This window comes from Atractosteus spatula, chromosome 14 (genome assembly GCF_055471065.1).
Source record: "Atractosteus spatula isolate fAtrSpa1 chromosome 14, fAtrSpa1.hap1, whole genome shotgun sequence".
Taxonomy (NCBI): Eukaryota; Metazoa; Chordata; class Actinopteri; order Semionotiformes; family Lepisosteidae; genus Atractosteus; species Atractosteus spatula.
In genome coordinates this window covers 26936074-27008162 of record NC_142719.1, presented here as the reverse complement: position 1 = coordinate 27008162, position 72089 = coordinate 26936074, and the positions used below count along the sequence as shown (strand labels likewise).

Here is a 72089-nt window from a genome sequence, read left to right as displayed (position 1 = left end):
CATGTTCTTAACTTCACAACTTCATAGTTAATCCTGAAAACCTTTCTGATGTTAGGAGCTTAAAGTCTATAGATCTGTGCCAGTGACATTCAAATGAAATGCTTTCACTTTAATGCCTCCTTTGACTCTAATACAAAAAAGCAAAAGTAGGAAAGGATTATGGATATAGCAGGATGGAGCTTTTTAAAGCTTAACTTAACTATTTCAGTTTGCAACACAACACTCACAGATCCCAACAGTTAAATTTATTTGCCGTGTTCAGAACAAATCAAATATACATAAGCTATTTTGCAGCTTCATGGTTATGATGGCACTGAAATCAATGCACCTGTTATTGTAGGGGTCGGCTGCATTATTGTAATCATATGCGTTTTGAGTTTGGTCATCAATACTGTAGCTGGTCTGGTAGAAATCCGTGTTGAAGTTGTCAAAGCCTGACATTTTCAATAGCCTGCGAAGCAAAGGCAAACAAGTTTAGAAAAGGGAAGTGAAAAAATCTAGAAAAAATGCGTTTTCAGGTCTTAAAGATAAAACTTCTGCTTGGATCCAACCAGAAAACATAAAAATAAGGACACAGTGCTTAGAGGGCTGTGGTGGCTATTCCACAATGGGAGGGTTGAAGTTCAAGAATACTCTAATTTCAGTGCATTACTGTTCCATCACCAACACTAAATAGCACAACGTGTATATCTTAATATAACAGTATATTCCCACTACAAGTAAAAGATAATTTTTAATATCATTTAATATCAATAATATCATTATAATTTCTGAAAACACTTCCTAGCATTCAAAACACTTCCCTATTTGACAAACATAACAGTATTGTATATACAATGCAGTGTCAGCCTTACCCTTTATTTATATCAAGGTACTCTGCAAATAAAGGGCCTTGTCGTAGGTCCTCCCACACCAAACCGTAGCTTTCAGAATGATAACCACCTATAATAAAGCACTACGGTAAAACAAACAAACAAAAAACTAAAAAAAATGCAACAACCCAGTGTTTGACAACTATTACGGTCCTACAGTCATTTCTCAAACCTGTCAGCGTCTCTTGTCGTTAGGGATTTGCACACTCCAGAAATGTGTGAAATTGTAAAGCTACCATCATTGACATAAAATAGAATAAAAATACCGAGATTTAACTTTTTACCGTGCTATTAATCAAAGGCCTTGCACCGGTAATATTTTTAAAAAGTACAAGAACGTCTCAATACAGCTACAATAGGTAGTTATCAACCGCTGCGCTTCCGTAAATCAGGCTTTTTAAGTACAAAGTTTTTTTAAATGTGTCTATACAGTCTTCAAAAATAATCTCAATAACACGACAAAAGCAACTGAATAACTCAGGCATCTCATCATATTTTATTCATTACGCATTTTTGCTCATTTTATTCCAGTAGATAGAGATATACATGTAACTAGTTACTGCTACCACTACCCCAATGAGCACACTACACAGTTATGGACATCAACGACAGGCCCGAGGTTTAGATTTACCATTAGAAATACAGTAAAAAGAACATTGAAACACATTTTCTGAACAAACGACTTCAGAACTTACAGTCTCACCTCTCTAACACTTTCTTTTCTCCCATGTACACTTCCAATTTTGCTGCTACGTGTCAAGAGGAAAATAAAATTACCTTTTCCGGGTCACATGCATTTTTTCTTAAACATGGGTGGATCTTTCAGTTGTCGGTACCTCCGTTTATTTCGATAGCGCCCTCTAAAGATTCAGAAGAGCTAAATCACTCGAAGCATGACGAGCTTCTGTGTGCACAACTCCTGCAAAAATAATTCAATTTAATGCTCTGTTTTCCTTTATCAAAAACATGTTAATTACATAGTATCATACTAAGAGAGGTAAATCACAATGACATATAAAATACATACAAATGTATTGGAATGTAATATTATTGTTTTTCACTTATTATGCAAACGAGTCATACTGACTGTTTAATCCCTGTATTATTTTAAAGCATTATTACATGATTGAGAACTGCAAGGAGGCCATTTGTTCAATGTAAATTAAATACAGCATCTGCAGAAAGAAAATCTGTGCTCAAACCAAAACATTGTACAGGTCTTGTAACAGTTTTTATTTTTATTTCAGATTTTGGACAATTCAGGATTTTTACATCTTCTAGCCTAGGCCTACTAAATGACTAAAATGACTCTTTACTTTCAGATGTGACATTATACCTCTTTCAGAGAGAGTTTAAGTTTTCAATGTGCAATGACCGAACATACTGTAATCAGGATTGTTGTTAGCTGTGATGATTTTATGCAATGTTGATATTTGTTGTTTGTGGTGAAACAGTGGTAAAGTAATTCAAGTTTAAGTTCCCATGTTCTTCCTGTGTTCACATGGGTTCCCTCTGGGTGCTCCGGTTTCTTCCCACAGTCCAAAGACAGACTGGTAAGTTAATTGGTGTCACGATTGTAGTCCCTCCCCCTTAAGGGCGCTCCGGCTCTTCCTTGTTTGCCTCATTCCCCGCACCTGTTCCTTGTTCTAGCCTCCTTCCATCTTCCCTTAAAAGCCAGGCGCTGACGTTAATCTGGGCTCTGCATCTGATTTCCATATCGTGCGAGCCTGGGACCTGGTTGTGCCTGGCTCTGTTATGGTTTTAAGTTTCTTTGCCTGTTCCTGTTCCCCTTGCCAGTTCTGACCCGGTTCCTGATTTTAATCCTTAGTTTTGGATGGATCGCTTGGCCATGGACTTTTGCTTGTGTTTTTGGAATTCGCCTATGGACTTATTTGGATTGTTTGCCTTGGCCACACCTCCCCCGTGCACCAGTGCACTTTGGACACGCCCCCCTGTTTTCATTCCTGCATGACTTTTTCCCCAGTGTTTCCTCACTTTTCCCCGGATTGTGTCGTCCGGAAAGAACTGTTCTGTTACAATTGGCTTCAGGGAAAATTGGCCCTGGTGTGAGTGTGTCTATTTGTGTCTGTGTGTGCCCTGCACTGGCCTGGCATCCCATCCAGGTTGTATCCTGTTGTGCGCCCACTTCATGCTAAGATAAGCTCCAGCTCCCCCACAACCCTGAAATGGAAGAAGCAGTTAGAAAATGGATGGGTGGATGGATTTTGTTTTTTTTAAAGTGAAATTTACATTTTATCTCCAAATTTGACATGTGTTCATTTACCTAAAAATGTCACCATTTGATCCCTTCAGGAAAAAGAGATAACTGCCAAACGATGTTGATCGATTTCATATCGTCCATTATCTACTAACCTCCACTATTTATTTCCAGGAAAGGTGGGATTAGTTTACTACTTTTCTGCATGCAGGCCAGGGGCTGAATACTTTTGATCTAATTAAAATCTTGAGACACTAATCTTCACTTGTTTTCTCTGCAAACATCCACATTGGTGCAATCAATTTCTCAAACGGGATCCTTAGATGTTGGTACGTCAGCTGAGCCTTGCTAAAAATATACTCCAGTGGGATTCAGATCTCATTAGTTGGGAAAAACGAAACACACCCACGAAGGCTATCTGTTTTCAAGAAGTCTGTTGTTCTTTTGAAAGCGGAGCCTACAAAGACAAAACTCTCAGGAAGCCAAGGTGAAGAACAATTCCTTCTTTCCTTTATCACACACAAGAGATCAATCAATCTTTGCAGACTAACTAAAATGGATATCTTTCTTCAGCTAGGAAGGGATTGTGTGGATTTTTCTTTGAAACTAAAATACAGATTTACTAGTTTGTTTAATTGGTCTGACATGTCATTCTTCAATAGCCTCTTTTTCAACTTTTGAAACTATGTTTTTTTGTTCTGGATACCTTTTAGTTTAGCACAATTTGATGTGAACTGTATTGGTGAACATTCCTTTCAAAAAGTCGTCCTTTACAAGTTACTTGTTTAAGAGATTACTTTTTTAACAAGTATGGGGAAAATAATTTTTAAAAGTCCATTACAGTGATCTCGATAGTGTTTTTACAGTTAATATTTAAAGTTACATTACCTATAAAAATATTTATCCCACTGATTTATTCATTTAATGAAGTAGTTGATTACAGAAGTAACATGTAACTGTAATGGGTTTCTTTTAAGATGTTATTATAAGCATAAAAAGAGCAACTTTATATATATATATCAAGTGAGATGTCAAAATTAAATAACAAAAACGTATAAACATATGTGCCTCTTACATTTGAATTCAGTGACACATCATAAAGCACATAACAATTGTGTTAATCAGATTTTCAATTTAATTGTTTCAATAAACCCATACCTTACATTTCCAGAGGGAAATACTTAAAAACATCATTTTCGTTCATTCAAAGCTTTTAAAAACACTCGAGCCATAATGAAGTTCACACTAGAGCTATTTTTTCCTCTGGATAAATTGTAAATCAATTAGGTATAGCTAAGTGGAATCACGTTATATGCTTCCTTGAGTCATTTTACCACAAAATTATATCTCTTCTGAGAATATTTAAGCTTCTAATAGACGAGGTTCTTTTCCCTGTATTACCAAAGAACACTGAAATCTGTCAGAGAATACAGCAAATCTAGGTCATTGAATTGTTATGCAGAGATAATTGCTCTCTCCTCAAGTGTTTCATTTAATCCCGCATTACTGCAGTATGAGATGAGTGCATTATGCACAGTTTTTTCCCCTAATTTTTATAGTACAAAAATGTATAAAATTTTTACCTTTTGGATCATTAAAGAGTATATTTTAATTATTAGAATGGTGCTTTATCCTTGATTTCTTTATCCTTACTTGGGTAAATGGTTGGACCAGAGCCATCATTGACCTTGAAGAGATACTGTAATAATACCTTCACAAATAAAAATCTTCCAATCTTTTGCTACTGGACTCTCCCGCTGCATGATGGAGAAGCCAACAGCTCTGGTTCTGGAGAGCTCCATCTCATCAGTGCCACCCAGAATCACTTGTAAGCTGCTAATCCATTTGTTCGATTAAGGAAACACTAGTCTCCGAAGACTGAAGGACTTATTCATTTTTGTTCCAAATGATTTCTGGATTACTTCATTTTAAAATTCACCTGTTTAACTGATCATAGTGACATTGTGTCAGGTCTGTAGAAAATGATGAGTTATTGGTGAGAAATGGAACCTGTTGGATAAGGCACATCCAGTAGCAGGGCTGAAGACTCCTTCATCAGAGACCTCTGTATATAGTGTGATAGAGCAAGGACAGTGTCGGACATCGTGAGCATCATTTATTAAAGTGTGCTTCAAATAAATATGGTCAGGGTTGTTGTCCCTCAAAACTGGAAGTACAAGCATAATTCATACCATAAAGATATTTTATTGGCAAATTCTAAGAAAAAATGTTTTTGACAATCAAAATTTAATAAGCCGAATCTCAGTACACTGAAATTCTTCCCAGAAGGACCTATAAATCTGATTTGTTTTCTTACACTGTCGAGAGTGTACAGGGTGGCAATAAATAAATCATGTTATGTTTCTGTTTTTCTCTATGGTTACGCTCAAGGCCAGCTAGGCCAGCTTTGAGAAGCGACCTACTACCCCTGAATGTGCTCCAGAGCTAAACACTCTTCCCCCCCCCACTCCCTGCCTCTAGCTATGCTTGCAGAGTTGTGGCTGCTGCAAGGCCACCCTCTGGTACCTGTCAGAAAGCTCTAATTTAGTCAAGCATTTACAGACTGATTTAACACAAGGTGACCTGGGCTTTCGAGGGGGAAGCAATTAAAACGTTATGAGGACATTCTTGCTGCAGGCTTGCTTCAGTACGGTAGGACCATTGCCAGCAGCCACAAAATTTCCTGGCGGCTACGATTATCACTGCAATAAAAAAGCTGTGTGTTGATGACGTCATCAGAAAACCCATCCAACGGACATAATAAAGAAACTTCAATGTAGGTGCCTGCAAAACGTTCATGCTTTAACTACTAATTTTCACATTCTTAGTAGTCTAAGTATAAAACACGCTGGTGCCATATTTTGTGGGGAGGAATGGCCAGATAATAAGTTTGTAAGAGGCCTGTGTGGAGTTGAGCTATAGCATACTCATCATATATGCACATTTCTAAAGGCTTCAAAGACATCAGAGACCAGTTTTATTAATATGTTTACTTTAGTTCCCTGGTTTTAAATGGGAATTGTATCATATCAAGTCATTCTGGGAATTAATGTATTTCAATCCTCCATGCAGAACTGGTGATAAATACCAAACCTTCACACTGAAGAAAAAAAATGAAAATGTTCTAATTGCTAGGGTACACACCATACTTCACTCAGCCGCTAGAAAATATAGACAGCAATCTTTAACCCCCAATGAAAAGATGTGTGATATGCTATAATGAATCAAACGGAAATTTTTTTTTAAGCTGATAGCTATGAGTCCCTAGTGTTACAATTCTACAACCAGTCTCCCCTGTCAGGAGTGATACCGGTGCTTAGCAACACCTTTTCAGCACAATAAGCTAAATTAATAGGGCAACCATAGCTGTTGCCATATACTGTAGAAATCAGTATTCCAAACACTTCTATAAACCTACAGAAGAGAAAAGATCTCTTTCTTTTCTTTACATTTTTGACTTAGGGATAAGCAGAAATTTCAATAGTAAGCTTTCCTATTATTATTCTTTCAAACTAAAGTGGAAATCACACAAGCTGTGTGATTCTCTTTCAGGCTACAACTGAGCAGGTTATGGTAGCGCAGAATTAAATATGTTCTTTGAATTCCTCCCAGGCAGGTAAAGTCAATTTAAATCAAACTGCAGCATGTATCCAATGTGCTTAATATCCTCAGTGCTATAGATTGCACATATGTTGGTTAAAAGGCGCTCTGTGATAATGAAAGTCCTGGGTGACAATGGCAGTATCAGTGCAATCAAGACGTTAAGTCAATAAAAAGGGATGCCAAGTACATGACCTCTATAGTTACCTTTGTTCTTCATTGAGAGGGAGACTATAGTAAATGGATTGGTAATCTATATTTAATCTAAAAACAAGAACATTATAGAATAGAAGTTGAATTTATGTGAACATCACCCATACATCTATTTTCTTCCCATTCAGGGTAGTGGGAGAGCCAGAGCCTAACACAGCAAGTCAAGGGTGCGAGGCAGGGTACACGCCAGATGGGATGTCAGTCCATTGCAGGGCAGACACACAGTATCAAACACTGGCACAACTCACTCACACCTACAGCCAATTAACCTACCATTATGATTTTGGACTTTGAGAGAAAATCAGATCACCTGGAGGAAACCCATGCAAATATAGGGAGAACATACAGACTCCAGGTCTGGAACTGAACCCAGTGCCCCTGCACTGTGAGGCAGCAATGCTAACCAATGTGTCACTGTGCCATGTGAAAATCATTAAAATGCATAATAATGTTGTTTAGCAATTGCGAGCACACATACTGTATACTGTATTTAATTAAATGCATTTTAATTAGAAGCAAAGGCACTGCCCTGATCAAGTAAATCTTGCTGACACAGTAATCTGAAAAACAAGAATAATCTGAATCAAGGTGATGTCATTGCAGTTGGCATGAGTCAGTTCTCGAAAATGACCTGCTGAGATGTGTGTATGTGAAATTATCCTTTCTTGATTGTCTTCCTCAAAGACATTATGTTGTGTTACATTGAATTGTTTCAGAAAATGAAATGTTTTATGAACCCCAACAAGGTTTGCACAACCTTTGTAGATAATTAAAAGCAAATAGTGTATGTGGCAAATAATACTGCTTTACATGAATCGCATAAAAGTATAGTTTTGTCTATACTTGAAGCTTATCCCATATAACAGGGGTGAAAGAGGTACAGGGTACAGGGAAAAAATCCACATAAAATCAACATGCAAACTCCATACTGGAGGTGATTCAGCCCGGAATGAGTACCCCTCCACAATGCCACCCATCTCATAAAATATCCAAAATCAGACAAAGTTACACATTACACTGCACTGCTATGGAAAGCAAATTCCACCTTCATTAGCAACAGTGTGTTTTTCAATGCAGCTTAAATAACATTTTTCCCTTTTTAACTTCACAATCTTACTCTCACATGTACAAAATGAAGTTGTCTCTTTCCTATACCAGTAACTGTTGCTATTGCCATTGTAAGCAGTCAAAATTTTAACAGAGCTTTAAAATAACACCTGCATGAGGCATTTGAACACAATTTCTGAAACTGGCGGCACTTAATTTCGGAGAGCTGCTGGCATCTGGACAAATACTCAGATGTCTTAACCAGCCTGGCAGTGCCACACAGTTTAAATTCAAGAGAGCCTGCCAATTTGTTAATGTCTGCTGTGTTTCATGTTACAGTGCAGCATCTCCGGGGAAAGTAGCAAGCCTACTTTAGGATGATGGAATTGAAAAAATGAGACTTCCGTACATCTGTATGACAGCACAGGAGCAGCACGAAGAAATATTAACTATCTAGTTTATTAAATGAGGTTTAATTTCACTTCATTGCATTTTGCTATAAAGCTTAACGGCTTAGGATGAAAATGCATTTGCACAAAGAATTTAATTGAAGTTTGGATTACTTTCTATAAAAATAATTTTACTTTAGGCAAGCAGCTCATTTATTTTTGCCCTTCTGTTTCAATGAAGTTTCAGTTTTTGTCCTCTAATTTCACTGCAACATCAGTTTCTTTTGTGATACCTGTTATTTTACTTTTTGAGTACACTTTTTTGCAAAATTTGAGGCTATAAAAATAACAGTAAGGTAAAACATCAGAACACCATATCTAGTTAGAAAGCCTGTAGAATGAAAACTACAGCTCTGCATTATACTGCTATTACATCTGTACTTTGGGATTAAATAAATTCAAAAGAAAAAAAGGTAATGGTTGCAAACACTGGTTTAGATGTTTTCAAAGCCTGTAAATAATGTGTGGATTGAAGACAGTGATGTTATTTCATTTTCTTTTGATTTAATACCTTATATTATCAGGCAAATGCTTGCAGGAGTATTTTAGAATCATTGAAACAATTTTCTTATGATGGATTATCATGGGAGAACAGTGGCACTAATGCATGATTATCCCGAGCCACCTATTACTGAGATTTATGAAGGGATCCAGAAGCTGGTAGCCCATTGCACTTCTGAAGAGATTTTGAAACACTCTCTTCATCCTTTTATCAGACACACATACTTTAAAGCTCTTCTGAACTGCATCTCAAGTGCATAAAGTATTTTCTTATAGACTAGTTCAATTTCAACACTCTTACTGCGCACAGCGCATGTTACATTGCATGTCATTTGATCTTTGCAAGGTCACTGGTGTTCTGCTTGGAAAACATCCTCTTCACTGAGCATTTAAATGATTTCTGTACTTATTCTACTGCTTTCCACTGCATCTGCAGAGACAGCTCTAATGCATCTTAAATAAGGTCCTTTTATATAATTTAGTGGGACATTCTCAACTTTTCAGTGCAGTACCTTTCTTGAGTGGCCATAAGACACATGGGGAAATTGACTGCTCTTCAATGGCACAATCTTAAAAATAACACTTTTATTAAGAATGGTTATATTGAGAAGAAAATGGCATTCTGCATTCCTTTTACCTCCAGCCTGAGATTGTTTTTAGGGGGTCAGTAGTAATACTGCATTGGATGATCAAATATTAATCAAAATAATAGCAACATATAGAAGACATGAATTCGTAATGATCTAGTTGAAAACTATATTCCTGTCTTCCAGATCTGTTGTTACAGAGACAGAGTGTCTGCCATAAGGCCAGTAGATCCAAATTAAGTCTCTAAATCATATCTTCAATGCAGAGATAAGGGCACTGATGGGCAAATCTGGCAGCAATTTCCAAATTATCAGCATTATCAGAGGAAATAGATTATATTTTTTGTGCTTTTAATTTGGATGCATACACTAAATATTACTAGGGTGAGTACCCTATGAATATTACAGAGGAAAAAACACAATTATATTGTTTTCTTGAGATAAATACATGAGCCCACGCTAATGTGAGTGTCTGAAATAGCTATGATTTTATGTTTCCTTACAAAAATAATAACTTACTATTGCATAATGTAGAACAATACTTGTAAAACGTGTGAGATTTTCCAAAGTAATTCTGGGTGCTTGATGAACAAAAGCATCCATCCCCCCATTATCATAAAGCTACTTTATTGGTAATGTTCATGGGAGCCCAGGACGTATCCCAGAGGCGGAAGGGACAAAGTGTAGCCCACTCTGGACAGAATGCCAATCTATAGAAGTGACCTCACACTACAAAAGCTCACAGGAGTAATTAAAAGACATATCTTAACCTATCCTAATTTAGAAAGGGAGATTTTTTGTCGTGGCCCTAAGATCGGGAAAAATATCTTAGAGTCAATACAAAATTCAACAGAAAGCCAGTGCAAGTATTGTATTTCAAGACAAGGTTAATATGTTTGTCAGAATGAAACCTGCTCAGAACTTTAATTACTGAGTAACTAAATGTTCCTGGATAACTCAGCAAATAGGGTATTGTAGTAGTCAGGTCTGGATAAAATAGCATGTACTATATTGCATGAAGCTTTGACAAAAGAGAATGGGGTAATGTTTTTGAGATGGGGATAACATGTCTTGGTGACATGCTGGACACGTGCCTCAAGAGTTTGACGAGAGCCCATACCTTCAGAGTTTTCGTTTGAGCACTAAAGTTGGTTTGAACACTATACGTTAAATAGCCACAATGAAGCATTTTGATTTTCACCCTTCATCATTCAACTGCCAGAAGAAATTTACAAAGAATGTTATGGTTCACAGGGTCAAAAACAGCACTGAGGTTCAGTGGAGGTGAGATTAACAAAATGTCATATCATGTGGTCATACTGCAATTTTACCTGAGCTTTCATTAGTCCCAGCATGGTTTTGCTGTACTGGATTCCAACCAGAGGCTGGTAGTTATTGCTGAAGCTCTGGATTATGGGAATCAGTCCACTGCAAATGGATGAAGAACAATACATTGTGAATTAAAGAAGACAAATCAGAGTAGGTGCCAGACTTCCTTCATGTTTTTACAGGTTAACAGAAAGTAACCTTTTCTCCATCCTGTTCCCTGTATAGTTCTGTAAAACACAAACAGCAAGTCTTGGCTCTGCAGAAAGTTGGGAAAAAAGAGCTAGGGGATGTTGTTAATACAGAACAGCATTTACTAATGAATGTGTAGTAATATAATATTTTCAGAAGCTTTAACTTGCTTGAAGGCTGTTTTAAAGTAAATAAACCACAAGTTATTCCCTAAGGGTAAATTCTAAACATTTGGCCTCATATAGTATACATTTTCAGCCTTCTATGGCAGAAAATTCTGAAAAGATCCCACTGAAGAGCCATCAATAGGATTAATACATATTCAGTATTTACTGGTGGTGATTTAGGGTTGTAGAAACACTTCAGCTCTCCATTAGTTATCAGAGCTCCCAATTTTTTAGGACACTGCTTCCTGCACAGGTTTCTGAGATGCTTTAAAATTATATAGTTGCTTGTTTCTCCTCAACAGGCGTATTATTGACAAGGTACAGAAAAACAATAAAGAACTATGCCTTTGACATGTGACTGTATTAAATGAGAAACACAATTTTACATATTGTCCAGCCATGGCCATGATGGAAACTCAGAGCTACTCTATCTACTATGATGTTTACCTCATTTGGATATGCTGTTTCTAGTAGATGTTAGTTGAAATCTACAGAGCAAGCTAAAAGATATCCGGTCAAGCACATTACAAGCAAATTACAACAACTCTGCAAAAATGCAAGATAATCTGCTTCATCACAGTTTATCTAAATCTCTTTTGTACAGTAATTTACCTTTAACTTTATCAATATATATTCTCATGCTGGGTCTGTTGATGTAAGAACAAAGCTGCCTTGCCAAGTAGCTTTAAAAAAACCCATAACATGTGCAAACATGCCATGCATTTATTTATGATTACAGCAGTGGCCTAGTTACAAATGACTGCACTGAGATTCCTGCACATTCTGTTCTCATCTCAATATGAAGCAAGCAGAAAAATGAAATACAACAATTTGGAGTTTGGGAAAAATAAAAGCTTTTCCTTCCTGCAATTAAGTAGGAAAATATTTTTGAGTTATCAAAAAGAAGAATATTGAGAGCTATTTTTGCATGGACAGAAGAGAGGATTGATTAACCATAAAACGAAATGTATTTTTCCCCTGATTGATGAAAACCTTAATGCCCTTTTCCAGCAGGGCAGAAAAAAGGGGTGGAGTCAATACATCTCTCATTTGTGGTCTTAATAGTTACTCAATATTCCATTAGAGCATTAAGGTATCCTTACTGCTAGGCAGTCATGTGACAAAATACAGTAATTCTTTATTTGACTCCTACTACTTTTGTATTATACACTACAAAGTGCTTTATGTTAATGTTTCTGATGTATAAGATGTCACTTATTTCACTAAATTTCACTTCTGTCTATATATAGGCTCGCACACCTTTTGTTTCCTCAATTAATAAATATTTAAGAAAGCAACCCCTTTTATTAGCTTCATTTTGTAACTATTTAACCTAGTGAATGAAATATTTTTTCTGAGTTGTCACAGATGTTCTTTACGAAGGATGAAGAGTTGGATTTCAAGACACAAACAGGTATTCAGTTACTAAGCTCTTAGACTATAAGGATATAATTTGCAGAAGTACTCTTATTGCCAAAGATTTGGTGCCAGCCCAAACACATAAATGTGTTAAACATGACATTTTGCTAGCGTATCAACTAATCAAATAACCTACTGAGGGCTGGGAATGTAAACAGATTTTACAGTTTGAAACTCAGGTAGTGGCACTCTGCTATAACTTGTTACACAAAAACTCCTTGGCGTCAGAGAAGTAACGCCAAACTCTTATATAATCCAAATCTGTGGAATCTGAGTTTTTTGAATGAAGGAGTATGGGTAGCTTGCTCATTTTGAAATGATTCTTCATGGGACTTGTCTAAATGTGACTTTAAAAGAGGCAGACATTTGACTTCACTTATAGAATAAAATAATAAAACATCTTCATTGAACTGTTTGCATGTTTTTTTTAATTTGTTGGGAGTTACTTGGAATTAATAGAGAAAACCAAAAAAAAATCACAAACAGTAAAAACAACAATAACAGCTACTCTCAGTGCTCAGAGTCTTCCTGATGAAAGCTTCTCAATATCACAATACCAGGACTTGCTTTGAAGTCTATAAACAGTTTTTACAGACCTACAGTAATAGTGCAAAGATTTTCATCATAATATCATTAGAGGCTTGTAATATTTACCACTAGGTGGGGTTCTGAGTATTTCTTTCCAACTTCTTTGATATTCTACAGTTTCAACCTGCTCAGATTGAAAGACAAAAATTAATAATCACATGTAAAATGCTGTGTATATACAGTAGGAGTTGCTGACTCCCTGACAAGGATACAGATTCATAGCTGTACAATAGCTATTCCTCTTCGTGTCCCAATACATTGCACAATTACAATTAATGGCTGCAAAAACAGAAGAAAAGATTATGATTTCAGTGCTGTGACAGCACAGAATTGCACAGCAAATTACTGTTAGAAATTGTATGATATATATTTGTAGTTGTGATGCATATTAAGTTGCTACTTGTGTGAAATGGTTGCTTCTTGTATTTGATACACTTATGGTCCCTCGATCTAGGACATACTCTAGTAAGCTCTAACACTGCAATAAAGGAAGATGGTAGAATATTACTTCATCAAATGCAAACAAAAGAAAACCCAAGAAGGAAACCATTAATAAAGGTGATGGATGTACTTAACTGAGACTGCAGCCCTGAAAGGAAAATCTGGACTTCACCATCTTTCAGGTGGAGAAAAATAAAAATAATGACATTAAAATTGTGGATTTTAAAATCCATTTGATACTGTAGGAAATATATAATATATACAGACAAGCCTAAATCTGAAATTGGAAAAAAAAAATGATACAAAGATGCATTAGATCTGCTCCTATTGTGAATGTCAGATTGGTTATGACACTTTGGCAAAGGAAAAATGACTTTTAATAACTTTAGGGCTTTAATAACCTTAATTTATAATACCATCACAAACTGGCATTATAGATTAACCTCTACCAGTATAGCAGTCTGAAAATAACTGTGAGCTGAACAAACAGCTATTCCTTTTGATAACACATGTTCTCTTTATTTAAATTTATTTGAATTTTAACCACAGAAAAAATCCCCTAGTCTATACAAGTGTGGTTTATCTTAGATGAGTAGGTCTACTATACAAAAGGAGAGAATTTGCTCCCAGGCATGGAAGTGGAATTAGAAATCCTGTGTCAATCTGGTGCATGGGGCAGTTTGTGTATAACCTTTTTCAATATGTAAAGCAGTGAGCTATCCTGAGATCCAGCTGTTTTAACATCAGCTAATTGATTAATTGAGTGAAAACATGACAATAGTAATTAGCAAACTCAAGGCTGTCAACTATGACTTAATTCTGAGAGACAAATCATGGATCTTTTTTAATATGTGCCTGTTGTTTGTAAATATACAATCGATATTAACATGCTTTGTGCTACTCTAAGCTCACCCTGCTATCAAAAAAGCAAAAATGATATTTTTTTTATGACTTCAGCCTATACAGTATTATGCATTGAAAAAAACCTGAATGAATAGCTCAAAGTAGCATAACTGTGCTTGTACATCAGCTGGCTTTACACGCTTCACTACACTTTCCTGATAAGACTTTCAGTCATCCTTTTTGTATAAAACCTGAAAACGCCAGAAAAATTAGGATGAAGGCAGAGAAATTAATGGCTCACAGATCTTTTTTTCTAGAGTGCAGACTTGAGGGTGTTTGACGAGAATAAATTGTTTTTTTTTCCCTCAGTTAAACATTTAACAATTCTATTTTGCATGCACTGCAAATGTGGAAAATGTTAAACTACGTGAACCAAGCAATTAGAGTTTGGAATTCATTGAAATCTTGTTTACGTTAATTATTTAATCAATAAGAGTACTAGGAGCAGAGGAAATTCAACATCTGGATTATTATGTGTTTTCCTTACCCAAAGTGCTCAAGGTGATAAACACATCATATCTTTTTAATATCTTATGCTTTGCATTATTTCACTGTAGCAGTTTGCAAGCTTCAAACAGGAGCCATTTGGTTGTTCATTCAAGAGAAACAGAAGCATATACAAACAGAAGCATCTTATTTTGTGGGTAACCACACAAGCCTGTATCCATATGGACTTTTTGCTGGGGTATCGAGGCAAAAGTAATGCAAGATGTAACAATCAAGATGTGGTCTATGCTGATCTGCTCCATTACATAATATTGCTACAGCCAGCTCCTTGATAATGTGATTGATAATTGACAGGATCAATACAGCAATTAAGAGGCTAATTATACTGAAGTCCTGCCAATCAGAGCCAATAGAAAAGTGAGACTAGAGAGGAACTAATGCAGGGTCAAACATATTTCCTGGAGGGCCTTTGTGTTTGTGACTTTGTGTTTTTGTTCCACTGAATCTCTCAGCTACTTAGTTGTTCTAATCATTAAATTATCTAAATAATTGTAATACATTACTTCTAACTATGAACCAAGGTGATTCATTCACCCGTTCTGTTAGAGAAGCGAATATTTTGAGTAAATAACAGCAGACAACATTAAGAGAATTCTTACACCTTTCTGTGAAAATAATTAACGTGTTTAATTGGCAACTCAAGCAGGAACAATAACCAGGCACCCCTGAACTAGCATAAACACGAAGCATAATGTAGTACAAATCAGCGATAGTTGTATTTAATTGACTTCTGAATGTTAACCCCCGATGCCTTGGAGAAAAAATAAAATGTAAAGGATCATCTTTATGCTTTTTTTTGGACAAATTAAAAACTCTTTCTTTAAAAGTTCAAGCTTTTAAAAATAAAAAATATATATCCTTAGCTTCAGACGGTGAAGCCCAATAACCTAAGAGTAAAAACCCCAAAAGTTAAGTTGCTGACCTTGGTGCTGAAATAACGCGAAGCCCGATTCGAGAACACAGTCAACGCTCAGGCAAAAGGTACTTGGTAGCTAATTAAATGTTGAAAATTTACACATTTTTAAGTCTACAACTTACCCCTGTCCTCTAGGACTTTCAAGACCATCACCAAAGCACTTTTTAATTTAGCTAAAGAATAAAAAAATAGCTGTAACGAATGAGAAATAATTATATTGTTTAAATAATTAAATTAAAATGTTAAAGAGCGATAGTCAACGAGTGTAACTTTAATCTCCCCTGGTCATAGGCTATTTATAAGATACTGTAGCATTAAGTCAAAAGGATAGGTTCATCATGTATTATTGTAAAGATACGCAATGAGAACACATAATTAAATTCACAGAAGTATTAATTAATTTGTCATTAATTTACAGCATTCGTGATAATTCATTCAGATTAATTTTTCATTAATTCATGTAGGATGTGGTGAAATATGGAAATAAACGTTTTCCTAAATAAAAACACGATGAGGTAAGGCAATTTTAGACAGCATTTTCCTTTAAGATGATGTAAGAGTTTATTCCCCAGGATGGTTTCTCCCTGCACTGCTGAAGCAACATCAGCTCAACCGTTTTTACTCGGTACCACCCTGCTCTGAAGGCACCCAGAGCATCATCGCATCTCCACACTCGGCTCGGGCAGTTCAGACAGAGGCGCGCACACAGTAGCCAATTTCATCAGTGCAGCCACCAGCGCACAACAGCAGCTTTAGATCCGATTGAGCTTCTGACTGCGGATAGATCGACTTGAGGCAAAATTTCGGCGATCAAGGTGGAATTCCATGTGGAACTGCGTCATATTAGTGGAATTTTTCTGAAGTTACTAAGGACCACAGAAAGATTAACCAAATCACTCATCACGCCAAATAAGTTGGAAATACCGCCAGTGTTGTGTTCTACCCAGCCCCAAGGACTATGAAGTTGCTGTGAACTTATGAAATAACGTGTTTAGAAATAAGGAAATATGTGAAACCACATATTATTTCACTGACCGAGGTGAGGATTTACTTTATCTTAAGATATATCTTCAGCTGTCGTCGCCTCTGAAACATAATAATCTAAAAATACTGCGCTTTTGAAGTTATCGACCTATAGCCTGTTTACAATTTAATATCGGACTGTGGAATCTTACCGAGTTATTCCCCTCCTCCATCCCCGTTTTTAACTAGTTTGAATGCTCCTAGGGGAGATTCTAGAAACTGATACCTTGCATTTTAAATGCATAATATTTTATTCGTTATAAACATTTATACATATCCAATAAAACATACGTTATCTGTTGGAAATTCTACTCCTTCATTCTTTTTTCATGAATCAAACGAGATTAATCTAGCTGTACTAATGCTTGCATCAACTACCCAGAAACACTTTGGGAAGTGAATGTGTTGCTATTTTTATTTTACGGCTCTAAGATTTTTTTTCTCACCCAGTGCTGTAACAGCTTGTGAAGTAGTTTCTTTCCTTATTAGTGATGTTCTGGCTTGATAATCACTAATACCGATATTTTTGGAAAGCTCTCCTCCAGTCAAGTATTACTGTACAGACAACGGCTCGAAGATTTTCGTGTGCATGACTGAAACAATGGCTTTGAGTGGGAACTGTAGGACTTACCCGCAAACCAAAGAGCAAGGATCTGTTCAGAATTCTTTTCCCGATGTTGTAGAGCTAAATGTGGGTGGCCAAGTTTATTTCACTCGTCATTCCACCCTAACTAGCATACCTAATTCTCTACTGGGCAAAATTTTCTCGCCTAAAAAGGATCCTTCAAACGACTTGGCACGGGACACGAAGGGACGGTACTTCATCGACAGAGATGGGTTTTTATTTCGGTACGTGTTAGACTACCTTAGAGACAAACAGGTCGTCCTGCCTGACCACTTCCCAGAAAAAGGCAGACTAAAGAGGGAGGCGGAATACTTTCAGCTGCCCGAGTTGGTCAAAATCTTAACCCCCGATGACCTGAAGCAAAGTCCTGACGACCTTTTTCATAGTGATTTCGAAGAAGCATCCCAAGGGAGCGATCAAAGGATATGTCCGCCATCATCATTAGTACCATCCGACAGGAAATATGGGTTCATCACTGTGGGGTACAGAGGGTCATGTACAATGGGCAGGGAGAGTCAGACTGATGCCAAGTTCAGAAGGGTTCCGAGAATCTTGATATGCGGGAGGATTTCCTTAGCTAAAGAAGTGTTTGGGGACACTCTGAATGAGAGCAGGGACCCAGACAGACCCCCAGAGAGATACACGTCCCGGTTTTATCTCAAGTTCAAACACCTGGAGAGAGCTTTTGACATGCTGTCAGAGTATGGATTCCAGATGGTGGCCTGCAATTCGTCGGTGACAGCATCCTTTGTCAATCAGTACACAGATGACAAGATCTGGTCCAGCTACACAGAATATGTCTTCTACCGTAAGTCCAGTTATTCTGAATTTCATGTGCAGATTCGCTTGTGTGCCGATTGGTTAAATTGTGTCCTGAATTCTATGAAACTCCTTGCGTCTCAAGCCGCGAAAAATCTACGAACTCTTTCTACGAAATTTCTTGATTTTAAAATTTCTTGCTCAAATTTTTGCGTTCTTTATAATGGTTTAAAATGAAACCCGAGTTTTTAAATGAGCCACCGCTAGGAGTCACACTTGTTTTAGTCATTGTACTTGATACTGAGTTCTACAACTTGAAAATCGTTCCAGTAGCTTATATGAAAATATTGTATGTAAGAAATGGACAAGCTCAGGACCCTTATTTAGTATGTTTGCAAGTTAGCTGGAAATGAATGTCTTTCTCCTATGGTTATGAATTGGGGTTTAAATCTGAGAGAATAATATGTTTCTAACTTTAATTCATGAGTGCTTTAATACAGATTACAGTATATCTAGTATATCTGATATATTCATACACCGTTTAGAAAGATTATTAAACTGTATAAAAGAACAAGAGAATCTATATTTCAAATAACCGAAGTTGGCTTTGTTCATGGAAACATGTTCACAGAACAGTTAAAGGATATCATTTAAAAACAAATTACTTATTAAAATGTAGTGATTGTCTGGAAGAACTAGGGTTTCTTGAGCCACAACACAACTGTGTTGTAGATGAAATATACAATTTTTCATGCAATATTTTAGAGAGTGTGTTTGCCATGGTTCATTGTGAGGAAATTCTGAGTTCTAAGCAGTGTTTAATGATCGTCTTGAAAAACAATAAAAATGAATTTCCTTTTTTGTCATCCTAATTTCTCTTTATATTTGTTTCAAAGTGTCAATTTTCATTTTTTTCTTTTTTTGTGTACTGACAGTCATTATGAAGCACCCCTCTCTAAATAGTGCTGTCACAGCTGCCATTTAGATTGGTTGCTTCAGCCCTTTTCTCATCTTATTTCAGGACTACTAGGCAGCATTATGGGATTTTTAATAGCTCTCGTAATTTTTTATGGTTCAACAAAGTACTGACACTAACTATTGTGAGTCTAGATCATTTGTTGGTTGCTTGAACTCTCCTGTCAAAAAGCAATGGGAATGAAACACAGATAATCGTGCAGAAACATTTTTTTAAAAACTCAATTACAAAAAAAAAGGCCATCTAGGCACAGTATGGTAAAATGTAATTGTATGTGGCCTTGGTTAAGACTACATGGCAGTAATATCAGTTCTAGAAGTCATTTAATTAAAAAAGGTCACATTTATGATGTCAAATTGAAAAATGCAGTTTTCTGCCAAGGTCTATACAAGTTTCTCACAAGGATTACAGTATATTCTCTCTTGAGAAATTCCTGCACTGTAACCGTATGAAACCCTATGAAGATCAAACGGGACACATTGTCTGAAGTATTGTACATTGTCAGATGCTCAATACAATATACAGTACACAGTGGTTGTGTTGCTTTTTATCACAACTAAGAAGATAAAGATGTCAGAATAAAGGCACTTCTAAAATAACACACCTATACTGTTCTGGAGCACATCCTCTTGGTTTTGGTCAGCAGTGTAACATCTGGACCATTGTTGTAGGGCATAAATGGTCAGAAAACAGAATTTAATTTGATTTGAGGCTGAAAGAACCTGAACAGGCCATATTTTATTAACCTGTACTGGCTTTGGCCATGATCCTGAGGTTAACATCTCTGTTCATAATAAAAGTGTCAGGGGACCTTTAACATTTTCTGTGTTAGGCAGGGCCCTCTTCTGAAAGATGGGGCCTCCTATAGCACCAGTGACCTTCTGCCATACTGGAATATTTTTTTTTAGATGATCTAGTCCACAGGGTACCATCTGCTTGTCCACCAACACCATTTATAACAACAATGTAATTTTCTTTATAGGTTTCCCATCAGTTTCTTCTCTTCTTAAAATATGTTTTATCTTTGGACACCACAAAGTACTTAATATATATTTACCTTTACCTGCTTTATTTAATATCCTCATAGTCAACATTTAGAAAGTTTTGTAATGCATAATAATAACATGTACATCAATATGTAATAGCACATTATATTTCTATTGCAGTATTGGAGATAATTCGGAAGGTTTCTTTAGTTGCAGAGTCTGAACTTTGCAGAATCAGCAGTCTACAGGTACAGTATATGTAATTTCGATATGAGACTACTTTTGTAAGGATGCAAATATAATTTTAGAGTTTTATTTGTGCCTAATACAACTTGATCTCCTTAACAATTTGATCTCCTAACTACAAAAAAGAGCCTCATAAAAATTCATTTTCAATTACTTCTGAAAAGGTACCATGAAAAACGTTAGATTTGAAAACTGACTCACTGTTTCTGCATAAAATTGTAATTCCTTTTGTTGGGAACATAAGGGCTTTCACAATATGTAAATTTCCAAGCAACTGTATAAACATGCAAGTATAAATATATACAAAGATGTAAAAAAGATGTATATAAATACATTTCCAAATGTACATTGTTTCTTTTCAAGCCGCATTTCAAACATTTAAACATACAGACATGTTCAAATAATAGATCAATAAAAGTCATATCTTTAAAAAGCCGGGCCGCAATTTTTTTTCCCTTAATTTCTGTCTACACGATGTCTTACTTCATGCATCTCTCGAAGACTTCTTTAAGTTTGGGAATATAAGCAAATGTTATGAGTCTGAGAAAGATAAATGTTTGGTTTCTTCATTTTTAACTTGTTATTGCACTTCCTTCCATTTTCCTTTCCATTATCATAATCTTGCACAACACTACATATTCTCTTACACAGAAATTAAAGAATATTATTATTAAATTGTTATAGTAACTTGATAACATATATAAGATAGATTGAAAACTAGGATGCAAGACACTTGAACAACTTAAAACTCTCTCCTGCATATTTTGGTGTTCCAGTTAGTGTTTTGCTGAGACTGATGACAAAGTCTGGCCATGAGTGCCCCTCATCATTTGTTCTTCATTTCCTCTTTGGTGTCTCACATGAGAGAGATATAGCGCCATATGGCCAATTAAAAAGCACTTTGTTGGTGATTCAAAATACCTCCCCTTGGAAAACCTAAAGAAAATACAGTTGGTGGGTCAAGGCTTTTTTGAGGACTAGAGATGGAGCAGGCATATGGTTTGTTAATGACTTGGTTCGCATGTTATTTTTTTAATTATGCACTCTTTGTGACCTTACTGACACCAATTTAGGGGTGAATATTTGTGCGAATGATGGACAACAGATAAAAAAAACAGGCACAAACAAAAACCGTATGTGCTATTCTGTGAATGTAAAGTTTCCTTCCGAGGATGCATGCTTCACACTGAAAAATAAAAGTTTTGAACCTGTGGCTGTGAGTCCCAGTGGATAGTGAAGGAATTCTGAGTGAGACCTGAGCAACACAAATTTGGAATATGGAGTGAGAGTAACATTGCCCTCTTAGGATGAAATAACTGTGCACAAAATGAATTATCTGTTAAAAAAACTACAGTTGCTGTATTGTTTAAAATCAATTGTTGAATAAAGTGCATGTCAAATGCTTAGCAACTGATGATTTTGATGCTAAGCAACCCATTTTTAATGAACCCCTTTAACATAATATAAAACTCACCAGTTTGTAAGTTTTTATATCATGTTCAGAGATTTTAATCCACTTGGTGATTGTTGCTTCAGAATTTTATTAAGAAGGTTGGCAAAAACATGAAATCTTACATTGCTTCATTGGGCCTTGGTTCTAAATTATGCCAGAAATCAGTTGAGCAGAATATGGATGAAAATCAGCAATGCTTTATTATTAATAAACATGTCAAATACTGAATTTTCATTGATATACTGTACATAGTTTTTTGAACTACAGGAAAGCATTCACACAGCTATAGATACTGCATGCTGAATGTCAGCTAATGCACACATATGACATATTAATTATGAATAATTATCTTTATACTCCATAGCAAGGTTTAAAGTTCTTCCAATGATTTTGTCTAGTAATTTATCTCCTTTTCTTTCTTTTCTTATATATGGAAATATATTTGAAAAATTAATCAAAAAGCAGTGTATAAATTAGGGGCGTTCAATCTTGGTTCTTTTGATTCTTGGTTTCCTTAAAGTAGAAGCACCTGAAGAGCTGGGGGAAGCTTTTGATTGTGTCCAGTTAAACCAGTTACCAGCTGGTTTTGCTATTTCTGAGCTGAATAGTAATGAAAACCTGCAGACACAATGGCCCCCTAGGACCAAGATTGCACACCACAGAATAAATGGTTGAAATATTTCTTTGGCAAAATCAGAGCAAAGTGTAGACAGTACAATTAATTCCTAGTAAATCACAGAGTATTGTCATGTTGGAAACACTGAGAAACCATGTCAAAGTAAAGGGAAGACACTGCATAAATGCACCATGATATTTGAGACGGGACATCAATTTCAAACACATTTCCCTATTCCTTCCTGCATATGCAGAATAGTAAGTATTTTGCTGTTCTTTTTCAGTTTATGAAATAACATTTAGCCACATTGTCATCCATCCAGTTAGAATGGCATAATTTAGTTTGCTTTGCAGGAATCACCATTCATAGTTCCATCTGCTCTGATAAGATCTTCCAATCCTCAGCTTTAGGCAGGAAGCTGTACTATAAAAGCCTAATGGATACATTTTGAATCAGACTGCTCTCTTGAAAACACTGAAGGCCACCTATTATGGTGTTCTGTCAGACTCTAATTCAATTTAATGGCTTTTAATGATTTTTAATGCAAAACTCCAAATCAAACCAAAATCTTTTGCCCATCATTTCAAAATAAAATGAATCTAACTTAGTTACAACAAGATTCCAAACCTTCAAAAAAGAAACCTCTTAGAGATATATTGGTAATTTTCTCTGACATGATTTTTAATGATGTGGAACTGACTCCAATTTATGCAACAAAGCATTTGAACCTATGATTAAACTACCTTCATGACAAAAATAAGCAAAAAATGAACTTATATTGGCATAATTTTTAAATATTTATGTATGTGATCCATATTACATTGTGGTTAACTTTGTACTTAAAAAAAGATCAGGCTTTCTGAGCTTTTAGACACAATTAAGTTGGTGAACAGAGTGACAGATTCTTTTTCTCTCTCTATTCAGCTGCTTTGCCTACTGCCAGGCGATCTTTACCTCTGGTGCAGAGTACCAGTTGCTTTTTACAGGCTTCAGTGAGTCCTCACTGCTGGTGCATGGGCTACATCTCCCGGAAGGCACAGTTATTTACCAATTTGTTTCATAGCTATAATGATTGATAATTAATCATTCAGTGTGACAGTCAGAGGACTCACTCCAGTGTACAGCTAAGACACTGTAAATCATGTCATCATCTTGTGCCAAAACATCTCCTTTTTTCTTAGTAAGAAGCTCACCTACTGTATATCATGCTCTTAGCTTTGCTAGTCAGAACAAACTAAAGATGACTCTGTAGCTTAAGCATTATAGATTAACACTGTTAGAGGATTGATCTTCAGTGGGTATTAGTGATTTAATTGCAATGTGCATGAACCCGACTTGTGTAAGCAGCCTAACTTAACACATTTCTGACTGTTTACATTCATAAAAGGTGCTGTTAATGTATGAAATAGTGCTAATGGGACGAGAATTGTATCATTTATACAAGGTCATTTTCCAGATCTTAATTAAAGGTGTCACCATACTGTGTTTATATTAACTGCAAAGACATAAGAAATGTCAAGCTGACTCATTGCAAAACGTGTGGAACTCACAGCTGTAGGTATTGTTAGATAGGGCACTGACTAAAAATGAAAAGAGTCAACAGGGCACAATTGTGTATTGCATGACGTGAAAATGTGGTAGAAACTGACATTAGTCTACTGGGAAATGAAAGAAAAAACACACTAGAAGTAATTTAATAAATAAATAGTATACACTACTTTTCTATATGAATATATCTACTATTTTTAACTTAAAAATACATTAAAGCAATTGAGCAGTGACGAATCCCAAATGTACTCCAGGCTGCAGCTCATATAATCCATCTGGTTCACAGAGCAGAAATCTGCAAATAGCCTCACTTCTGAAAAAAATCTGAAACAAGATAGAAAAGTCAATATGATGTAAACCTACAGTAAATAGTTTCATAAGAAGGATTAGTGCTTCCACCTACCACCCAGTGTATTACCCAGGGCACTATTAAGGCTGCATTTTTATGACACTTGATAATTTGACAGGGAAGACCAGAGTGGCCTGTTCTCATTTTGCAAGCTGGGAGTACTGTCACCCCCCCAGACTTTCTCAATCAATAAATCTGATTGCAGGCCATAATTTTAGTAATTCATCAGAACTGGCCTTTTGTTTTGAAAAGTACAGCTCCCCCGAGGCACTTGAGTCCATTGGAAGTGAATGAGAACAGATAAAACACCCCCAAAAAATGCCAGAAAAAAATTAAGAAATTTCCAGAAGTGTGAAATCATCCAAGTATAGTATTTTATAATGCAAAAAGCACTGGGAAATGCTACTAGTGAAAGATGGGAAATGTTTTTAACTTAGGTTCAACAACTGGAAAGCAGCAATTTTATTTTTGTAAAGGGAAGATCAATGTAATATTGAACACTAGCTAATGTGCATGCCACAATGCCTCATAATTATAAAAAAGGCGGCCAATATTTCTAAATATCATCCACTCCGATATCCAACAAGGAAATCAAAATGACAATCAATATCAGATTATTAGAACACATCTAATGCCCTGAAATAATTAGAGGACCCGTTGCATTCATTATATACTCGATCTTTTCACAGTCTCAAATGCATGGATGTACTCTATCAGCCCACCCACACATTTGTTGGTAAGAGCTTCAGACCAAGGTTAAAAAAGTGAAATGCTGCCAGCTATCGGGATGCCTGAAATAACATGTGAACAAAATGTGCAAAAACTGAATATTTGTATTAATCCAAAAAAGTAGAATTCATTTTGTGGATACTGTGTTATTACATTAAAACTTTTTTATGCCCTGTGATAAAAAAAAAATGTTTTTATGCTCTGTAAAGAAAACACTTATTAGCTTTTTTTGTTAGATAAAATGAGAATAAGAAGCTATTTTACAACAAATGAACTGGCCTAGCAAGGTTGCTCATGCTGTATATTGTCTATTGATGATGTATGCCATTTTGTTAAGTTACATTATGCCAAAACTCGCATTGTTTTTGTTTCTCCTTCACTGCAAGACAGAACGCAATATTGAATTCTGCATGAGAAAGGAGCGAGCTTTCCACATTATCGTTTATAGGAACCTGTGCAATGGACCTAGGCAAAATGAAATGTGCCCAGAAAGAGATTATATTCCCTTCACAGTTTCAGAAGTTTATTTAAATGTGCAATTTTCATTATGCTTCTGAATTGAATGATTTGTGCTCCTAATGGAGTTTGAACAATGCCAGAGAAATCAGGAAGAAAAAAAAAAGGCACTGTATATTTGTGGCCAGAGCTGTGTTAGGCAATCTCTCTTGTCAACATAATGGAGGTTGCGATAAGACTGCCTGAAGGCTCCTGTTAATGTGCGTCTGCCTCACACAGATGAATTATAACAGCTAGAATGGGGGTACAGAACAAAACAAACTTCCTGAAATAATCTGTAAAACAGAAACAGGTTTTAAAAACTTTTGATTTAAATCTACAAGGTGGACGGACAGCATAGCTGTCCTCTTACTGTATGTCTAGGCGATTACATTTAGAAAAATGTTAAGAAGATACACATTGCGATTCACAGAGGCCTGAAATTCTTCCACATGGGATCTGCGACCTTAGCTGCCCCTGTTTGGAGACGCTCATAAATTCACTTCTGTAAGGGTCAGCATTGGTTCATTGCAGATGTAGTAGCAGAGAAAGGGCACAGTTCAGGCATGCATTATATTTATGTTTCATATTGAATGTTTTAAAGAATCCATTTCATTGATTTAAAAAAAATAAAAATGAAAAATATGGGAGCTTCAAACAAGAAGCTGCCATTGTATTTGTACCTATACTTGTTTTTGCATATTTCAGACAACTAAGAGGTAACAATACTTTCCTAGTGCCTTCTTTCTTAAGATTTGTAGGTAGGTCATTTAGAGCTAATGAAAAATTGAAATGCTAATTTAATGAAGTCAAATGAGGATGAACCTTTCATCAGAACGAACATGCTGAAAACATACTAGCAGTCTTGGGGGGTGACTTTTACCTTAACGGTCTCATCTCAAATCGGTTTAAAACTGTCACTTCTGACACAAATAGCTCTCCCGTCTGTGCCAAGACGGTATTCTGGAACAGAATGATTGCATGTGCAACAGCAGTGCAATATCTTGACATAAGATATTGGCTGAGTCTCTGTGTCTGCCTGTGAAGCAGTTGAAAGTAGATAAATGACAATATCTATCAACTTGCATCTGATCTTTGCCAGTTATTTAACTTTATTGTTTTAACTTTTAGGCATTATTTTCTAGTACTCTATGCGGATTGCTATCATGTTGTAGTGTTATGGTCATTAATAATGTTGAAGGAACCAGAATTATATATACAGTATCCACTGTACCTTGTATACCTTACACACTGAGTATTAAAATACATAAAAAATGTACTGTATGAGAATGTTAAAGCTGATCTAGAGTACATTAGATCAGGTTTGGAGCACCTCTTTCACATCATAAAATGGAGAGCACATTTGATAAGGTTCTAGGTCAAAATAGCAGTAACAACACTTGGAGCCATTCCTCTACTGCAATGCATGACATGTAGCCATTAGCTGCACTCAGTGCTTCTTGTTTGAAGCCCAAGAAGCGGAAAGGGAAGAATTAAGCATATTTTAAGACATTTTAGGATTGCCAGTATTCTAGATTGAAAATGTTTCATTCCTGGTGTCAATTGAAGCATGAAAATGGCTCACAGCTAACAGTGAGTCTGAAAAGAGTACTTCAACTGACTTAGTGACTCAAGACACATATGAATGCATGTATGAGTGAACATCAAAGCTGTCATAAATGTAAATTTCTATTTCAGTGTTGCACTGCAGTACTAAACAACCTGTATCAGACTTGGCTGGAGGGAATTGGTATAGGGGTCTGGTTTTCCTGTTATGAATTGTCACAGGAAAGATGGAAAGATGAGCTCATGTTTACAATGGCAGCATAGAAATAAAGGCTGTCGTTTGGAAGTGCATTTCTATGCTGGCACTATGCCTGTCTTAAACTTTTCAAATGTTTCAACATAATCGTGTGAAAAGCATCTGTGTAAGAAATGTCTAGATTTTGCCTGTTTCAATATATACAAACATACTGTACAGTAGGTGAATGATCAACCTGCTTAGCATCTTTATGCTAATGCACAAAAATAGTAAGGATAATTCACTGTCTTTTAACCCAGCTATAATGTAAGGAGCAGCTTGCCAAGCTACTAGGCCTTGAAGCCCACTGTACCAAAGTTGTCTATTGTTGCCACATTGTGAATCATTAAGAAATTCTGAATTAATTCAGCCTAACAAATTCAGCTTAAAGAAGTGCATTTCTCTCTCTAGCCCAAGAGCTATGTCTGAAAGCTTGGCAGAATTCCACATAACCCTTTTTCTCCCCAGTTAGCCATTGAAATTCTTTGATAATCAGAATTTAGGGAAAGCAGGAAATCACATTTATAGACTAAAGGCAGCATAATAATGAAAAATATTGCACACAGTATGACAACAACTGTGTCTTTAGCTTTCTTATTGACTCAAAGGTTTTCTTTTTATGATCTTCCACATTGAACACATTCCGCGGTATTTCTGAAAGCGTCTTGTCGATTTTAATAGTTCAGGTTCCTTCAAAGGTTTCTCAGGTCAGGTTTAAGCACATGTGCAACTGTGGCTAAGCTTTCTTTGAAATAAAAAGTGTCTGCTTGTCTGATTCTTTGAGTGGCTCTACAGGGGTTTCGTTTCTAGTACCATTAAGACGGACACTTGATCAAAACAGTTGTGTGAGGTAGAAATAAAAGGACAAGAAGTATCAGAGGAATTCAGTTTTTCACATTTTATGGGGATTTCTTTAGAAGTACATGCTTTTGAGTGGCAGTCCTGAGAAATAGGGCCTATGATAACCTCAGTGTGGGACTTTTTCAGTCCATGTGAAAGACAAGTTAAACAAGTTCACTTATTAGTTATTAACAATAAAGCTATATAAGAACATAAAAATGGTTGCAAACCAGAAGAGTCCATTTGCCTTATCAAGTCCATTTGGTAGTTAGTAGCTTATTGAACCAGGAATCCGGCTGTTTTCTGAAGGAAGCCAGGGTATCAGCTTCAACAGCATGGCAGAATAGCTTGTTTCATACTCCCACAACCTTTTGTCCAAATAAGTGCCTTATTCATAAGGTTCCACTTGTGCCCCCTGTTTCAGGTTTCACTGTTTATTCTGAAGAAGTCTACTGTATTGACTTTTCAAAGCTTCGTAGTTAAAGGTATACTGTGAATAGTTTAAACTCTTTAAGGTAGGTTTCTACACTGTTTTCTACACTGTTTCATTGCATGTAGCCTGTCAAAGCTTAAAAAGATTCAGAGCCAAATCTTGCCATCAGAGTAGCTGAGAATCTCAGAACTGTCTAGCTTTGGTCAATTTTTCAATAGTCCGTACTGATTTCCTGTCTCCCTTGTGACATTTAGAAGTTAGAATGCTGCCTGTCATAATCAATCAGAAGGTAGGAGTGTCACTCAACATTTGATAGCAGGCTGTAAGTGGCACAAATGCTGTTTCAGTGATTTGGTCAAATTCTAATTACGATGTGATGATGAATATAAACCGATAATGTACTTAATATTTAAGGATCTGGTTTTATCTTGCCTGGCTTTGGAAATGACATTCAAGACTGTAGGGTTAGGACTAAAAAACCCACCTCACTTGTGAGGAATGAAACAGGGAGCCTGTTGCAAGGGTGAAGATGGGGTGGAAGGAGGCAATTGTTTATATGTAAGAGAGCAGGTGTGTGGTGTTACAATCTGACTTCCTCCCGATCTTTTGCTTAACAAAACCATTTACTGAGACTAATAAAATTTGCCTTTGAAAAGTAGGACAAAGATCTCTAAAAGTTCAAAGGTGAAACAAAATAAATGAGACTGAAGGTTAGCTCACTGAGTTGTGATCTTCTCTGTGATTCCACACATGCCATCAGTCAGGAGTTGCCGTTTCTAATTTGGAGAACAAAAAAAAACTACTATGGCCATAGTTATCTGAAATATATAATAGAAATTCCACTTTCAGATGCATCCACTTCATATCCCCAAGACTAAGATTGCAGAAATGACTATTGCAGAGAACATTTCAAAAGCCTAGTGTATTATGATGGTCTGCCTTCTGCTCTGACTTTCAGATTGTGACAGTCCCGTATGTTTCCAACAGGGCAATGTTCCATCTCCTGCTAGGTAAATAAACTGTACATGACTGCCCTCCTCCCATACTGCTTTTTCAGACTCATTGTAGCATTCTGACTGACAGCATACAACAGTGAGCTGATTTCCCAACTAATCTGGTCCAAGCTGATTTCTGGTGTTCACGTATGCAGTTTTTATTAGGGGGTCTTCTCTTTTTTCTCTACCAGATCTTTTTTCTAGATTGGATGTAGTCTGACTAAATGGAATTCATGTTTCTTTTCTGAACATTAAAACATTGGTTAAGAATTTAACAGGGGGGTGTTATAATGCATCCTTTCACTTGTATGCATTATTATTAATATTTGAATGGAATTTGTTCTTATTTCATTAGTATTGTTTTCTCAGTATTTTCGATGTGACCGATAAATACTTAAAAAAGGAGGTTTAATGTTGGGACAAATTGATACCTGCAATTTGCAATACATACAGTTGTTTCAAAGGTATTTCCCCTTGATTTTTATCTTATGTTATACTGTAAGTTAATTCTGTATGTATTCCGTCACATACTGTAAAATGTATTAAATATCTACAGTACAAAGATCCATGTTACACTGTACTTAGTTTTAGCGGTTATTTTATAAAATATTGATGAAAATGTGCCAGTGCTCAACAGGCAAATAGGTTTCCTAAAATGTTCACATCAAGCAATGCAATGGTTTCTGTAGGCTTTTGCAGCTCCCTTGGGCAATAAAATACATGAATTGCATTACTTTATATGCTTCAGTAGTAAAAACATTACATTAGACTTATAAAGACTACAAGAACTTATACATTCCCGTTTGTTAAAAAGTTAAAATAAAATATCCACTTATCAGTGAGGAGATAAACAACATACATAGATACTGTTAGAAACCTAGTCTAGTCATGAAATATTGTACTTGAGCATCTATGTGGCTTGTACTGTACTGGACTGACCTACAGAACAACCTCAGAATTTCTTCTTTCCTTTTTGAGCATATAATACAAAATGGAAAAATCTGCCCTTATTTTACATAAACATTAAACTAGAATAAGATACTTCAAAGTCAGCATTTGAATTACATTAAATAGTCCTTTATTAACTCCCATCAAAATGTTGTTTTTGCAATCTTTAAACATACTGAAATCTCATATTGGTCTGTATAACATGTGCTCATGAGCTAACAGGTATTATTATGGTCTTTGCTAGAAGAAACGTGTTTGATGTATGCTAGCTTCAGTATCTTCCGTAAATTTAGCATTAAAGGAACATTGTCAGGTTGCAGTCCCTGAGAACGTGTTAATGTCTGACTAATATCTGATATAAAGTTAGACTGAATTTTGGTATATCAGATGAAACCAACATGCTGTACAGACACTGCACTTTTGGCATAAACATAATTTAAAACATCAGATTTATATCAAGGGTGATTTAAGGTCTTTACTGTTATTGAGTAAAAAAGGTCCAACATTTTATATTGTAAAATTTTGTGATCATTTCATTCATGGTTTTTAATATCACAGCTGTCCTGGTTAATAATAGCACTAGTGTCCTGGGTCAGATTCTGGATTTGAATCTGGGACATGTTCACATAGGGTTTCTATGGGGTTCCAGTTTCCTTCCACCTACCACTTATGCTGGCTAGAATTATTGGTGTTTTTACTTTGTCATTGTGTGTTTGTGCAACAGATTGACATCCCATTGAGGGTGTCTTCCTATATTCAACCATGTCTCTCTCACAGGCCTCTATGTGATGAGGTTTTGGATAATGAATGGATGGAATATTCAAGGAAAAGTAGACAATAGTCCATTTGAAGTAAATTCATTTTGTTTTTTTAAATATTTAGAAAAAATGACCTAATTGTGCTAATTAGTTCAAATGAAACGAAAACAATTAGCTACAGGACAAAAAAAATACTTCTAATGGAAAGCACAATGTCAATCTATTTATCGGTTTGACTCATTAAAAGCTTTATTTGTTAAACAGCTGAAGACTTGAATACCTCAATTTATTTTACTGTATGTTTCCTATTCCTGGAAGAGATTACTTGTTACATTGTAGGGATTTAAATTCTCTGTGCATTCTAATTGAGTTACCTTCCTTTTCTTTCTAAGTTTAAACTGCCTCTCTGGTGCTGAAATCTTTATAAGTGAAAAGTAAAGAGTTTAAGGTTTCCTTTGGCACTAATGAGCACTGCTCCATTCCATAGGTAAGCATATAAAGCAATTTTTGTCAGCTTTAGTAATGGCAAAAGAAATTTCCATTTTACATAAACTCTTTAAAAAACTAATATGCATCAAGTGTATATACAGTACCTCCTTCTGCATGTAATTAATATAGTTAAAGCATAATATATACATGTCATTTGCCGTTTGAGTACTGTTGTATTCCAAGAGCTTTCCACTTAAGATAAGCCTACTCTTATTCAAAAGATATCAGACAGATTTTCCCTTTTCTTTTGTGTTCTATAAAGTCATAATGTAATACATGAGTGGGAGTTGACATTTTTACTGGATAAGCATTTTAAATATTTAGTTTTTTTTTATTATATTTAAGTGTGAGTCCTGGCTAACATTAGGATACAGCTTAAGGCTAAATCACATTCTTTCCCAGCAAAGCAAATATCTGAAGCAAAAAAATGATACAAAGCCCTGTAAAAATAATAACAAACAAAATGTTTTGCCTTAACTTCAAGCAATTTTGACAACACCTGCTTGATGTTAGTGTCATACCATGCATATATTTGATCATAGGACAACAAAAATATCCAATATTCCAGCCAGTTTTTCCATGTGACATTAAGTAGACATTTCTTTTAAATTTCAGTGTGGAGAAGTCATTATTTTGTTGCGTATTCAAGCCAATATTTGAGACAAGAACTCAATGAAGTTAAAATTTTAAACTTACTGTAATCATTTGAGATTCTTTGCTCATGCCACCCAAATCTAACCTTCTCTTTGGTTGTTCTGACTTTACGTTTTTCCTTCAGCACTTAAAGTGCATGCTTATTTGGACACAATATGTAACACTTTAATCTACAAAAGCTAAAAAAAATGTTTTTGTAAAAATGTCATTCTGCTGCTGCCCCTTCATTTGTTAAATCATTAGTTAAGTGAACCAGCTCCAGTGGTGGCCATGCAATCCCAGGCCATGATATTACCAACACAATATACAGATGTGGTGGATGCTATTCGGAGAATCTGCAGGTCCTTTCATTCTCCACACTTTAGCTTATTCACACACAAACCTGGTAGAGGTTTATCTTGGTCTCATCCTTTCATGAAATTGTTCCACAACTTCCCTAGCTTATCTTTCACGCCCAAACAAATTCTAATCCGGCTTTTCTGTTCTTGGTGTTGATCAGAGGTTTACATCTTGCAGTACAGCCTCTATAATTCTGTTGTCTCAAAATGAGAATTTTGAACCTTCACTCCTGCACTCTGGAGGCTGTAGGAAATTTTACTGAAAGTGGTTTCTGGCCTTTTCTTGACAACTCTGGTCATTTTTCCTTCATCAACAACTGGTGTATTTCTTGTCTGACACAACCTTGGCAGAATGGTATCTATAACTGTGGTTTCTTTTTAATTCTGTATGTTCCAAATTATATTGTGGATTTTGGTATTACCATTATTTCATGTTATGGGTCTAATGATTTTCTTTCAGCTTCAAAATTGCCAAATTTGAGAAATGTCAAAGTGGAAAAAGTTCTTTCATTTCTCTTTTCATTTTTCTTTACTTATTTTTTGTTACTGAGAAACCAACGCTGTACTTTCAATAAGAAAGTAATTAAAATATAAAATATTTGATTCAGCTGAAGCTCTGTGCTATAACTCCATCCCATACACAACATCTCACAATACAATACACACCTTTCCCTTATTTTGTATGGTATTTTGTTGTTTTCAAAGAGACCTATTTTAGATTATGATACCACTGCACTTTCCAGCAAATATCGCTTTTAATTTGAAACCAGGGCTCATGAAAATATTTTACCAGAAACTGCCGAACTGAGTTTTCTTTGGAACACTTTCTGTAAATTTTTTTAGATCACATTATTGGCCATATACAATTTTTTGGATTAGGAATTTGTCTTTTCACATACCCCAGCTTGCTCTCCATGAGACACACAGACAGGAAGAGAAGCCTGGGGTCAGAGCACAGGGTCATTCATTTATATGGGGATATGAACCAACAGCCTTCCAGCCACAGGTGCAGATACTTAGCCACAGAGCCACCTTGCTTTAAGAACAAGGACTTGCTGTAACAAGAAAATTGGTCTCAGGCAAAATAGGTTAGCCAATGCAAATCCAGAGTCAACAAGGATCCAGATAGGTGATAGATGTACAGTATATGTACAATGTATTTAAATGGGAAATATGATGCTATTTTTATATTTCAGGGTTAGAAAGACTCAGCATTGATGAGTGCAATTCAAACCACAAACCACACGTAAAATGTACACAGCGCCATATTCTGCCATTCAGGACAAGACAACGTGAAGTGTCCCTATTACATTGTAAACAAGAAGGCTTGTGAATACTATCTCTTTCAATCCAATAGAAATATTGCTCTGGACTTTGAGACAGTTTTGCCAATAAATGGGACTTACTTGTTGACTCTGCATGCAGAACATGTTGGAAACTTTCTGTGGCAAAATATCTGCTGCACAACCTCTACTTAATTTGCTTGTACATTGCATTACGATAGTTATTACATTGACTAGCGAGCAGGAAGGGACGCATCACGTGACAGTTTGTGAGAACTCTCCCTTTTCCTTGTGGTGAGATCAGGGGTTTGCGACGACATGGTAACTTACAGTATTTTGTGCTTAAGTTGAAATTTTTAATTTGTCTCTATACCATCCATTCCTTTTTTTAAAACTGATATTTAATAACTCTGAGAAACTGGGACACAATTCTAATCTGAATGATCTCTCCTTTAGAAAAAAAAATCTATCTGTGCCATCATGAAAAACTGAAAAAACTGAGTCAATAAATAGAGTTTACTGTGAAGGTTCAGGAGGGATAACAGCAGTTAAGTTCAATCGGTCTTAGTTTTCCTAAATTGTAACCATTCCTGACTTTATTTCCTCATATTAAAAAAAAAGAATACTATATACAGTATAAGCCAATTCTCCTTCACGTATGTATATGTCACATATGTCACATTTATCCCTCCTCCAACCCATCTGCAGATCTCCCTGGGTCACTCTTTACTCTGCAGGGGGTTTAAGCCTCCTCGTCCTGTGGCCTGAGGGCCTCAGACAAGCAGGTTGATCCAAATGTTCTGTGATTAAAACAGCCAATAAACATTTAAATACACCTAAATTTCAGGTGTTATTATTCCTAGAGAAGTAAAGTGAATTTGTGAATTATCCACTGAATATGTTTTACAGTTGAGGAAGACCTTTCAACACTCTTGTGGGACCACTTGCATGGTTCACTTTCATTTAAAGGATGTGTGGCACTTGTGACTGTTTCACAGTCCACCTTAAAATTGGTGATAGGACTTCTTGTCATGGTCCTGGAATATTGTCTTCATCCCTTTCTTGACACCTGGACTCAATCTGAGTGCAGGCTTCTGATTTTTCATGGCTGCCCGTTCACTCTCCAGTTTGAGCCAAAACATTTTGTCTGTGGTGATAATAGGCGACAAAAATGCATCGCCTTCTGCTTTCAGCGTGTTCACAGACAGTATCTGTTTCTGCTCATCAGTGAGCATGTTTTTGGCATCCTCCTAGCACACACTTTTGCAGAAACCTGCCCAAGTGGGCAGTGCAGGAATAGCTCCAAGGCTAACCAATACCGTTTTATTACCAGGGCAGCCATCTCCTTATGAAGTGATAGCAGAAGTGTGTGGGTGTGGAAAGGGACTATACTAGCAAAACACTTATTTCCTCTTGTGAAGCATTTTTGGTAGATAATGCACAAATTCACTTTGTCCATTGACCTATCCTTACATAAGAAACACCTGTGCATATCCATAAAACCTGGAACTGTAGATAACCAAATTAAAACTAGCAGTGTAAATTTCCAGTTGATAAGCAAATCTCTGAAGGCTGGGAATTGAAAGCTCTCCATTATGTTTTCAGTAAGTAAAGGTTATGAAACAATTTATCAATGCTCAGAAAGGATAAGGAATACCAAAGGGGTTTAGGCAGATGATTAAGATAATTTTACAGAAACCAGGAAGACCTTTGCAGGGCAGATAGTAGTAGGCTGCAGTGGATTTGACTTCTTTCCTCAGCCTCTTCAGAAAATATTAAATATTGCATGTTGTTTGCAAAGGCTGTGGTTTCTGCAGAGTCAGAAAGAAAATGCTTATGATGCTGCAATAGCTTTCATATCACTTCATCGTGATTTGATGGCAAAGGCAAAGGGGAACTTCAAAGACACCTTAGCATGAGCCCTCATTAGTTCAGACCTTTAAATGTTACCTGTCTGATCAAGTGTTTTCATTACGCCTGTTTAGAAAAGTGCACAGCCCTGCTTAGAAGTAGATTTGCAATACATACATGGTAAATTATGAAAGATTCCATGGTGTGAACTTTGATTTATAAGCCTTTTAATGGAATTGAATATTTCACAGTAAAATGTTACTTTAAAGTGTAAAGTGTTACTTTAGCACAGCATAGTACAGTATGGTGAAAATATCTTGTAGCAATGCTTTACTGTCCCTGCAGCAAAAAAGAACTCAGAAGTGACAAAAAGAGTCATTATTGCTCAGTTTTAATAGTAAGAAAAAATACATTTATGTTCCATTTTTTATAGGTCATTTTTGTTTTGCACATCAATGCAGAACGTCTGAATACATCTTTGAATGTCTTTATTATTAACCAGTGTTAAGTTATTATTAAGGTTATTATTATTAAGTTATTATTAATTATTAAGGGTGTGAAGTATGAATGACTTTCTCGTTCCCATTAATTTAAATTATGTTATGGTTTAATACAGATTGTAGCTTTTATTCTGAATTAATGTCTCTTAATTCTTCAGTGACAAACTCATATTTTTGCATTTTTACAGTTTCCAAGAATTAGCAATTCATGATTCTTGAGAATATACTCAAAGCATTTTGTATCATAGGTCTAATAGATGCAGATAATGTTTCTGTAAACATGAAAGCTTTGGACAGGAAAAATCAATGTTTTGGAAAGTGTGGCAAAAAGGTGAAAATTTAATGTAGGTCTGTCTGATGCTTGCATTTTATGTGCAAATAATCTATCAGGTTTTCTTCAAGTAAAGAAACAGAAGGCTTGTACCCTGCTTTCTGGCTTGCAGTAAATATTTTATAATTGCATGATCCATCCATCCATTTTCGAACAGCTTCATTCAATTCAGAGTTGCAGGGGAGCCAGAGCCTATCCTGGCAAGCAACAAGCACAAGGCAGGGTACACCCTGGATGGGATGCCAGTCCATTAGAGGGCACACGAACACAGACACACACTCACACTTGGGCAAACTTTCTCACAAGCCATTGAATCTACCAGTATGTCTTTGAACTGTGGTAGGAAACCACTTGCACCTGGAGGAAAACCACGAGAACAGGGGGATACTCAGATTTTTACATTTTAAGTTTCATGTATATCTTCAAGAATGAGAAATTCATGATACTTGAGAAAGTATTGTAGGCATTTAGTATTATACTGTAGGTGCAATAGAATAGATGCAGATAAAGGGAAAACATCCAAATGCCATGTACAGTAGATAGCACCCCAGGAACTGAACCCAGGGCCCCAGTACTACGAGGCAGCAATCCTAACCAATGCGTCACTATGCCTCCCTCATTGCATAATATAATTAATAAACATAATTTAAGTATAATTATGGAAATTAAACTTAAAGTATGAGCTGTTGGATCCTCCTTTGATAATAATCTGCTATTATATTTTTGTATCTGTATTTGGAGTAATATACATGATACATTATGACGTTTTGCCTTCATATACTTTCTACAGTTATTACAATGCTTCCTGCTGCAGTTAGGCTTTTCTTTACAATTTAGAGTTTAAACAGTTTGATCCTGATACATGACACTCTTCTGAATAGGTTTACTGTAGAGAAAGAATCACAAATAAAAAAGAGATAGGTGGAGTATTTGCTCTGTTCTCAGCAAAGGCTAGATATTGAGTTAGTCACCACCTCAATTTTTGTTTGGAAAGGAATGATTTTGGATGTCTTATTGAACTCCAAAGTGACATACTGTAATTGAATAAAAAATGAACAAACCAGTATTACCTACCTGCAAATTGCAAGATGATTTTTCTGCACAGCTGTGGTCATTGAAAGCTCTGCCATGGTAATTACTATCTAGTATAAATTGCCCTCCGCCCCTGCAAAGGCCTTCACACATTGTGATGTTAACTAATTACAAGGAGGCCTTTTAAATTATTGATGACTTTGTTTATTTAGCTCAATACTTCCTTTGACCCTCAAACCTGTACTGTAACTCATGCAACTTTACACCAGCAATCTGTGACAGGTGGAAAAAATATTGGCTCAACTTTGTCCAGCACTGCTAGGCTTCCTTTTGCAAGAAAAGCCCATTTGTAAGAAATTTAGTAACTACAGTAAACAGTACAAACCACCAGGGAAAAACCAAGGCCTTCCTTAGGCATAACCCTCAGGTTTGTTACCCTTACATATTTTACCATTTAGCTTCTTACAAACAGGAACACATTACAATACATTATTTGATGTTAGAATACTGTAAATATACAGTATAAGAACTACATTTATTTAAATTATTTTTAAAACGTAAATAATTCAGTGATTTATAGTAGTTCACAATTAATCAGCTGTCTTGCTCAGCTTTAGAAGGGCAATGTTTTTCTTTAAAATTGAGTGCATTGTTTAAAAGCGGTCATCAGCCAAAACTTCCATTTAACCTCAATTTTTCTAATATGTGCCCCGGTAAAAATCCAGGGTGAAGACTGTCTTTTGTGCTTTTAAATAAGCAAACATGACATCCACATTAGAAAGGGTGAGGCTGAAAATTACTGACCCCATAATCAAATGTGTGTGTCCATGAATCATCACCAATCACGATCAGATTTGTATTCAAAAGAACAATTTTATCCTGGTGTGGGCAACACACATACCGGATTTCTAATTAGTGACCATTTCACCTGTATTTTACTGAGCCCTGCCAGTGAAAACGTCAAAGGCTTCATACTCAAGATCAACACTAATATATTAATCGAGAGTGAAAAAGAGTTCAGGGCTATATTATTTGAAGACTACTGTATACTGTATGTATCTAAGCATCTTCTTAAAAAAATATTTTGTTCAGCACATCCAACACACTTTGACAAATACAGAAGTTATTTACAGGAAATGATTTAGTCCTGTGTAAAAAAGCATGAGCCCCTTGTAGAACATACAAAACACGTACATTAATTAACCACGTAATAATCAAACTATTTATATGTGTGAATACATTCAGATTTTTTTCTTCTCTAGAACCAGGCCGTTGATAATTCTTTTTATTCCTGTAGTTTTAATGGAGTTTGCGATGAGATGTTTTTTTTTTCAAATTGCTCTTTATATTTCAGAACGCAGTGTCAAACAGGATGTCACAGACATTTAAGAACACCATAGGAATGCAACAGTAATTTAATAAACCACCATTAAGAACTCCTGAGTTAAACACGTCCTGGGTTTAATTCATTTTGGCAATTTAATTAATCTTCTGATACCCTGTAGAACACTGCGGTGCTCATTTAAACTTATCGGCAAAGATGGTTTCCTAAGAGACCACATTGCACCAATTGATTTTGTACACCATGAAGAAATGAGCTTATACCAAAGGAGCCTGAGAAGTAATATTAATCAGTAGTTTCAAAAGGATGCCTGCTCTTGGATTTCTTGTTCGTGTCTATTTGCATTGTGGGGAGATGATTGACATTCAATTTTCTTATTGCGCTAAGCCTGTCAGTCCAGCTTATACCCAACTGCCTAACAAACTTAAATCAGCTTTTAAAATCCATATATCACAAAAATGTACCTAATATATCTTAATAATTAAACTTATGTCTTTGTAAGTTCGACTACTACCTTTTCCTCATTTTTTTGCTGTATTTTTCCAACACATTGCACATTGATTTTTCCAATTTTGCCAACAATTTCATAACCTTACCTTTGTATTATTACATGTACTGTATGTCTGCAAACAGGACACAAAATTGTTCAAGAGCAACATAAATGTACATAAAAAAGACTGAAAGGTAGCATTAATTAATACGACACATCTTATTTACATACTGCCCGCTAATCACAGTTCCACTTCACAGCTCAGTGTCAGAATTTGTGAGCACTGAACAGCCATATCCTTCCACGAATCATGAAATGTGTGGAATCAGCATTTTATTCATTGTTATGTCATTCAAAAAAGAGCAATAATTAATATGTTATAACAGGAGGGTTTTTGGCATTATGAAGCTAAAAATAAATTGGTAAAAAATGTTACTGATCTTCTTCTGCAGAATCTGTAGATTCTGTTAAAATTTTCTGGTTTCTTTTGTCACACAAAAACTACTGCCTGTTTCTCAAAGACGAATGTGTTACTGCTGAGATCAGTATTCATTCATGCATCAATGTTCCTTTAGTACAACAGAGAGCAGAGAGTAGATATTCTAAAACAGAAGGGGGTTTAATACTTTGGAAAAAAGAGCATATTTTTTATTCTGTACTTTGAGATAAACCTCTCTGGAGTGTATTTCTATAGCCAGCATGGAATGTGGCTAAATTTGCCTCAGTACATTTATTCTGGCTGTCGCTTTTGACCAAGATTAAAAATAACCTTCTTTACTATGATGTTTTGGAAATTGTAAGGCCTAACTATGTATCTACCAAAATGCTAGAGTTGTCGCACACCACCAGGCAAGCAAAATATATTTTTGCAGTGTGTTCTGTTCTGCGCAATAAAGATGGCTGGCTCAGGGTGATGGTTCGCTTTGCACAATCAAATTTCTGCAAATGTTCACATCAAGTAGGCAATTGTCATCTTGGCGCCTAAAATGGTTCAGTGCTAAAGTTAATTTATTATGTCAGTTTCTTACGTCATGTATGAGGGGGTTGGATGGTTACATACATAGCTGTGTGCAAATCTAAATACATCAGTGAAGCTAGAGCCCTTTGTGCAAACCAACATGTACACATGTCCTAATCTGCGCATTTCCCCCCTGTTAGTTAGATACTGTATGTGGGTCAACCCTAACACTCATCTGAGCAAGGAGGTATGGTATACGTTTTCAGGTGGTATCTTGAAATCAATATTATTGACTGCATCTGAATTATGAATAGTAATAAGAAATGTGCTCTGCATTAATGATTCTTCTGCTACTTGGAAGCTTATGTGTGGACATGGAGGATCAGTCAAGGTACAAAGAGCCACAGTTCTAAGTTCTCAGACACTGCAAAATATAAAGGGAATATATCCAGCCATGTAAAAAGCTTTCTTTCTTATTCAACAATGAATCGAAAACTACAAATTGCAAAAGAAATAAAAAAGCCATATTAGACTGGCATCAGAATGTCAGAACTTATATTCAATAAGGCAGCATGCCATTTTCCTACTTTTTTTCTCCTCCTACACATCATTACGATAGTTTGTATTTGCCCTTTAAACAGCTGCTGGGCTCATCACTTTTGATGCATGCATGCATAAAATTACAACTAAAAATGTAATTTATGCATTTCCAGAAGAAAATGGTTTTCTATATTAAGTTGCTAAACCAAAAACCTGTTCTGTGTAGACTGAGAGGACATGGTAACTCCGTGAAGAATGTAATCAAATGGAATCTCAAATAACCTGGTTACTTTTCCAGTCAGACCGTAAGTTAATGGTAGAGATAATGAAAGATGAACTGCCTGACTTCATGGCTTTCTGAGCATTAAAGAACTCTTTTCACAGTTTTCACTCACAGAAGGGAGTTTTGTGCAAAGCTCCCAAGAGACATACAACAAACACAACAATCAATACCCATACTGACAGTCCATGCCTGATCAAAATTGTCTTGTTTGCACACAACAGTATTGCTAAGCTCTTCAACATGCACATGAATAGATGCACAAATAGGTAGGATGTACAGCAGGCAAATATCCAGAAGTCCACAATAAACAGGGATTTGCAAAATGATTTACTCCAGAAATTTACTCCAAAATTTCACCCTGTTTTCGGAATGTGAAAGCAAACATTTATGGACAAAGATTTGTTAATGCACATAAAGAATTGAGACCTGATTTGTTTTTGTTTGGGATTTTTTTGGAAAGTCAGTGGCATTTTACTTATTGGAAAGAAAAAGGTGGAGTAAGTTCTTCACTGTAAGCAAATGATTCTGAAAGCTTTAATAAAGCTTTTTTTAAATAGTTTTTTTCATGCTGCAATAATCTATAGTTGTTGCACCCTACTGCAAGAAATCCACACAGAGATTGTTGCAGAGTTGCAGAACAATTACTTCTGAGAATGAAGGCCTTTTCTAGTACTAATATCTAGGTAAAGAGTTAAATGTTTTATTGTGACATTATTATTTTAATTTTGTATGTGTGCAAGTGTTTTATTTAATTTATTGAGGTTAGATAAACTGTTACTATGAGAAGAGCTATGAGAAGTGAGAATAAAATAATTCTAAACACAAAAAAATAGATTAAAAAAAAGCCTGCATATTTCTAAACTTAAAATATTGTTAGAGCCTAGATTTAATAATGTATTGCATTACAAAATAGCTTGAACAAATAGCTTGCGTACTACCACAATTATTATCATTAGGAGAGACTGAATTTCCCTGCAGTCTTTAAAAGCTTTTCCCTGTCAATCTGAAAATGTCAGCTGACACATTACACTGAAACTGAAAACTAAAAGCTCTCATTTGGTAGTGCTCATTTACATGAAAAACCTTAAAATGTTCATGATCCTATTATTGGAAATGGCCTGGTGTGCATGAGGAGTCCCCAGAAGACCCAGGAATCCATTTGAAAGTGATTCTTAGAGTCTGAGCTCTCCCGTGCTTGGAAGACACTTCTCCTTTTACTGTAAAGGGACAAGAAATTGGACGCTGATTTAATTTCCGAGGAGACAAAGTGCGTTCCTGAGTCTGCTTTCCGCCATTCATGGATTTAGCACATTAGAGCATGATATACTTCCTTGGCAGATGAACATAACAGCAGACTTTCAAACTTTTTTTATCAGAAATGGCAGGTTAGCTGGTTCAAATTATCAGAGGCTTCCATTCCTCTTTCTGTTACAAGCATGTCAGGACAGTGTGCTATACTGAGGGGTTTAACAAAACGTGCTGTTTTTTTCATCTTATTTGCATTTTCTGTTTTATACCTTCCCAATTAGCCAATTGTTTCTTCGACGTCTTCGGCTCATGACAATGACTTGTGTGTTGTACAAGGGAAATGAGGCTGGGCTGACAGCTGTTCTAGGTTGGTACCACCCTCCCCCCAGCCCACTCACTTGTTTGGTCAGTGGTGGGAAAATTTGTAGCCTCTGGCTTTTTGTAATATTAGACAGCCAAAGAAGAAAATGCAGGAGATGCAGCTGAACAGAACCCCTTCTGGTGTATAATTGTTCATGCGACTTCGCAGGAGGTGTCCCTGGTGTATGATTTTACATTATAATCATGAATCCCTCACAAAAAAAAACATTTACAAGAGGGTGAAGAGAGAGCATTAGAGTGTTTTGTTAAGACCTGTCAAAATGCTTAAGGTGGCGGGCAGACTAAGTCGTACAATTCCACAGCAAACGCTATCGGTCTCAATACATGGAACTCGTTCCTCTGAACTCCCTGTGACGGTCTGGGGATGCCACGTTAGTACTGTCTGGCGTCTTTCAATTTTATAATGTTATCTACTACAGGAGAACAAGTCACACAAATATGTGTCTAGTCTTCACAGCACAAGGTTAATCTTCCAAATCACTTTCAAAACCAGAAAGTCTAACCCCTTCTCTGGAGCCTTAGCTTTCTTTCAAGCTGTCAGACTCTAATTCAGCAGCAAATCCAAAAGATTAAGGTCCTTCCCACACCGGAAGACAATAGATTGTGTTTGCCATGCCCTTTCATAGGTTGAGAAACAAGATAATTGTTGACAGCTGAGTCTCATTACACAGCTAATCAGTGCTCCTCTTTTTTTCTGAACCATGCAGAGGAAACTTCAAAATTCAGCACACAGGGTTGTAGCAGGCAGTGACTTCTCAGACCTCTAGGTCCATAATATACACTCTCTATAAACCTGTCCCACATTCTGTCGTACACCCAACCTATGAAGCCATTGATCTTTGGACATGCCGCAGGCTCCAAAGCACCCTCCAAGAAGAGTGACACATCTCTTGCTTGGAGGCAGGGATATTTTGCAGCGGGACAGCTTGTCGTGCGACGTTTCTCGCCAAGACAGTTCACTGTGGTGACACTTTTCTCCACAAATGATTAGCTCCAGCGACATTTCATAGCTCTGGCAACTGGCTGTGGGTACTCTTTGACTGCAAGTTACTGTAAATGACACTATTCTGAAAAAAAAAGAAAATGCATAGGTCCAAAAGTACACTTATATTGTCAGCAAAAGCTTTTTTAAAAAAGAATAAGTAAGATAAAAATCAAAGATATCCACACACAACTGTGGGAGCTTTACAAGATGACAACCATCAGTCACAGCACTTGGATACAGAACATATCCAGGCTGTGGCTAGTGGCAAGACACAGGAGTTGTTGCTTTGCTGGACGACAGGGGTTGTCACCCTATTGGTGGAGGATCCAGTTGTGTGTCAGTGCTTATAGAATTCCCATTACACAGCCTTTGTCAGCTTTTTTTATCACAGAAATTTTATTGGCTTTCCAGTATCGAAAAGAAAAACAAATGCGTTCAAGAAGAAACAGCACTTGTAGAGATACATTTTTGTACTGGTTATCACCCAAGCTTGAGACTGCAATCTCTGGAGCACAGAGCTCAAAGTATTTGTTTAAGCTACTCAGGAGCCTGAAGAGCATTTTATGACGGAAAGGAGGGTGACATTCCTGGATTTATATTCATCACAGATCCTGGGTCTCAGCAAAAATGATCATTGATGACCATTTTTTCACCATTCTTCAGCTGATTTAGCCCATGTTATGTTCAGTACAATACCAAAACAGGTGTAATTACATTGAGCGTGTGTAGTTACACATACAATATTCTATCAACATCACAATGTGTTCTGGAACCTGAAAGATGCACAAAGCATTTTGTGCAACTTCTTCTATTCTTTCTTTCATATTGTCTTTGATATCAGCACTGCTTGATTCATTTGATTACTGAGTCTAGTGCGTCTAGATCACGCAACTTAAGGAGTCCTAGCATTACAATGTAATTGGTGATCATTGGTACTGCATAAAAGGGCAAAATTGAACTAATTTCAATTTACTGTTTTCCAGTTCCCCTTCAGTTCTGGTTGTAACATTCATTCACTTGCAATACTTGCAACATTGTGCCTGAAGTCCAGTGGGGTTTTGCTGTTTGGTAAGATTTCCAAAGTGGGTTCACAGGTGATCCTCCAGCTTGTGTGAACAGAGAGAATCCAGGATTTGAACTCAGCCAGAAAAATAGGATGAAAGGTTCAGTAGGCTAGAATGTTTCTTGTAAATACCATATGGCCTTTACTGTGCTTTGTGGGAAATGCCAGCTCTGTTCTACATCTGTGGAAGCACAGTTTTCTTGGTGTCTGGCAGATTCCCTTCAGGATTAACAAATCACGGTGTTGGTGGCAACTTCTGTAGTTCTTTTGCACTGACAAGTTCAGGTTGCACAGCAGTCGAAAGCTTGACGACTGCATCACACAGCTGACATTCGCTCTGTTTTGTTTTGAACAGTCAATTTCAAAGCCAGACAACAGAGGGAGTGAAAAACAATGTACATCTTGCCTCGGGGCCCAGTCACATGAAGAAATAAAATTGTCAGCCTCTGCTTTCTTAATCTCAGTTTATCCTTTGGATTTTACATAGTATTTAAATTTGGAGGCTTTGAGCAGATATCAGATAAACACCATTGTGGTGCATTGATTTCAGATGAGTTTCAGATTTTAATGAAATACCTTAGTGCATGTAGTGTGGTCAAAGATGTACTGTACCACCCATGTATTTCTGAACACATGGCTGCAAATAAGCTTCCAACCGCTTGCAATTGGCTTTTGTGAGTTAATAATGAGTATATTTACACTACTTCTTTTAGAAATCAGATCTACTTACCACATTGGTTGTCAGTCCATCTGTCTCTACCTCAGTGCACTGTTAAACTGCAACCAAATGGACAGACTATTCTCTAAGGCTTTAATGACAAGTACACATGGAACCTAATGAAAATCCTCCTGCCAAAAACAATACCTACTCTTTGACCTCTCTGGCATTCAAGTGAGGAGTAACTCAACCATCATAATTATACATTTCTAATCCAACAGAGCAGCATAAAGTACTTTTAACCTGCCAGCTGCATAGTGCTATTTTATTATTTTGTTTCTTTAGCCTAGTTAAACTAACTAACCAACAATTTATGTATATTTGCTGCATCAACAAACCAAGGGCGTTCTTAAGAATCTGCTGGTGTTCTAGAGGCTAGAGTGATAAAAAAAATCAGTTTTGACCTCTTTCTTTGCTAGTGGTGCTCAGTAATACAAGAGCATTTAGTCATGATGGAAAATCTCTTTTCCCTCTGATTTCTTTATACAGAAGTCTTGTTCTTCTGCTTGAGCAGTGCAATGGGAAAATTTCAGTGGTAGTTCTATGTGAAAATGGCACTTTACACTGCAGAATCTGAGCACGTTGAGCAATATGAGAGTATTAGTAGATTCTTTTCTAATACAAGTGTTATTTAGAAAATCACTGGAAATGTTTCCTTTAATAGAGTTTGGAAATGTTTCTGATGTGCCACTTACCTCACTAACACTACTGCAAATACCAAAAAAAGGATGAAAGGATGAAAAGACTACAGGATATTTCCCATTACTGCCATCTAATGTGCTCATACACATTAATTTCTGGATTTTAAGTGATTCAAAGCCACAACGTAACTAACTTTGTCTTCCCTTCATTCTGTGCACATCTGTTAAAATGAAAGATACACTGGTTAACGTCTTAATTGTTAAAACAAAATCCCCTTGATCACATACAAGTTCAGGAAGAAGCAGTAATTCAAACACAACAATAATGCAAATAAATCTTTGCATAAAATACAATGATATACTAAATTCAATGACAAATTGATTTTAAAAAGATAACCACACTATGCAACAGGCAGAGCAAATGCAGGCTGATTTGGAGGGTCAACCACAGTGTTACAGTGGTCACAGTGTTAACACACATTGAACATATAAAGGTCAATTGTGTTGTTCCCTTAACTTTGATATGCAGTGTAATTCTGTACTTGGCATATTTTTTTCTCTTGGCAATTATAGGTTCAGAATCAGTACCTATATAAAATGAGGCTCCTTGTCCACATGTTGTGGCCTCCCATTTCATCCTTCAAAACACAGAGTTAAGGGATGAAAAGAAAAGGCAAGACACAATTGCAAATTTGGCAGAAATGTAAATGCAGAAAAAGCCATCTAAAGGGCGCTGTAGTTGAATCCATAAATGCAATAAGAAATAGTATTTTCCCCCCAAAAAAACTCTTTTATTATTTAATAGAGAAATAAAATCCATTAAATAACAGTGCTTTAATAATGATTCCAAGATTTGACATTAAACTGACAACATTGACAAAACATTGTCAAAAACTGGAAACAGGGGTTTGGTTGTTTTAGAACTCTTTAAATATATAAATCTACATGATGAACCATAATTAGAGATGTATATACATGTAGCTCCGCTGCCAAAGAGATTGCATTAGCAAGTACTAATGACTTTAATGGAGCAAATTGCATCAATAACAATGCGCTGTTTGAGGCTTTCTATCACATGTAAGTGATTGCAGCTGGATGTTCCACTGAAGGGGATAATAAGTTCTCTGAGCTCTCATCTCTGCTCTGTCTTGCTCAAAGGAGAGTGAAAGATGATGAGGAGGTGTGGTGGCACCTTATCACATTCCTGTCTGGCTATTCATTGTTGGGATAATAGATAAAAATCACCCTATGTGTTTCTAAACGTCTGCTAGAACCATAAGGTCATAAGAATTCTTTCAGGCATTAAAGTTGACTTGATTGACAAGATTATATTTTTAGAAATGGCGAGTATGTCATGATTTTTAACAACAGAGCTTCCTTATTAATGTTTAGGGGAAACCTAATGTATTTGTTGATTGCCTAATAATGTTGATACCAGCAAATACGATGTATCATATTCTCAGCAGCACAATTTTAAGATTAATTTTGTGGTGGCTGCCCAAAAATGTAGAGTGTCCTAGAGGAAAGAAGCAGAGGTACTGCTCTGTGTTGTATCAAATATCAAAGTTAGAGGAACAGAGTATTGCTTTTAAACAGAATTAAGGGAATTAAGGTCAGGAAATCTATTAAGTCACTTTTTGGAAAATACAATTGATTTTTCACAATTTTTTATAAGGAGCTTATTTTAAATTAAAGATTATACATTGAGTAGCCACTTTATTAGGTACAGTACATATATCTAACAGAAGGTTGGTCCCCAATTTGCCCTAAGAACAGCCTGAATTTGTTGGGGCATGGACTCCACAAGGTGTTGAAAGTGTGGCACATCAATGCCGGCCTATGTCAACTCCAATGTGTCCCATAGCTGTTGCAAATTAACTGGTGGAGGATCCCTACTTCGAATTGTTTTTTCCATCTCATCCCACAGATGCTCTATTGGATTGAGATCTGGTGAATAGAGAGGCCTGTGCATTAAGCTAAATTCACTGTGAAGTTCCTGGAACCATTCCAGAATTGTTCTAACCTTGTGGAATGGAGTATTATCCTGTTGAAAAAGCCCATTCGCAGATGGGTACACTTCTGCCATGAAGGGATGAGCCTGTGACATTCAAATGTTTCTCTACTTGTATCAAGGGACACAATGTGTGCAATGAAAATACAGCCCACACCATCACACTGCCAGTACCAGCCTGCATTGTTGTCACCAGGCAGGATAGATCCATAGATCCACGGTTTTCACCATATCCTAGTCCTCCCATCAGTGAACCAGGGATTCATCAGACCAGGTGATGTTTTTCCAAACCTCCAGTGCCCAGTGTTTGTGTTCCTTAGCCCACTGTAACCGGACCTTCTTGTTTGTCGCTGATAGGAATGTAACTTGGTTGGGCTGTCGGCTGACATACCTCATCCATGACAGGTTTGACGAGTTGTGCTTTTTGATATGCTTCTTTTGGCACCAATGTACTCAGGTGGTAGTTGATTGACTGCCGTCCGTCTGTTACTCTGCATAAGTTGCATGAGCCTCTGTCGACCCCTTCAATCAATGGTCTCTTTCTGTCCACAGGACCGTGGTTGGCTGGATGTTATTTGGGTGGTGGCCCATTCTTGACACACTCATTACACTGTCATGCATGAAAACCCCAGCATGGCTGCTGTTCCTGATACACTCACTCAGATATGTCAGGCGCCCACTACCCTGCTGTATTCAATGTCACTTAAATCTTTTGCCTTGCCCATTCTTCCTCAGAATTGCACTCACACACACAATCCATAGGTACCTGCCTACTTGGTTTAAATAGCATTGTCTGCACACATATGATGCTGTGAATGATTCAGCAGTCAATTACATGAGAAGGGCAGATATACAGTGCTTAATAAACTGGCCACTTAGAGTATATGAATAACAGTCTTTTATAAGACTAAAATGACAGCGCTTATTGCCATATTTCTGAGTTACTGTATTAAGAAACAGATCATAGTCCTAGTTTAGCAGTATGTTTTATGATATGGACTCCCTCAGGCTCATGTATTAATTACTTTTATTCCTGAGAGTTTCTTTTTCTTGGTACCACAGACATCATAAAAAAACTCAGCCCAGCAAGAAGGCGAACCCTCTACATCACATGGGAATCAGAAACATAAATAGAATTACATTAGTTATGAATCAGTGCATGAAACAAAAATAACAGCTCAAGCTGGACTGTTGCTTATATTCCCTGATGGATACTGTGGGCTACAACTTTTAAATCATACAAAATAGTTGAAAGAAAAAGAAAGTCGTGCCTGCTACATGTGCAACAAGCAGAGTATTCAACACTCTACTATAATTACTCTGTGCTCCTGTTGTACATACTGTATGATTAATTTGTCTGGAGCTGTGGTCTTCATCTGCCCTCTCTAGTTTCTTATTCAGAAAGCTGGTAGCAGGAAAATGTCATCTAACAAACAGGACAAGGCAACCTTGACATCAAAGGAGCTTTTGATCAGTTTTGTAAATAGAAATTGAATGGCTGCATGGTATGCTAATTATGCAAATTGTTTAAACTATACATTTCCAGAGGGGCCTTAAGTCTAACCTGAGACATCATATTCTTTTATTCTGAATGTCATATTTCTTGAACGATGAAGGCAATCATTTAGGATCAGCTGGTGTTTAGTGTAACATCCTCTCTCCAAGCCAGAGCTAACATCTCATAGGGGCCCGTACTTATCCTTAAGTCTGTTTGCATATTTAATGTCTGCTTTTCTTCTTTTCTTACTTTTCTGCATGGAATTAACCTCTACTTGTTTTTATTTTGCAGCTCCCTGCTCAAACAGCTACTGTATCTATCTTTCCTTTCCTCTGTCTGTCTATCAATTACCCTGTGTGACATCAACTCTGGCGTTTTTATCCCTGCACATATATAATCTTATAGATCTGTCAGACACATCCTGCAGAGATAACCTGAGATCTTACTTCCTCTCCTTGATTGCTAGCACTTGTAAAGATTTTTCTCTCACTCAGTGGCAAAAACTACAAAGAATGTGTTTGGTATGATCCTGTGAGTATTCACACTTAATTCTGCTAATGTACGTGTCACGGTTTTGGGAGTTGTAAGCAACAGAACACATGAAATAGAATTTGAAAAAATTGTGACACAGAACAAAATTCCAAAGTAAACGTATTATACAACATCCATGGTATTAATAAAACTTAAAAAGCAGTGTATTTCTTCCCAATGACCTTGACAATAGTTAGGCAGCTAGTGTACAGGAATGAGCCATCCACTTTTAACTAGTACTGAATGAATTATTCATTGAAGCAGCAGTGTTAGCAGCCATGAAATGCAATGCAGTCTATTAAATTATTAAATATTTGCTAAGTTAAGAGATGGGGCTTTGCAGGCCAAAAGATGTTCCTCCAGTGATGTGAAGGGAACATTTTTAACAGGACCTAACCCTCTTTGCTTCAGCTTAAAAAAAACAAATTTTTGTCATCTTTATAAGGCACATTTTGACCTTCTTTTTAAACAAAAGTGGCACCAACAAAAATTAAAAGTTCTAAAGAGGGAACAATATTGATAAATATACTCCTGACACCCTTTAAAAAGGAAAAAAAAAGCCTTTCAGATTATTTAATATTATTTATTATAATGATTTATATTGTGGTTTATAATAAAATACCACACTCAATTACAAGCAAGTGTACAGCTAGACTTTTCCTTATTGATTGTAATTTTCTTCTGCTTCAATCATCTCTGTGGAAAGGGATGGAAATGAAGGATAAGGATGACAACGGTTTTTCTGTCCTTTCTTTTACCTGCAATGCATGATTATCAGGCAAGTGTCCTTCATGTTCAAAGAAATCTGATTGAGGCTGCTGATTATTGTATATGAAATGAACAGGAAGCAATATGGCCTAGTTCAGTGGAGCCGTGCTGAGGAAACGTCTCTGAAAGCCTGTTTTCCTCCAGATTTTGAATAAAAAAGGCAAATTCTCTGCGGCAAAGCTGGGAGGCCTCAGGCTCGGAGGCGGGTTCTTTGCTAAATTGTTTTTTACAATGGAGCTCCCCAATTGGCCAGGCGACTGCATTACCACATACAGTAGTAACATATTCACAGCAGCCTCAGATGCATTCTGTTAATATCAGAGAAGAGCTGCTTCACATTTCAGAGAGCATTCTTCAGCAGCCGCTTTTACAGGAGGGTTGATTTCATCCATTATTCAAACACCCTATGAAAGAGCATCCAGAAATACTAATATAAACTAAAGGATTTTTCTAGCAATCTGTAATATCTGTGGCAGATTACAAATTTTGTCTTATACTATGATTGTCTCTCATCTTTTTATTTACTTGGCTTGAGTCCTGAAGTTTCAAAATGTTTTGAACCACCATTTAGAACAGGATAGTTTAAGATTCTAATGGCTTACAAAGTTCTAAAATTATTAAAATCTGTACAAAAATGGGTTATGTTTAGTAGCTTGTGATTTCCATTTCCAAGACAAGAAGGGTAAACTAATCTTTGTCTGACTCTATTTGACTCTATGTGTATCTTACTAATGGAATGGTACCATTGCCATTTGCAATAATGGAATCACATCAGCTTCTCATTAGAAAACATGTTTTCTTGTAGCATGCAAAATAAAAGAAGAATCTATTGATAACAAGTATAACAAGAAATAATATTATTTCCCCTAAAGGTTATATTTCATGTCTGTAAAGTTGAAGTATTTTTTCCAGGTTCCCTTCTGAAATAATGGAGTGGCTCGTTTTACCCAGCTAGAAGTCATGAAAAGAACTGTATATACTGTATACCCCATTTTATTCTATTTAAGCTTTTTTATTGAATCTACTTCATTACATTCAAAGTTTCTTTTAAAAAAATACATATTCCCAGAGGAAATAAATTCCATAAAGGAAATCTTTAATTTCAATACAAAGCATTTGATGTTATTTCATGTTATAGGAGATGTTGATAGAGCACAAACAGAGTTGGTGCCTCCAGGCTCTGCTCTTCGCAGATTGGGGTTAGCTACACAGGAACAAAGCTGTAGACAGCTCCTTACAATACAAAAGGCAATAAATGACAATGAAATACCTTGCTCTCGAACCCTCTTGAGGCTCAAAAAGAAATACTGTATGTTATTTGTTACATGTACAAAAGTTATGATGAAATTGAACAAAAGGAAATTCAAAAGGGCATCATGAAGAGCATATCAGAATCTGTAATTATCATATTTTAAATGTTTCTAATTCTGCTTATGAAATGAAGTAAAAAAAGGATGAGCAAATGGAAACATTTATTTTTCACCTTTCATAAAAACCTTTAGAAAACCCCGGACAAATGATGCCAATGTAAAGAAATTGTACAGCTATTGTTTCACCCATTTATTCAGAGAATAATAGAACCGCTTTCGGTTTCTAATAAATTACACATTTAAAAAACATCTGCCTGTGAATAGTTTGCAAGAAAAAAAGAAAAACATCTAGTTTAATTTAAAATTGAATTTAGCCTGACCTTCAATACAAATGATTTGGTATGATTTCAAAGTGCAGGCATTCACCACTGAAGGAAAGCACATTAAATGAGTAACAAAGGAAACAAAGTAGTGCTTTGAAACAAATCAGCATTTGTTAAACTCATTGATCCAGGTAAAATGGATGAAACCTAAGTAAAGAAACCTTTAAATAAAGAATAAAAATGATAAGGCTGAAGAGATATGTAAGGGGTTTCTAAAAGGTATCATCATTACTCAAGAAGCCAAGATCCACCTTATTCTGGAACAGGTTGGGAAGGATTGGAAAGTTAGAGTCTAGATTTCAGGAAGAAAGATTCACTGGATAACAAACCACTAAAGTGATGGCAAAATTTGTACAGAGATGTTAGCTTTTTTGGGGAGTGTAAACAGTAGGCTTTCTTTTATTTATATTAGTATAGTTCAGTGCCAAGACCTTTATGCAATCTTTAAACCTCGTGTCTCCAAAAAACCCCACATAACTAACATACAGTGCTGTAGGAACACTGAATATCTTTTTTAAAAGCCCTGAGAGAAACAAAGAAAAAAGCCATTGCCACCAAAATTCAAAAAGCAAAGCTCTAGACTTTCAAGGTTAGAAATACATTTCCTCAATTAATTGTGTCATAATATAAGAATATTTAGAATGTTTAAAAATATATTTTTATGACATCTAGCAGCAATGGTACTCATTCATACAGACTAGTATTTGGACACATTTGTGTTGAAAAGATGTTAATGCTTTTCAGCACATTTCTAAATATATTTTTCTAAATATAGTGGGATGTTTCTGTTACAGTCATTATTTCCCAAGGTAAATAAGGTGGATGTATTGCGTTTTGCATATTGTGTGCAAAACCTGAAGCAGGTCATTCAAGTAGGGGCAATCAAATCTGACTGATTTGGAAACAATCATTCAAGAAAAGAAAACCAATGCCCAGCTAAGCCATTTCTGTCAATGAAAAGGAAATTGTTCCCCACTTTCATAAGGGTTTCAATGCAAGAACCCACAGGCACAATTTATTTATTATTTGCAATATGTAGCAGTTTTTAAGTACCATACAGATCAATGCTATTTACATTTGGAACTGGGATTAAAGGGTCGATTTTGCACAGCAAGGCGTGATTACTAGGTAAACCCCACTTTCTAAAGCAAGGATAATACTAAACTGCATTTCATAGTTTACATGCTAATATATTCTGTTGCAAGTCATGGAATTCAGTTAAAAGAAAGAGATTTCTGGCATTTAGCTGTAGAGCCATAGGCTTAATAAAGTTTTTTTTTGAGTCTACAGAGCAGACACAAGAGCACAACAGTTACCGCATTCCTCCTTCCGACTTCTGTCTAGAGAACTCGTGCAGTTAGTTATTTATTAGGCTTTATGTGTTACTTTGCATTATTAGCCTGAGGCCTTCTCCTTTGAGGTACCCTCTACAAGTTGCTGGTCAATGCTGAGCTTGCCAGGCCACCCACAAGCCCTGGGCAGCAGGGGGGGCAGTCCACCTCCATCACCTCCATCAGACAAAGACAATAAAATGTCACAAATTTACTTCAGTGCTGTTGTCATGAACACGCAGAAGAGCCATTGTGAAATATTTCAATATATTGGAGTCCAACATTTTGTTTATGCATTCTTTCTAATGATTACTTATGAGTACCTGTGGTTTACCAGATACCTTGGCTTAGAATGAAATGCCAAAGACAGCAAATTGTTTCATCCTTCTTTGTGGCTGCTGACATCATCCTCTTGTTGTTTAGTTCAGGCATATGTGATCTTCAGTGGACAATTGTCGGAGGCAGTGAATTGGGAGCCTCAGATAATCATATTCTATCAATCATATTTAAATAAGACAATGGTGAAAATTTAAAAATTAAAAACATAAAATCAAAGAATAAGGAAAATGAACCACATTCATCTCCAACCTCCATTCAGTAATTTGGTCATATTCTAATCATTGTGACAAGACAACAACATTTAAAGGGACAGAGTACTTAATATTTTCATGTTTCACATTAACTCACCTGGCAAAGGAAATGAGAGCCTCAGCTGTAAGGTGGACATATTGGATGTATTTTAATGATTTTATGGACAGTTGGCTCTGCTCTTCACATCGTTACTTGGGCGGAAATTTGATATGCTTGTCTCTTCCTTTGAGCATAAGAACATACAGTAAGAAAGGTTAGAAATAGTTTATTATCTACTAATGACTTTACAATCTTTTGTATCTTCTAATGATTCTCAGTGATGTACCTTTCCCAAACAGCTCAGACTTTTTTATTCAATAAAGAAACACTAGGATTTTCTGAGGCATTGATTAATTAGAAATGTTACTTCAGTGTATTTTTTAATCATTATGTAAATGAGGGCAATAGCTGTTTTATGCTCTATTTATTCCATTCAGTGCTATGCAGATTAATGTTTAAGTTTGCTAATTAAAAAATAATAGCCATAATAAATATGCTGATATATTTTCATTTACTCTTCAATTAGATCCAACAGTGAAGTGGTTATTGGGAATTCCTTTAATGGTGGTTTAGGCTTTTAGTTATTTGGGCTTCCATATGAGAAGCTTATGTTTTTGCCTCACATGGAAAATAATTAAGCTTCCTCTAAAGAATGTTATGAGTTTAATTATTTTTAATTTTAAGTTTAAATGTAAGCAGAATGTTAAGTGTATGTGCTCCCATTTTTAATTTCATTTTTATTACAGATTGATTTATGCTAGGAAGAAAGATTTTAGGCCTTAATGGCATAGAATCAATGCAGATAATTCCCATGTTAGACTCCAGATAGTCTGAACTTTTAGGCAGATCTCCAGCAAGTGATGATAATTGTTCCTCTTAAAAAGACATAAAACATGCCTTTCATATCAGCAGTGCACTGTACAGAGTGCAGTGCCCTAAGATAAGAGAAATCAGTTCTGCTTGGAAAGACTTCATTAAGCACTCCCATATAAAATACTGTAAAAATGGCAATGACCAGTTATTAGGAAAGTAAGCAGATTGTGTTAGCATTCAGTCTAACTGAAACAAAATTGCATCTCAATATGTAAGCAGAAAACAATTTATATTTTAGTCCCTAAAATACCAACATGCTGCTATCGTTCAGACATTCAGTCAAACTGGTGGTAGCAGAGGTGTAAGTTATATCCTTTTTAAATTCATCTACAAGTAAATGCTTTAGGTGAGAGTGTCAGAGAGTGTTTTTTTCAAGGTTTACAGATATTGACCTACTACATTATCATATATTGATAATGTCAATATATATGTATTACTAATTCAGCAAGCTCAGGTATGCATAACTACTGGAATCTTTTTTGATGGATTCTGTACTTTTTGGTATTGAGAAGTGTTGTTGTGGGAATAACCTACTGTATCTATAATGTATGTATTACTCATAGCCTACAACTGCTTTATTAAGTATAAATCAAACATGGATAAAACATCTACAGTATAGGTAGATCTTTAATATTAATCACTAACAAACTCCCTATCATGCACCATTGTAAAAGATGATTGGGAGGTACGTTTTTGGTGTAATTCAGATCATTGTCAATGGATCAGTAATACAGTTCTCTAGACTCAGATGTATTGCGTTGTTTTCACTTCTAGGCATGGTGTTTTACTCAAATTGGTCCCATACAAATCTTGCTATATAAATGAGAATTTCTTCTCAGTTGACTTACTTGGTTAAATAAAGGAATAAAATCTAAATATGCATATGCTCAAATTACATAACTATCTTGTAAATTATGCATTAAGATGAAAATAAAATTTATAATAGCTATTTGATTAAGTGCCCTGTTCTACGATATTCATTATTGCAAGTACAGTGCAATTATCTCACTATACAAGGATGCACAGTTAAAGTGATAAAATAAAGGATGCTAAAAAGGAATAAATTCTGATTTTATTTCCTAATCCATATTAATTTTCACAGATACCATGATTCTTGCACTATTAAATTTGAAAGTATTAGAATGTCTCCCATCCTACTTCACACTTTGTTTGCTTCAAAGCAAAAACAGAAATATGGTCAGATACACTGTTGAAAAATGATGAGCTGAGACAAAATTTACATAATTTCATTTCTTTCAATAACAGTTAATCAGAAGTAAAATGTTAGTTAAGTTATGTGGCAATGCTATTCAAAATTTCTGTTGCAGTATGTTACACTAATGGGATGACATATGGGTGTTTTCAAAAACAAGGTTTTACAAAAGAATGTACTGTATGCTAATTTATCCAAACTTGAGAAGATATATGGAGTTCTTTAGGTAAGAGTGAGGTTATTTGTGACTCAATGGGAGCTATCAATGTTTATTGTGTGTTAGCCTTAAGTTTCTAAAAATAAACATTTGTAGTGCTTCTTTTTGTCAAACAAACATTGCTATATCAGCATTATCCCAATGGGTGTGTAATCTCATGTTGAATTTTGGAGTCTGAGTTTTTAATAACATGAGATATGATACATGCACTCTATTAAGATGTCTAATTTAGATATCAGATTTTTGTTATCTGTGTAGCTTTTCAATCTGCTCAAATGTCGATGTTGGATATGCTGAACCTGATTGAGAGGCTGGTCGTGATCGGCTAAGATTAACTTTTTAATTGAGTGTGTCATAAACAAATAAATAAGCAGATTTGTGTCTATATGTAGACTTAAACTTCAACCAGGTTGATGTGAGAACAACAACTCCAGCAGCAGGGAAAAGTTGATAAAACTTTTAAGAACATGGAACAAGAAGAGATGAATTATACATTAATGGGTTTTAAGGAAATAACATATCGTTCCAATCTACCTCAGTGCTGGTCTAAATCCTCTTCTTGGCTTAGTGTGAAGCTGGGATGTTTCACAGAGCCTGGGCCCAATAACCAGAGTTTTCTGTCGCCGATTAGTTTCTTTCATGCTGGCTTTCAACTTATATAAATATGGCTTTGCTCACTGTTGAGAGTCGCTGATAAGGTTCCCCTAGAGATGATGATTGGCAGCCTCACCATGCTGTGCAGATGTGAAGCTGGAAAAGCTAATTGACCATGCTGGCATTCAGTTTCACTTTCACATTGCTATCTTCCATTTTGCACCGGCTCTTATTAAAATATGTTGTTGCCAAACGAGAGGCTTTTTCCTTGTTTGAGCCTGTTTTCGAAGCCATTTGATGTTCACAGGCAACATGCCATTTTCCTGAGAGTAACCTGTTCCCTGAGAAGAGCAGAGGGTGAAAGCCTTACATTTTAGTACTGAAGGTCAAATCAGGAAATGCTTAAATTTAAAGGTTTACAGTTCTATCTGTAGGAACATATTGAGCTGCATGTGTGTACAGTGCTCGGCAAAAGTCATAGACAATCTAGAAGAGCAAGATGTGTACTGTATATTATGACCATCAACAACTTAATCTAAGCTTGCACTAGTTGTCCATTATTATTCCATTTTAGACTAGGTGAGAAGAAACCAAGCTTCTCATTTCGTAATGTTTAACTCCCACTGATCAGAGTCTTCACAAATGTGAGCAAGGTAAACTATGCCTGATCAGCCAATATGAAGTGTTGTGCTAGCTATTTCATCACATTTATCAATCAAATTGAATTGGCTCATTGTCAGGTTGTACCTTGTCATTAACAATTTCTACCTCTACACATCTATACACTAAAAAGCAACATTTTGTACTGAGAAGTACAGATCTATCAGGATTAACTGTGACTTTAGAAAATTAGCTAAAGTAATCAATCATCACTAAGTCGTGTTTTTGCATAAAGAAAGAAAGATTGTAATTAATGAATATACTGTAGAGCAATGCAAAATGTCTAAGACTAATTGTACAACTGTCAACAAGACACAACGATCTAGACGTATAAACCACCAAGGTCTAGATTACAGTATGTAGACAGATTTACACCATGGGACTGCTCTTGTAGTGTTTCAGGTTTGATGGTCACATGGAATGTGCAGCAGGAGTACTCAGGTTTGGTTTCCCATGTCTCACACTCCATCATCATAGCTGTATTGAAGACATTGGCGGTGTCGTAGCCAAATGGGAACACTGAACGCAATTAACTGGTCCCATTAAATCTGAACAAGCAGTCTCTCATAAAATTGGATATTAATGCAGATAGCCTTGTTATGTGAAGCACTACACAGAAATAAAAAAGTGTTAAACTCACCATTAATTTACATTCCCTCATTTATTGTATATCCCATCATTCTGTGAATTGCAATGACCTGCTGAGGACTAAATGTACAATCCCTTCAAAAACCCACCCAATGGGTAAAATACCGCTGAGAGAAATCAAAGCAGTGCGCAATAAAGTACACAGGACTGCAGGCAATGATCTGAAAGGATTTTACTGTATGAGTTTAAGTGTCAGGGATTGTGAAAAACAAATTTCTCCCTCAAAATGGTTGATTTCTGAGATGCCAGTCTTTGGAGTTATGCCTGGAAAAGCTCAGCATGCATGTTTTTTACGGGATTTTGCCAATAGTAAGTGGTGTAGGAATGAAAAGGAGTGATTCACCTCCTAAAAGCAAGTTTCCTGACCACTGAACTCTGAGATTTAGAGCTTAGACACAGCTGCCTCTGTCCTCAGACTGTGTGATTGGTTCTGTCCTGTTGAACTATGGAGTAATACTATTTAAATACTAGTTAAATACATGTGCTGTGTATTTACAATCTATTAAAATGGTTACTGCTTTCTAAAAATGTCACAGAAAAGACTTCTGTCTGTTCTGTATTGTTTGTCTGTAGGTTTTATATCTAAACTTCACATTGAACAAAATCCATCAGCTCACCTTGAGTTAGCAGTGCTCTGTTGTTTATGTGCATCAGCAGTGGAAAGCTATAAATATGATAGAAACAGTCTATTGTAAATTCTTTACATACCTAGACACTTACTTAACTGTTCACTTAGCTTTGTATACATTTGACACACAAAGAGAGAAAAAAAGTGCCAACATAAAGACCATAAGATTGCATATTTGTTTTACACAAAGCTACTGAAAATGCATTGTCTATTAGGTACATTACAACCTTGTTTTATTTTGCCCTTTAGGGCCATCAGGTTTGACTTCAAGCTCACTTCCTCTCAGGCGGCCTAGTGAGGCCAGTGTTGCAGAAACAGAATACTGGCTCATTCTTGCAGCCAGCTTGAGTGTCAGTGTGGTTTCTGCAGAGCCCAAAACAATCAGGAATTAAGGGAAAGTAGTATCTTTGAAGAAGTTCAAAACATCCAGTGTTAAAGCTCCAGCAGTTTCTCGGCATTGTCAGTGTAATTTTACAGTGTAAGCACACCGGAATTACAACCACTTTGATGAAATCTCATTGCTCCAACACTGCAAACCTTAGGGGCTGGATCTGATGTTGTTTGTCAGTTCAAAGTGAGAGAAGTGTGAAGAGGCTGACACCTGAAACTTCTATAATAATAGAATGCAGCATTGAAGAGATCTATAGAAGTTGGAGGAAGACAGCTTTTTTTTGTTGTTTTAATTTAAACAGTGCTGTTTCAAAGGAACGAATTATGCTAGATTGTGCACAAATATTAAAACCTTCTTAATTGACTGTATTCAGACTAAAGACCATAATTTTCTTATAATTTCAAAAGACAACATTTATGTCATGGAATATGTGCATCTTCAGTGGTGTTGACAGCAAATGAAGTGTCAGCCCCCTGTGGACTATAAACTTGATAAATAACACAGGTGAACTTTGGTGGTTTATATGTACTCAATTACAAAACGCTGGGAGGCTGGCATTAAAGTTTTTTAGTAATGCTTGTATTCAGAAAAGCACTTAAAGCCATCTCAGGTGCTCCATTTATAGCAATAGCTTCGGCTGAACAGTATGTGTGCTCAACCAAGAATCCTATATAATATTACGACTTAGGATAAAATTACTCAGACAATTATCATGTTTCGCTTGAATTTATCTGATGTGGTCCAGCTAACTATGTTACACTCATAAAGAATGAATGAATAAATGAATGAATGAATCATCATGCAGCACATAAATAAAAATATGTCATTTATAGCTCCACTGGTATTCATAAACACTTGACTTAATGATCAGAGAATTAGCATAATGTTTTCAGATTCTGAGGTATGCACCACTACTATATAGTGCAAATTTGTTAAAAATCCTCAAAGTCACTTCCTAATTTACACATCTTACACTGTTTCTAATGAGCCTCTGAGGAATCGTTCAATTGATTCATAGATGTCTCTGAGCATACTTTGAATCTGAAGCTGTACAAGCACTTTGAGAATAAGAAACCTTGTTGTTTTAAGCTTGGTTTCCTCATGACGACTTGCTACAAGGGAGTATTTTAGATAGTATCCCAATGCTATTCACAATGAAATGACTTGACACTTTTTCCATTGTGAATTTGACATGTCCAGATGCAAAAGCTATGGTTCATATATTCCCTTAATGGAAACACTCTTCAAAGTAGATAGCGCCATTCAAAATAAACACCTGTACCACTTTGTACTGCCAGCTTAATAAATGTTAATGCTGGATTCAGTCTAGCTACCTGCAAAGGTTTATGATATTTTATTCATTTTGTCAAGTGGGACAAAAGTCTTGTTCTCGTCTTTTCCACACATGTATTTGTGTTTGTCTCAGTTAGGTTTTTTTGACCACAGTGACTGAAGTGACAAGAAACTTTCACTAGCAATAATAGAAATAAACCCCTTGTTTTAAGAGGTTACTATTGTTATCAGGCTGAAACACATGAAACAGGAGCAACCTTCCTCAACACTCCAAAACGTTCAGTGTGCCATATAAGCAAAACTAAGTAAGGATCTTTGCTGGTGTTGTCCAGCACTGTGATACTGCATCAGGGGTCTTGTACTGTGAAACCAGGAATTGAACTTTCATTGTCAGGTCATTTGGATAATTTGGCAGTGCACCTTCTGCTGCTGTTAGCTTATCCCTTCATTGCAAAAGCATCCTGTACAGTACGTTTCTTTTGATATAAGAGCAAAAACAGTGAGGGCAGCTGGCACTTTACCTGTCAGGAGGACTAATTGGCTAGATTAAAGATGGAGTCCGCAGGGCGGCATGACTTCACTAGATTTTCAGTACCTGCTTTGGGGACAGATCCATTATATGACAAAAATGATTCACCTCATTGGTGTGATTGATTTCAGCAGATAGGATTGCCACAGTTACCACCTTCACATGCCCTTTGAGACAAGGATCTGGGGACAGAAGTAAAGGAGGAAAAGAAATTGCTCTAAAACGTTACAACAGGAAAGTGTCAAATGCTCTATTTTGATCATTGAAGACAGTGCAGCCCTTTGCTCCTTTGTTTGTAAACTACACTTGAGAAGTTTTAGAAGTTCTTTTTTGTTGTCGTTGTTGTTTGTTTCCTGAGCTCAGCTACTGTCACATTCTTTATCTCAGTTTGCAATCTATCACAGAACTGCAGCAATTGCAGTGTCAGGACTTTTTGCCCACGGCAATACAGATAAAGAAATAAAACTGCCACTGCCAATGCCAATATGTGTAGCTTTATAAGCATCTCTGGATGATCTCAGATACATGACATAAATTGATGAATTTTAGTATAGCAGGAACTGTGGACTGTGAAGAGGAGCCTAGCCGTTTAGTGATACAGTACTAATGTGAGAAAGATCTGATGTCAGTATAAAACATCCATTATTTCCTACTAGTATAAAGAAATGCTTTGTGTTTAAGTACAGTATATGGTTTGACCAGTAATGAATCTCTCAGTAATGTATGTTACTTCTTAGTTCAAAATGGTATAAGCCACATAAAAACTTCTTTCTGGAAAGATGCTGAATGCACTTCTGTAATGCAGTGTACTAGTAGAAATCACCCCTGTTTTCCATTATCGTATCTTTAAAGATGTCTTGATCTATTTAGAAAAAAACTAAAAAAGCAGTCTTGCTTTCAGCAAATGCAGACTTCTGAAAGGAAATAATTCAGTAGTTTGCTGCAGGGAACAATAACAAATTATAATTGAGTAATTTAGTCAAGGCAATGTTTCACCTTATCTCTGTGAATCACAAATAGAAACTGAGATCAACAATCATATTTTTCCAGTCTAATAAGTCTAAATGCCAGTTCTGTGACCCAATGGATTCTGTCTGTGCTTGGCAAAGCGTTTTGTGATTCAGTTTCACAATGACTCAAAATAATCATAATAATGTGCTGCAAAGGTCACTTTCCTCTTTTACATACAGCAGGAGCAATGGACTACCGTGATCAGACATAAAGTCTAGGGTTAATAGTTTTGAAGTTTCTGTCTCATTTGCTGACACAGAGCAAATCAGCAAGCACAAGCTATTCCAATTTATAGATCTAGTACACTTCCTCAATATAGCCCAGCTGAAATATTCACCATATTTCATGGAATACAAGTGCCCCATGGAGCTGCAAGGCCACAATATATAAAAAGTAATAAGAAGGTTACTGACACATTTAGCGATGGGCTAAATTCTAAATGGATTTCTTTTTCTGCATCAAACAGTATGGTGATAAAGTAAGTACACCTCCTTCAGATTTTATGGTGTAACATATTTAGACCTTCACCTAGTCCTCACCAAGCCCTAATAGTAGATAAAAATAACCTCATATGACAAATAGCACACAAAATGTCTACTTGATTTTTCATTATTTATTTTAAAAATCATCAGCCAGCATTCAATATTTTTGTGTGAAATAGTAAGTGCATCCTTTGTTTGACCATCTTAATTAAGAAAGTATGACTAATTGGGTGTACCAAAACAACTGTTTGAATAGCACACATCATACTGTAGCTATTAGAAATGTATTGAAGACAAATAAAATAATGTTCCAACTGCAATGGTTATTAATTTCCAACTGCAATTAATTACTTTTTTATTAATTAAGAATTAAAGAAATAAAGCCAATGAAACTATGTATATTACCTTGAATTGAACATCAAGACGTTATTTTAATATAGGAAATCATGACTGAAATCACAGAAAAACCTTTTCACATGTTTGACAAGATTACTCTGATGGATGTCACAGTCATGATAGATGGATGGATCTGATGGATGTCACAATAAAGTGGGTTCCACTTTATTAGAATGATCAATGATCCATTCATTTTTGCGATTCCCACTTTCACAGTGCAGAATAATGGCCCAAAATGGCTTCCATTTCATGTTTTTCCATCCATCCATTTTCTAACCACTTTGTCCAATTCAGGGTCATGGGTGAGCTGGAGCCTATCCTGGCAAGCAGGGTTTATGAAATTAGGTATACTCAGGGACACCAGTGCATCACAGGGCAGACAGACACACACACTCACACCAGGGCCAGTTTTCCCAGAAGCCAATTAACATACCAGAATGCCTTTGAACTGTGGGAAGAAACTGGAGCACCCAGAGGAAACCCACATGACCACTGGGAAAAGTCCACGCACGTATCACTCCATGTCCAGAATTGAACCCAGGGCCCCACCACTGCGAGGCAGGTAGAATTAAAAATGTTCAATTTAATGTTCTTTTTTGCATGTCAGCAGTTTACTCAGGATTATTTGGCTTCTGTGCAGAAGTTTCTTCAGGAATTAACTTGAGGCAGTTATGTTTGAGATCTATGAAACAGATCAAAACCACAGAATTTAAATTCACAATTTATTGCTCAGATATTGTTTGTAATAAGAACAAAAATCCTGAACATCACCTTCCACACCACATACATACATACCAGTCATCAAACATTCTAGTGTTATACAATATTTAACGTATAAACAGCTTTCAAATCCCACATCATCATATTCAGTAGTGGAGACTTCTATGTTTAAGTTAAGAAAACCAGCTGCCAATTAGTATAAATGAGATTACACACTGTATCCTGTATATTTCTGTTCAAAATGTAACAAATTTAAGTCTGACACGTTAAAATAAAATACTGAATCCTTTCTCATTAAAGTGGTTTAGTTAGTTTAGTTGAGGTGATTAGCTACTTAACTATGTTCCACTTTGTACAACATTTTTAGTTGTGCCTTCCACGTACACACTCTGATGCCTATACTGTATATGAATAATGATGGAAATGGCTGCATCTTATTAAACATGATTGGCAAGTAAGTTTAAGAAAATGTATTTATAAAAGAACATTGTCCTGCCTCCAAAAAAGATTTCTGGAGAATGTTCTGGAGTGTATTATTAGAAGTCATGATCTTTTGCATTGTACATTTTTTTTTGCAAAGCACCCATTCCTTACTGCCATTTTGTAGATATTTTGGTCACACATTTTCGTATTTTAGTATAACAGAAATGCTAATGCTCTCCATATTGACCTCTTCAAGCACATAATTGGCACTGTTGTTTAAAGTTACTGCAGTATGTGCCACTGTAACTGTGTTTACACTTCATAATTAGGATAATGAAGCTTTAACAACAAAGTAAACAGGGCCTTTTGACTCAATCACATTGCTAAAGACAATGTGTGAGAATGCTGTTGTCTGTAATCACAACTCCAGAACACAGTGGTTGCTAAGTGGAAAATGTTTCAAAGTGATTAACTTAAATGGTAAAACAAGTAAAGCTTAAATACAAATGTTCTCCATATTTCAAATAAGACATGCAACACCGAACTTTCCTCTACCCTTGCTCTTCATGCCTTAAAATCCTTTAACGATATTTTTTCCACCTCTGTGTATACAATATATATATATACATTTTATTTTAAATAATTGCAGTAATGTTGCATTGCATCTGTTTACATTAATCCTGTTCAACATAAATGATCTGTATGTCCCACCATACCTCCGCACTTAAGGCCAGGCTACCTCAAAATAAAATACCCACCGGAGGACAGGAGCAGAGACTTGCTTTTCTGTGTCGTTAGGAAAATTATTGTAAATCTCTTATCCTTGCTAACGGCGGTAGAATGTAGTCACAGCTCCACTGCTCTGTTCATTTACCATGACCTCATCTGCAATTCAACAAGAAATGAAGAAGAGGAAAAGCAATCTCCAGCTCAGAATATATCTTTAAGCTCCTCAGGTCACATCCTCAGATATGTTGCAAAAGAATCTGCTATCATGTAATTTTCCTCTTCTTCTTTGTTTCTTTTTTTTTCTCAGTTTGAGTACAGGCAAGGTAACCTTCCGTATTTTCACTGGCATTAATGATAATGCTAATAAATTGACAGGTATATATACTGTATACAGAAGTCTCAGGGACAGTAATATACGAAAGTCTTAACCTTAAGACCACTAACCTTCGTAAGATTTAGTAAGAAAAGTTTATGGTCATACGGTATGGATAATTATTAGATTAGTCCTGTAATCCTAGGGGAATAGAATATAAAGCCTTTTTACTTCCTAATCCCATGTGATCATTTTTATTGGTCAGCCGCAGTTTTTTTTCTCATTAATTTTACATGCTTAAGTAGACAAAGTGCCATAGAATGTTTCATAATGACAACTAATTCTGCCAAAAAAGATACAAGATTTAATTTGTTCAAATAAGGCTTTTCCCATTAAATCTGATATGAACCATGTCTGTGCATTGTGTGGGACAGCTTTAAAACAGTTTTATTACTACTTAAACAAAACCACTACAAGTTGGAAATTCTTTCTACTTCTCAAATTAAAATTGCCTTGTTTTGCTTCTTTATATAGTATGTCACAAATGTGAGAACAAAGGTACATTTGCCTTGCTAGATGGTTCAAAGAAAGGTAGGATTGAAAGCCTGTCTTCATTGGATCTTAAGAAAATGTACTGTAAATCCTTGCAGTAGAATCTTTTTTATAACAACAACAATAATGATAACAATAATAATCCCAATTAAAACCCCTTAAACCCTAAATGTGCAACAACAAAATACAACAAACAGCATATGTCACTCACTTACAGTTACAAGATATATATCAAGGTGATATCTTTTGTGTAAAGATAAGGGGTTATTTAGAGTGAAGTAATGCAATGGAGTACCTGAAGGATCTGTAGTGGGACCACAGCTCTTCCTGATGTATATCAATGATTTTGATACTCTTGTAGCCAGCAAACTGATCAGAATCACAGGTGGAACAAAAATGAGACAATTTGCTAATACAATTTGGATCAGCATGAAAGAAAAAAGAAATTTGCTGCCCTGGAATCTGTCCAGAGAAAAGTAACCACCCACATTTCTGGGCTTCAAGCCTGTGCTATCAGAATACAAGACCAGAATCGTATTAGTTTTGAAAAGAACAATCAACGGGAAGTCCTGATTCAATTATTCACAGTCCTCAAAGGCATTGACAAAGTCCAACTTATGGACTTCTTCAGATTCAACAGTGAAGCATGAAGTGGAAGTTATGGGGGTGTACAATTTAAAATGGATAATGGGAGGCACTGTTTTACCTCTGGCCTCGTCAAAGTCTGGAACAAGATGCCCAGCCACGTTGTGGAAGCTGGCACCCCGACACCTTGCAAGAAACGACTGGATTAGACCCTCAGATCAATTAGCCAAATATCCATTGAAAACTAGATGGGTCAAAAAGCCTGCTTTCTTTTGTAAACATTCTTATTCTTTTGAGAGGAAACAGGGCTCCCAAGTGACAGGGTCACAGGGGTCTGTTTATGGTAGAAAATGTCGGAGACTGTCGAGTCAATGTTTCCATTGAGACACCCTGGAAGCTCCTCAGGCTTCTGCCTTACCATCAGTATATGGGTCACTGGCACTTTCACAATTTAATCTAATGAGACAGTTTCACTCACTTGGCACAGGGTGGTGAACTATTGTACACATTTATCACAGAATTACATTAAAATTTGAAAGCTTTTTAAAATGCACTTGTGGGTCCCTGCACTGTAAGCCAGCTGCCTTGTGTAACCATAGCTCATGAGTCCCCAAACGATGCTTAGGAGCCTTGACAAGTTCCAGCTTTATTTTAGCCAGGTTGGTCCCTTTGGACTGCTGCTGCTGCCGCTCGGAGAATTCAAGCCCTGGCTTGTTCCAGGAAGCAGAATCTTGGGATGTAGCTGTGCATGTAATTAAAGTGTGTTAGCGTCCTAAAAGCTGGACTAAAATATTGTTTCTTCATAAAATGAAGGTAGTAATAATAATGTGAAGGATATAATTATATTTTATTTAATAATAGCAATGTACTGTACTGCCTGTACATTTGTAGTATAATATTATATAAAGATTTACATAAATTGTAGAATTAAACCGTGTGTGCTACCTTTGTTATATAAGACATCTTTTAACCCTTTAGCTGCCTTCTACTCTAGCATGCATGGAATACAGGAAGAAGGCAAAGGGTTAACACATTCTTGAAATGCATAGCATTGATTTTTTTTTTCTGTTGGATTGTTTTGAAAATAATGTTCCGCTGTATCAATTTGAGGAAAACAACCATGGAGCATCAAGTCGTAACACTGTGAGATAAGTTTTCCTTTTAAAAACCGTTGTAATGGAAAAAGGTTACCAGAAGGTCTGACTCCACCATATGAAGCCAAGTACATTGCTTGGCATGTTACTATAGTAACACAAGAACAGATAAGCATTCATGTGTATGAAAACCATGCAGCAGAGAAACTTGGCTTTAGTAAATGCTGCTGCTGAGAGCCAGCAATGTATGTTTTTTTGTTCATTTTTGCCTTTCATTAAAAGACTAATACAATCACCCTTGTAGTGTATAGGTAGAGTGACCCAACCAACAGTACAAAATGTGGCTTTTTAATAATTCAGTTCAATCTTAACGCATTACAACATCCCCCTATCAGCAGACTAAATCCTTCCAGCAATCATCTGCATCTCTCCATTGAACGAACTATCTATTGATCGTCTCAGAGAGAGATAGATTGATGAGTCGATAGAGAGACAGATGTATGTGCTCAAACTGATAAGAAGAGATTAGAGCACTGGATTGATTAGACTGCACCATGCAGGCCAGAAAGAGGAGCTGATTTCACTCGAGATGCTTTGGCCAAGGGGAACCCTTTGTTAGCTTTGACACCACAGACCTTTGGTGATCTCCATGTTCAACACACTGGAGCAAGCAATATTAGCTCTCTGAGCAGTATGCAACAAAGACAGCCACAAAAATGGTCCCTAGTGGGCGAATTATGGAAAAAAAAACAAACTGTGATCCTTGTGGGAGCCTGAACATGACATTATCTCTTCTCTCTGTTGGCTTGGCAGGGGAAAAGCTAGCACCTAACATGACAAGACAGACTGACTGCAAATCAGTTGTAAAGTCAGACACGAAGAAATAACTTGACCCATCCAGTAACCTATTCCTCCTGACATCCACTCCATTCTCAGTCCTTCCTAGCATGCTGGGTTTAGGCAGAGAGGTTTATCCTACAGGAAAAAGCTGAGATTTCTAGCATAAGGACATTATGGACTGAGAGGGATCCTCTATTGATTTTGAGGAAAAAGATATCTCAGTGTCGTCTGAGAAGGGTTGATATAAATGTATAAGACATTTTCTAAATGTTATCTTACACCACAGACAAAACAACATTAAAGACAGTAAAGGTAGCTGCAAGCAGGGCAATCTCAAATCCGAGGACGAAGGGGACAGCCGCCCAGGGCCCCGTGCCGCCTAGCCCCCCCCCATCCCACTTCACACACGCATAAAAATATAAATACATACATGTTTAGATATTTTAATAAAGCGACATACAAAACACTTATTTTAACTGAAGGAAACTAAAGTTAGTGGGAGATCAGATGCTTTATTCAGAACCGGAGGCCTGTCCCGCACTCACTAAACTACATCATAGGCCAGCAGTTGCCAGCTTAAAGTTATTGCGGCGTAACTAAACTAGCTTGGAAAAAAATTAGCCGGTGGAAAAATGGCAAGCACAAGCAGAGACAGGGATAAATTTAGAAAATACTACGCTGGGTGCGAGAAAAGAAAAAGGGAGGAGAAGAGGGAGGACGCAAGTATGGCACTTAAAGGGTCTTTGGAAAGGTTTCGTGGTAAAAACCAGGAGCGAAGAAGAAACGGACACGGGTGGTGATCTCGACGACGATGAGGACGTTAGCATCGAGACACCTGAAGGTACCGATAGCATTATCAACAATGGCGATTAGGAGTTCTGGTCGGTTCTGTATGTCAGTGCAGGCCAGTCAGGTAGCTATTTCATCACCTCAACGCTGCTCCCTGCCATCATAACTACACAACAAGAACCCTCCCATCCTGGGCCCTGTGACACCAATCCCACCCTGGGCCCTGCCCTCCCCTTGAGACAGCCCTGGCTGCATGTAACACAATTCACAGAAATTATGATAGATTGATAAATTTAGAGACTACAATATAGTTTGAAAGATATTTTAGTTTGATATGTGGTATGATATGCAAATTAATAATTAATACAGTAGGTGTATTAAAAATAAACATTTTTATTGTACTTTTAGTTGCTACTTTTTTGTATAACTAATCAGATTTTAGCACAATTTGTGTTTTAAGGATAAGCCGTTTGGAGTTCTGAACAGAATTGTGGTGTTCATTGGTTTTACTTTTGATAGAATATCAGCAATGATTTTGATAAGCTGCCTATTTTCTGTCCCAGGGCTTTGCATTAAACATGTAATACTAAAGATACCATCTGTAAAATGGAAATTATCCTGGGGTTACTGGAAAAAGACAAAATGGTAATGATATATCAGACACTGGGTTTTCGTATTGGTTTAGAGTGGTGGTGTGAGAAAACAGGAGAATTTCAATTGCTGTGTGACCAAACAGACCTGACTAAGATCTGAAAGGAAAGGCATATTTTAATCTAAATGCGTATTAATGTAAAATAAAAAAACAGCTGGTAGCTAGAACATAAGCCAATTGTTTCATGCAGCAGCAGCGAGTTCAGTAAATATTCATTATTCTGCAGAAATGAAGGTTGATAATGTGCTACAGAAGAATTTGCACAGTTAAAGTATAATATTTGAGACAAAACAAGGAAAATAAAAGTAATGCACACAAAGGAATACAGGAAGAAAACACAATATTGAAGAAATGTCAATGTCAGCAGATTGGGGCTGTTCTTGAAGATTCATAGAGGACTAACATTTTAAAAAACAAATGTAGCTCCGTCACAGGGGCTTTATTAATATTAGCAAGTCAAGATAATCCGACAAAATCTGCTTTACCTTGGTTTTGTCATGAAAAAAGCCAGAGAGCAATAGTTTATTTTCTTTAAAACACTACCAATTACTTTCACATCAATCAATATTTCATTATGATTCCCTGTGATGGCACTTGTAATCCCCATTTTTATTCATAAGGTCATATAAGCAAGCAATGAGTAATTTAATACCTTTCTGTTTATTTCCTCTTCAAACATAGAGTCATGTTTCCTGTAACTAAAATGAGCATTCTGAGAAATCCATTGAACAGGTCATAAATAAGTGTTAGGAATTGTGTCGTTCTTCCAAACTTTTTTTTTTGCCCTCCATTTGAATTTCACTGAAAATGTGTCAACATAAGTATTGAGCATGTTTCAAATGTAATTTCTTTATTCAGATAAGTCAGTGGAGAGCAAACTTTCATTTTACAATAATGACATGAAGACCAATTTCTGCATTAGGGTGTTTACTGAAGCAATTGAGTGAAGTGCCTTGTTTACGGGCCCAACAGCAACTTTAAAATTTGCATTATTTTATACCAGGCAGTGTTCTTTCCTGATGTGAAACTGGTAATTCTTATTAAATTTAATATATGTTCATTTCTTAAACTGAGAGAATAGACTTGGTTCGTACAAGTACAGTATCTATAATACAATTTTATTCAACTAAAGTAAGTGACTCTTTAGGAATCTTTAGGGATTTGTTGTCTTTATAGCAAGGGGTTAATTAGTTAAATACCTCTATTTATGGACAGATGACTATCCATGCCTCTTATAAACTTCTGTCACTATATTCAAAGTGAATGCCCTTCGGGCTGCCCACACTGCTTTACAAGCAGATGCTGTTAAAATTTAATGCTAGAACTGACATCTCCAGCCTAT

At 36.3% G+C, this 72089-nt stretch overlaps 2 protein-coding genes across 6 annotated transcripts in view; one reads left to right on the top strand and one right to left on the bottom strand.

Moving 5' to 3' along the window:
* The window catches only part of yipf5 (Yip1 domain family, member 5), a 7302-nt gene extending 5657 nt beyond the window's left edge, over window positions 1-1645 (bottom strand). The window contains exons 1-3 of one of the 5 annotated variants that reach the window (XM_088932765.1): window positions 1576-1645; window positions 855-942; window positions 329-451 (exon numbers count right to left, since the gene is read on the bottom strand). In XM_088932765.1, coding sequence (XP_088788891.1) covers window positions 329-441 — 113 coding nt within the window. In that variant the 5' untranslated portion in view covers window positions 442-451; window positions 855-942; window positions 1576-1645. Of the gene's footprint in view, window positions 73-328; window positions 452-854; window positions 956-1567 lie in introns of those variants that run through there. The other 4 variants (XM_088932767.1, XM_088932768.1, XM_088932766.1 and 1 more) reach the window with 4 other exon arrangements.
* A 14982-nt stretch (window positions 1646-16627) lies between these two features.
* Window positions 16628-60340, top strand: LOC148820996 (BTB/POZ domain-containing protein KCTD16-like). Its single transcript, XM_088933420.1, has 2 exons — window positions 16628-18402; window positions 60198-60340. The coding sequence occupies exons 1-2, from the start codon at window positions 17559-17561 to the stop codon at window positions 60338-60340; spliced, it is 987 nt and encodes a 328-aa protein (XP_088789546.1). The 5' UTR covers window positions 16628-17558.
* The last annotated feature ends 11749 nt before the right edge of the window (window positions 60341-72089 follow it).

Bases quoted from the DNA above. Each gene is read 5' to 3' on its own strand.
- LOC148820996 (XM_088933420.1), top strand. From the start codon at position 17,559: ATGACTGAAACAATGGCTTTGAGTGGGAACTGTAGGACTTACCCGCAA. The intron at 18,403-60,197 runs GTAAGTCCAGTT...TTTGCCCTTTAG, and splicing joins CACAGAATATGTCTTCTACC to GGCCATCAGGTTTGACTTCA.